The sequence below is a fragment of the Mesoplodon densirostris genome, chromosome 9 (assembly GCF_025265405.1).
Source record: "Mesoplodon densirostris isolate mMesDen1 chromosome 9, mMesDen1 primary haplotype, whole genome shotgun sequence".
NCBI classification, from domain to species: Eukaryota; Metazoa; Chordata; class Mammalia; order Artiodactyla; family Ziphiidae; genus Mesoplodon; species Mesoplodon densirostris.
The window spans coordinates 52442978-52515066 of NC_082669.1; the positions used below are offsets into that span (position 1 = coordinate 52442978).

At 40.7% G+C, this 72089-nt stretch overlaps 2 protein-coding genes across 6 annotated transcripts; one reads left to right on the plus strand and one right to left on the minus strand.

Moving 5' to 3' along the window:
• Nucleotides 1-6495: 6495 nt before the first annotated feature.
• ASNS (asparagine synthetase (glutamine-hydrolyzing)) lies at nt 6496-26059 on the plus strand. 2 transcript variants are annotated; one of them, XM_060108097.1, is made up of 13 exons: nt 6496-6618; nt 9995-10030; nt 10761-11032; nt 14616-14853; nt 18800-18985; nt 19241-19342; nt 19831-19958; nt 21216-21342; nt 22709-22815; nt 23295-23395; nt 24535-24616; nt 24707-24862; nt 25721-26059. In XM_060108097.1, the coding sequence occupies exons 3-13, from the start codon at nt 10784-10786 to the stop codon at nt 25928-25930; spliced, it is 1686 nt and encodes a 561-aa protein (XP_059964080.1). In that variant the 5' UTR covers nt 6496-6618; nt 9995-10030; nt 10761-10783; the 3' UTR covers nt 25931-26059. The 2 variants fall into 2 exon arrangements, with proteins under 2 accessions (XP_059964080.1, XP_059964079.1); XM_060108096.1 differs by lacking the exon at nt 9995-10030.
• Nucleotides 26060-62490: 36431 nt separating this feature from the next.
• Nucleotides 62491-70056, minus strand: TAC1 (tachykinin precursor 1). Of its 4 annotated transcripts, XM_060108230.1 has the most exons (6): nt 69934-70056; nt 68779-68875; nt 68257-68301; nt 67757-67780; nt 66259-66312; nt 62491-62602 (listed from the first exon to the last, which is right to left on the minus strand). In XM_060108230.1, the coding sequence occupies exons 1-6, from the start codon at nt 70054-70056 to the stop codon at nt 62553-62555; spliced, it is 393 nt and encodes a 130-aa protein (XP_059964213.1). In that variant the 3' UTR covers nt 62491-62552. The 4 variants fall into 4 exon arrangements, with proteins under 4 accessions (XP_059964213.1, XP_059964214.1, XP_059964215.1 ...); XM_060108231.1 differs by lacking the exon at nt 68257-68301; XM_060108232.1 differs by lacking the exon at nt 66259-66312.
• Between the last annotated feature and the right edge of the window lie 2033 nt (nt 70057-72089).

Sequence of the window (72089 nt, forward strand, 5' to 3'; positions counted from 1 at the left end):
TATATCTATTTTTAGTAATTAAGTTTTCAGACATCTAGGAAAGCTGAATGCTATCTCAGGGTACTGCCTCTATCCTTTCTTTAAAGTACTGTTTGTTCAGGTCAACAGTGACATCCTCATTATGAGATCTAATGGTTAATTTTTTGCTCCATAACTGCTTAATACAATGATTCTGATCCATCCTCCTACTAGTTGCAACTCTTTCATCGGCTTCCAGGCCCCCGCCCGCTCTCTCCTGATCCTCCACACCTTCTCAGTCTGTTTTGCCTGCTCCTACTCTGCCTTCCCCTCCAGAGTTGGCATCTTCAAGACCTTGCCTTTGATTATTCTCTCTCGTGTATTCCCACAGTTATCACTTCCAATCTTTTGGTTTCAATTTTTACCTCTATTCATTGTTCAATAACCTATATAATAATAATGGCATCTAACATTTACTGAGAATTTACTATTATGTGCCAGGCAGTTTGCTAACCTCTTTATCTGCCTTGTGTCATTCCATCCACACCAAAAACTCCTCTGAGTATTACCAGCCTCATTTTCAAATGGGGAAGCTTATGCTCAGTAAGGCTCTGAATCTTGCCCAATCCCATGGAGTTAGCAAATGGCAGAGCTTTGATTGAACTCATTGTCTATCTGATTCTAAAGCTGTTGTAACTACTATGCTTTATTTTGGTCTAAAACTCTAACTTAGATCTCCCTAGTTTTAAACTGGTACATCCATCCAACTGCCTATGGATGTAGCTCAGGCATTTCTATCTTAATAGATACTAAAGTAAACACAATGTTGCCCCTCGTTCCAACCCCTTCCCTACCCTACAGATGTCCCTATTCTAACATCTCCTCCTCTGATATTTCCTGTTATTTCCTATCATGGTTTCTCCTTCAATCTATTCCCCAAGTTTAGACTGTTCTGGATTTTCCCTCTCCCTCACCCTCATACCCACTGTCTCCACATCTGTCTGTCTCTGAATCCCAGCGCTGCTGACATCCTCCTCTGCTTTCTAATTGACCTCCTGCTGCCCTGCCGGGCATCCCATTGCAGTTGGCTCTCCCCACGGCTGTCAAGGTTAGCTATTGAAAAAGTTGATCTGATTTCACTTCACTTAGAAACCTCTCGTGGCCCTTGTTACCTCCATTGTCCTTTCCATTCTATTTACAATATCACTCTATAATTGTCCTTGCCCTTCTTGCGTATCAGAGGCATCATGAACGCACGTGAAGAATTATATTTCAGGATATATGTGGATGCTCTTATGCTGAAGAAAACAAAATGAGTTCCAGAGTCTTTACTGAGTTTTAAGTGGCTTCTCACTTATTCTTCTCTATCAGTGGGAGACTGATGTACAACTATTGTCATGTGAGACTGCTCAATTTTTTTTTTTTTTTTTTTTTTTTTGCGGTACGTGGGCCTCTCACTCTTGTGGCCTCTCCCGTTGCGGAGCACAGGCTCCGGACGCGCAGGCTCAGTGGCCATGGCTCACGGGCCCAGCCGCTCCGCGGCACGTGGGATCCTCCCGGACTGGGGCATGAACCCGCGTCCCCTGCATCGGCAGGCGGACTCTCAACCACTGCGCCACCAGGGAAGCCCGAGACTGCTCAATTTTTTGACATTAAAAAAGACATTCTTGGGGCTTCCCTGGTGGCGCAGTGGTTGAGAGTCCGCCTGCCGATGCAGGGGACACGGGTTCGTGCCCCGATCCTGGAGGATCCCACATGCCGCGGAGCGGCTGGGCCCGCGAGCCATGGCCGCGGAACCTGTGTGTCCGGAGCCTGTGCTCCGCAACGGGAGAGGCCACAGCAGTGAGAAAAAAAAAAAAAAAAAAAAGACATTCTTATTTATAACTATTACACACCAAGTAATAGTTTTCATGTGAAACTCTTGTTTTAACTAATATTCTCAGCTAGAGCTGTTCTCTGGTTGTGGACACTGCAGACAGGGCATATTAATTTTACATAATAAACTTTGGTAAAGTATCAGTGACAGAGTGGGGATGGGTAAGTGGGAATGGAGGAAGATGAGGATACTGACACCAGGGTATTTTCAGAACAGAAACAGGATGAACTCTACATTCTTAATAGCTCAGTTAAAATAATTTTAAAAGCGCCTCTGGTCCTTTGTTAGCTTCCAATAAAAAATGCAAGCGAAGACTGGAAAAAAGATTATACTTAGAAATATGCTATATTTTAATATAGAACAACCTGGATCTCACTTGTGCCCTGGAATAAAAAGGACAATCCTCTTAGATAGATCAGTCTCCCAGATAAGAGGCCGTGTGGGTGGTGGAGGAGGGACTCTGGATTCAGATCCATCTGGGCTCAGATCCTGGATATACTCCTGGATGACTGTGTGATCCTAAGTCCTGTCCTGTCTCTGATTCTCAATTAGCTTTAAATGAGAGGAAATCTTATATGCAATGTAAATATAAGGGTTTCTTAGATGAGAAATTAACACATTGATCTGTACTCCTACATTGGAATGCTGTAAATAGCTCACATCTATTTAGTTTCAATGGTTAGAATTGTAAGTCTAGAAGAAACACCAAAGTTTGTTTATTTCAGCCCAATTATTTTACAGATGTGGAAACCCAAGAAGATCAAGAGACATATCATAAACTATTTGTGTATCTGGGACTAGACCTCAGTATTCTAGTTTCCTAACCTAGCATCGTTAACAAGCTTTGATGGGACTATTAGGAGTTCACAGCTAGGTAGGAAACTCATACCTCAACACAGTTACCAATATTAAAAGGCTGGAACAGCAGCTATAAGTGAAGTTGGAGCCACAGGAAGGAAGGATTCATTTTCCTGAGGACCACAAAGAAAGCTCCATCAAATCTGTTATAGCGACTGGAGAACATTCTGCTCTTCTCACTTATTCCACTCCAACTCACCATTTAGTAATTCAACAAGTATTTATTTTAAGGTGTTATTAACATCAATGAAGCTTTTTATTATAATGTACTTTTTCTTAGTCGATGAATACCCAAGAATAGCTACCATCATGTGATTGTCTAACAACTATATATTTTTTAAATTCTAGAAAACAGATCCACCTACAAAAAAAATTGAGAAGAACCAGCTTAGTTGATATTTAAAAGAAATTTAAAGACTTGATTTTAATTAATGCTCTCAGGGCTTAACAAATATAGTCTTGTGTTGCCAGTTACATTTTTTGGATGGGGAACTAGCCTATAGGTTTTACTTGACAGAGGAGGATTTTATTCTGATTCCTCAGGGACTAAGTTCAAAGAGTTTTAAATGCTCCCAGGTGGCTTTTAGAGTGAGGTTTCAGGACGGGTGAGGTAAGATGTGGGAAAATAGGCCAACATAATTTAGTTTTCATTTGTGTTGGATAATTAGGAGAGGATATGAATTGTTTTCCACTCTAGTTTAATCCACCACAAACTCAGTTATATCTTAGACCAATGTGTCGGGTCAGGTTCAGATAAGCAGATGGCACACTCCAATTAGGGCTAATGAGAGAAGCGTGGGCAGGGTTTAGGACAGCCTCAGCACCTTAGGGCTAGGCCTGAAGGGGGTGAGGAGGAAGCAGTTCCTGGAATCTGCAGAGAAGGAAGAACAAAGAGGGTCAGCTGACAGGAGAGGAGCTTTGTGGTAGGTGAGCCAGGAAAAGAAATGCCCTGAGACTTCTCCCTCCTACCCTCTGCGGCTCCTGGAAGTGTCTCCCTTTGACCACTCCCAGTGAAAGAGGAGGGCCGGGAAGCCAGGGCACAAACCTGAAAGTGGCTCTGAAGGGACAAGGGAAGGATACCCAGTACCACCAATCACACCAGATAGGGTATCAAGTATCTATCTCCCACTACCTAGACAGGGTGGGAAGGGAAATGGGATTTATACTATTATGATTCAGTTCTTTATGATTTCATTCAAACAGTGTGTATTTGGCTAAATCCCTCAATTTCTGAGTCTTAGTTTTACATTGTAAAATGTGGGTAGAAAACCTACTTTCCCAGCTTGTCCTCAGGTTTGAGAGAGTATATAGAATAGGACATAGCAAAGTCTATTTGATGCTGAAAACTTTAGGGCAATAAAGAACCTTAGAACTTAGTCCTCTATCATCCTTGCTCTTGTCTGGCAACTACTCAGTGTCCACTGCATGCTCTGTGCTTAGGGAATTTGTATTCTTGACAATCACTGAACTGGTTGGGAATGTATTACATGAGGATATCAAACCTGTATCCTGTACAAGCATTAACTATAGTGTGATCTCAGTATGTCTTGCACATGTAATTTTACTATTTCTCAATTTATTTTGGCGCTGATGTGACTAATAAAATACAAATTTATTTTAGAGTGTTATGAAGTCATGGGGCCTTGTTTATTTTTATCTTGGTATATTTTCTCTATCAAAGGGACACTAAAAGCACACTGTCTTCTTGTGGGGACAGGTCAAGAAAACCTTTTTTAAAAAAATTCTACAAGGAATCTTTGTAAAAATGTTTAGGGGTCACTGATATAGTTTGGTTTTAGGTATCAATGTGACTTAGATTTTATAAAGAAACATTAGGCCTTAAATAACTTTTAATGAGGACACGGCTTACCCAGTTCTGCATAATAAATTTGAGGGCAGTACTGGTACCAGTTCATCAGTGCCTTTAAAATGGAGAGTCTCCTCTTTGAAGCTCTCAGTGCAGACAATAAATAGGAAAAAAGTCTAATTTCAGGGTAATTCTCCAATATATGTATGGGGATGAAATCTGGAAAAGAAAATATATTTTGTCCTGAATGGAGATCATTCATATTTTGTAAAAATAAGAGAAGCTATATCAACCCTTTTCTCTTCTGTCAGTGTCTCCAGTACAACACGGATCTTCTTGTCATTCTATTCCACAGGCAGAATGTGATGAAAAGAAAATGGCCTGTGATCTAGACAAACCTGGTTTCACATCTGGATCCACAAGTATTAGGTGTGTAAATATGGATAATATACTTCTAATTGGGTCTCATGTAAAAATATCCAGATTGCAATGCTATTTTGAGTTTTGATGAGATAGTTGATATTGTGGGGATGAAAAAAAATAATTTCCCTCCTTGGGTGCTATGGCTCTACAGAACTCTCATCACTTTAGTACTTAAAATTTCAGGACTGGAAGGACCCCCAGTAGTCTCTAACATGCTTATTTTATTTATTTATTTTAAATTTATTTATTTATTTATTTATTTATTTTTGGCTGTGTTGGGTCTTCGTTGCTGCGTGCGGGCTTTCTCTAATTGCGGTGAGCAGGGGCTACTCTTTTGTTGCACGGAGTGGGCTTCTCATTGTGGTGGCTTCTCGTTGCAGAGCACGGGCTCTAGGCGCTCAGGCTTCAGTAGTTGTGGCCCACGGGCTTAGTTGCTCCTCAGCATGTGGGGTCTTCCCGGACCAGGGCTCGAACCCATGTCCCCTGCATTGGCAGGCGGATTCTTAACCACTGCACCACCAGGGAAGTCCCTAACTTGCTTATTTTAAAGATGTAAATGTAAAGAGGTTATAGAACATATCTCATGGTCATATGACTAGTCATAAAATTCAGACTGGAATGGAACTCAGTCCTTTCCTGAAAGTGAAATTTATCAGCGACCAAATGTAATGAGTAATCGAACTGAACTGAATACATGAATCCACTGAGCCGATCCTGAGAGCCAAAAGGTGAAGAGGTTGACACAACCAACAAGGTGACCGTCTGGTTGAGTGCCAATACAACCACATCAGAAGTCTGATGATGATCCATCACAAAATACAATTACACTGTGCTGTAAGTCCAGAGGAAGGAGAAAGTTAACTCCATCTGAGGTAGAAGAACATAATGAAATCTAATTTGTATTTAATAAAAAGTGGACTAGAGGGGTGGGATAGGGAGGGTGGGAGGGAGACGCAAGAGGGAGGGGATATGGGGATATATGTATACGTATAGCTGATTCACTTTGTTATAAAGCAGAAACTAACACACCATTGTAAAGCAATCATACTTCAATAAATGTTTAAAAAATAAAGATGTAGGAGTTTCATGCCCCCCAAAATAAATAAAAAATAAAATAAAAGGTGGAGACCCATCCAGCTCTTCCCATCTGTCTCACTATTTATTAATTTAGCAAATATATGTGTATCCACAGCTAAGATGCTCTCTTAGTAATAAGGAGGATAAAGCACTTCTAAAGACTTCACAATTAAAGACATGAGGGAGATCTGCTGCAGAGGGGATACGGCAATCAGTTGCTGATGGTTTCCCTAAGAACAAAACAAGTGCGGAAGATTAATGAATTGTCAGAACAGCAGGTAAGGTAATCCTAGGTGTCAGTGGGGCACCTGGGCAGACCTCTGAGGCTCTCCCTCAGCAGGTGCACTAACACTTTAAGAAGCAAGAAACAGAGCAGTTCCTCCGCCTCCCTCGCTCCGCATCCCTCGCTCCGCATCCAGTCCTGGCCGGGCTAGCGCCTTCACGCCCTGCGGGCCACGCCTCTGCGCGCTGGTTGGTCCTCCCAGAAGTGATGAAACTTCCCGCACGCATTACAGGAGCCAGAAGGTTATAAAGTGAGAGGTGAGGGGAGGTCCTCAGCCCGCAAGTCGCAGCCTGCTCACCTTACGCTCGCCCGCTGGCCCACCTCGCTGGAGCCCAGGTAGGCTGGGCAGCCGGGGGTCGCGGCGCTCTCCCGGCGTGCCGCGGGGCTGCCCCGGGAGAGGGAGGAGGATGCGCGGCAGCCTGGCCCGCCCGACAGGAGGGCAGACGCGGATCCCGGCGTCCGCTGCTGTTGCGGCTGCTGCCGAGCAAAGGGGGCGGGGCCGATTGGTGCGCCCCTGGGAAGACCTCCGCTGTGGTCCCGGAGCGGGGACAGCGTGACCCGCAGAGCTAAGGCCCTGCCGCTTTGGAGAGAAGGCGGCGGCGGTTTAAGTTGGCCATTTTAAATTTAAGTATTTTGTATTATATTGTGTCGAAGCCTGCGGAAGTTTTCGCATTTCAGGGGACCCGCTCGGATGGGCTGGAGGGTGCACGTGGCCCGAGTGCAGTCGCGAGTCATGGGGCGACGCGGTCGCTAGGTCCTGGTCCGAGAGGGAGGGTCTGCAGGGCTGTCTGTTAAGGCCTCGGAGGATAACCCCTCACCTCCGGCAACCTCCACCCCTTCACCTAGTTACCCCTCCCCCCATCTGTGTGGACTGCAAGACTCAACAAGTGACTTGCTGAGCAAATCCTGCCCAGAAGAGATCTGGGCACGACAGGCGGCGCGGTATGGGAAAAGGCAAAAGAAACGGGCATGCTTTTTCTCATTGGATATCTATTTTATAGGGCCAGTTTCAGTTTAATGTTATTAGTTTGAATGAATGGACAGTGTTTTTCCTCAGCCTGTGGCCTACATTATTTCTTTACCATCTATTGCCCGGGGTGCTTGATAAATAATTTAAAAGCACTGGTAACTCAACTTTTTCATTGATTGATCTCATTATTATAAGATTAATTAAAAGTAATTTATGGCTTAGTAATATTCCATTGTATCTATGTGCCACATCTCCTTTATCTATTCATCTGTCGATGGACATTTAGGTTGGTTCCACGTCCTGGCTATGGTAAATAGTAGAGGTAGACATAAAAAATGGACTGGAGGACATGGGGTGGGAGGGCAAAGATGGGGCGAAGTGAGAGTAGCATCGACATATACACTACGGAATGTAAAATAGTTGGCTGGGTGGGAAGCAGCAGCATAGCATAGGGAAATCAGCCCGGTGCTTTGCGATGACCTAGAGGGGTGGGATTGGGAGGATGGGAGGGAGGCTCAAGAGGGAGGGGATATGGGGACATGTGTATGCACATGGCTGATTCGCTTTGTTGTGCAACAGAAACTAACACAGTATTGTGAAGCAATTATACTCCAGTAAAGATCTATTTTTTTAAAAATAATTTAAGTCTTGAACCTGTGCAGGAGTTAGTTGCTGAAATCTTAAACTTCAGCGTATCACTTTGCTTTTAAGTATTGGTTTAAGAAATTAAGTGCTCTGAAACAACACTGTCCAATTCAGTAACCACTAGCCACATGTGACTATTGAGAACGTGAAGTGCTGGCTAATCCAAATTGAAATATGCTTAAAGTGTTGATGATTTAATAGAAAAAAGCAATGTAAAATATCTTGTTAATATTTTTGTACTGATTACGTGTTGACATAATACTATTTTCAGTACATTGTGTTAAAATCTATTTGAAATTTCACTTTTTTCTCTTTAAAAAATTTTTTTATTATGCTTTTGTCTTTTTACTTTCTTAATGGCGCTACTAGTATATTTAACATTACACATGTGGCTCACATTTCAATTGGACAGCACTGCTCTAGACGTTTATGAGGAAATATGGAAAATTACTGGGAACAGGTAACAGCAGTAGGAAAAAGCATTGCCAAGTAGGATGTTTGCAAGTAATACTGTTTCCAATAAAAATAATAGGTGATAGTTTTAATTTGCTTTTCCTGCTGGAGAAATAAGTGTGCTTTGCAATCGTTTGGCGCCCCTGTTTCCCCTCCAATTTAGTGCTTACTGTGTTTCTGTAGCATGCTTAATGGGATTCACTAAGCAGCATTAGGAAGACTTAGGTAAATGACTGACTAATCACCGCACATGATTTCAGAGCACTTTCCCAGCCCATTTTTCTAGAGTCAAAGGTAGATGGCTTGGGCTTCCCTGGTGGCGCAGTGGTTGAGAGTCCGCCTGCCGATGCAGGGGACACGGGTTCGTGCCCCGGGCCGGGAAGATCCCACATGCCGCGGAGCGGCTCGCCCGTGAGCCATGGCCGCTGAGCCTGCGCGTCTGGAGCCTGTGCTCCACAATGGGAGAGGCCATAACAGTGAGAGGCCCGCGTACCGCAAAAAAAAAAAAAAAAAAAGGTAGATGGCTTATTAATAGTCACTTCACTTAAACCTCAGTGAATTTTCCCAGTAAATCTCGAAGTAAATCCAAGCATACCTAGCTTTGCAGGTACTACTTTTTTTTTTAAAATTAAAACAAATTGAAGGTTTGTGACAACTCTGCATAGGTGTCATTTTTCCAACAGCATTTGCTCATTTGCTCACTTCCTGTCTGTCACATTTTTGTAACTTGAAACTTTAGCGATCTGTGATCAGTGATCTTTGATGTTTCCACTGCAAAAAGATTACTACTTGCTGAAGACTCAGATGATGGTTAGCATTTTTTAGCAATAAAGTATTTTTTAATTAAAGTATGTACATTGCTAGACATCATGCTATTGCACACCTAATAGACTACAGTATAGTGTAAACATAACTTTTATATGCACTGGGAAACCAAAAAATTCATGTGACTTGCTTTATTGCGGTGGTCTGGAACCAAACTGACAATATCTCAGAGATGTTCCTGTATCTGATTATGAGCTATTTGGCCAAATGCATGGGAGGGGTTGCATAGGACATGTGATACTTCATTTCCAAGTTGTTTTAGTTAATACCATTTTCCATTAATTTGATCTGGTCTCATAAAAGCTCCAAATTAGGCTTTGTTTCATTTAAATGCAAATGAAATGTCTTCAGAGGATTGTTCCAAGTGATTGATGTAACTTGAATATTTATATTTTTTTCTTGATGCCTTTTATCTAGGCATTTGCTGCAAATTTCCATTAAAAAATACCAAAATAGTTTACAAGTTACAGATATTTAGGTAAAGTAACTGTTTTGAGCTGACAGCATTCAACTAAAACTGCTCTTTATTTCACAGTTGAGAATTGAATTTGAATTGCAAAGTAATTAACATTTGTAGGAAGTACTTATTTGCTTCTTGGCCTACAGCGCAGAGCCAAATTGTTTTTCTGAGGTACTGCTGTGTCTGTCCCACCTACTTTGCTTTCTTACTCACCAAGGTAGCTTTGAGACAAAAATGTTTAACATTTTTGTCTTTTAGGACATTTTGATGGTGAACATTTTGTATCTCTGTCAACTTAAATTTTTTTGTTGTTATTAAACTAAGATATCAGATAATATTGCTTTCTCTTTTCTTTTTAGAATTTCTTTGATTGTGTTTGAATAAGTCACTTGGAGGTAAGCTAGAAGTAGTGAAATGTTTATAATAGCTGTGTATCTTTTTTTTTTTTTTGCGGTACGCGGGCCTCTCACTGTTGCGGCCTCTCCCGTTGTGGAGCACAGGCTCCGGACGCGCAGGCTCAGCAGCCATGGCTCACAGGCCCAGCCGCTCCGCGAATAGCTGTGTATCTTAATGTTACACTTAGGCAGTATGTATGATCATCTTTTCTACCCACTATACATCTATTAGTACAGGTATAAAGAGGCATTTAATTGTCAAGGACACACAAGAGGCGACTGTAGTAATCTGGAGCATCTCTTGGATTTTTCAGGGCTTTTGGGATTCTGGGATGGAGAGAGTGGGGATGGGATCTCTGGCAAGGATGGAGCCAGCCTGCATGTGTATCTGTATCTTGGGTGTAAACCTAGGATACAAAACAGAATGTGGCCTGAACACTGCTAGCTCTAGCTGACCAAATCCTAATGTGAGAGGGATGCAACCTTTGACTGGGGGCTAAGCTACTATAGCTGGCTGGATGTTAAGGTCATCCATCTTTCCTGAATACTTGTAAGTAAATTAAATCATTCTCTGTCCCTGTGTGACTGCCAACCTACTGGAAAATTGCTGTAGATAAGATAATTTATATTTCAGTCTTTGAAATGGCTTATGCAAGTTTTGGGAATCAAGATTGAATACAGACTTGGATTGGGTATTGAATATTTAATTTGTCTGTTTTTCTCTCCATAGAGAGCCCATAGCTCCATTGCACCATGTGTGGCATTTGGGCCCTCTTTGGCAGTGACGACTGCCTTTCTGTTCAGTGTCTGAGTGCTATGAAGATTGCACACAGAGGTCCAGATGCATTTCGTTTTGAGAATGTCAATGGATATACCAACTGCTGCTTTGGATTTCACCGGTTGGCAGTGGTTGACCAGCTGTTTGGAATGCAGCCAATTCGAGTGAAGAAATATCCTTACTTGTGGCTGTGTTACAACGGTGAAATCTACAACCACAAGAAGGTAAACAGAATAAAACCAGAAGCTATCTGGATGTGATTAAGCCTTAGAGCTAGTTGGTTATAATAATTTTATTTTGTATAATGCTTTTTGCTTTCAAACACTTTCCATGTTCGTTCTCATTTGCTCCAATTATATAGAGAGAGACAGGGCACCGATGCACAAAGAGGTGAAATGACTTGGTCACACACACAAAAAAATGATAAAAAGGATTACATTTCAGGTTTTTAACTCTTAGAATCTTTTTTTTTCCTATTATGAATTTGAATGTTAATTAGAGGCTGTGTTAGGCACTGGGGATACAGTAGTAAATATGAGAGGTAGGTCTGCATGCTGGAGGAGTTTATTCCTTTAGGGAGCAGACAAAAAAAAAATCATTGTACATATACTAGGCATTCTGAAAAAATGAATATGGAGCTCATGGATATGGGAGATCCAGTTTCAGTATAGGTAGTCAGAGAAAGCCTCTTGAGGAATTGACACTTGAACTCAGACTTGAATGGACAACGATTAGCTAGCAGGGCTGGGAAGGGCATTTTCGTGCAGAGGGAATAGCATGCTTAGAACCCTGGGATTGTCATAAGTGAACAAGGGCCAGGTGGGATTGGGGAGGGCCAGAGCAAGAAGGACTTGGTAAGGAGGTAGAATATAATTCTTAGAGCAATGAGATTTGAAGATTTTTAAGGCAGGGATAGAATTTAATAGTTTGTGGATGATCACATTTGTAGCTGCCCTTAAGATGTTGCTGTTGCATAATTAATCAGGTGAAGGATAGACAGGTAGCCAGATGCAGTGGAGTGCAAGAAGTAAGACTTTCGGCAGCACTAAAATTGGAACGGCTTTTTAATCTGGTGAAAGCATACTCTTAGGATGAGAGTAGTGAAGGTTTGGAAATTCTAACCCGAGGAAGCCACATTTACTAAGAGCCTTGCAATCTGGAATTGTTTGGCTAGTGTTTCATAAGAAATTTTTTAATCTAAAATTTGCAAGTTATTTTTTTGTCACTCTCTGCCCCAACTTTTAATTTTGAAAATTTCAAATTTACAAAAAAAAGAACAGAACATTGAGCATCTGAATGGAATAATTGTTAATGTTTTGCCTTTTTTGCTTTATATCTCTGTCTATATACACACACATTCAATTTTGGGCTTAATCATTTTAGAGTATACTGCAGATATTATAACACTTTACTCCTAAATATGTAAGCATTTGTCTGCTAAGAATAAGGACATTCTTCTACCTAACACCAATACTATTATTATACCTAAGAATCCATAATGCCCTCTAATATCCAGTTCATATTAAAATTTCCCAGGTGTTCCAAGAATATATTTATAGCTGTTTTTTGGTTTTGAGCCAGATTTCATTCAAGGGTCATACATTTGGTTGTGATTTTTCTTGGTACTTTTTGAGACTTCTTGATATATGCCTATCATTCATGAGTAGGGATTTATATTCTAGTCACCCTCTGGCCATTTTTATCTCTGAATAATAGCTTTAGTCTTTGTTTGTTGTCCGCTTATAGGAACACTCAAGAATAGGCTTTTCATTTGAAGAGTCGGTATAGTTATTCAGCATATTCCTTTCATATATTTAATAAGGGCCTACTATACATCAGACATCATTTTTATAGGTGCTTGGAGGTGAAATGGAACAGGAAAAGTAAGGGAGTTTCAAGCTAGTGGGAATAGAGGAGGGGGCAGTTAAAACTTCCTTATTAAGCGAAGTTGGTACCGTGTACGTGAGAATGCTAAGTTTGTATTATGGCAGTAGTAGCCTGACTTTCACCTTAAATTAGGTAGGAAATGCCATATTTTACTTGAACAACATAGTTGCTTTTGTGTATTTTGTTGAATAGTTAAATATTTTGAAAATATTTCTTTTCTAAATTAGCCAAATGTGTTGTATTTTCAGACGCAGAGAAGTTCCATTGCTTCTACCAGTCATTCAGGTTATCTAGTGTGAGCATCTAAAATCTGTCTAAAGAGTAGAATTGACATTTCAGGCTTATATAAAGAATTCTGCAACATAAGCTTCAAAGGTCCCCCTTTTTTGGTGAAAATAGAATTTACTACTAAAATCCAGCCAGCAGTGGGAGTGGAGGGGGAGACTGGTCAAGGAGAGGAGGAATACGAGTGAAGGTTGGGCAAAGAGGAGGCCCCTTCCCTGCAGGGGGCATCAGAGGTCTAGAGCCAGCAAGTCAGATGGCAGTGTGATTTCCGCGTGATGGCAGAACATGGGGGCTTTAAGCTAAGTGTGGCTTCAGGAGGGTGGGAAGCATACACGTGAATCATTAACCAGTAAGTTACCTGTAAGCTTTAGGCCAAAGAGCCATGATGATGATGTGGTGGTGGAGTATAGATTTGGAAGGTGTTGCTTGCTGAAATCATCTAATGCTTTAGGCTCATTTATCCTGCAGGTACTTAAGCCCAGAAGGGTCAGCAGAAGACCCCTTCCAAACACTACTTCCTAGTGACAGAGGTCATCAATGACAGTCTCTCAGAGCAAGGAGAGGTGACCAGGAGGTGGCTTTGTAGTTATTGGAAGCGGCCAAAGCCCATTTTTGGACAGTTCCGTGCTTATAGACAGAAGGTTCTCAAATTTATAGAGTGAGCATGGTTGTGAAGCATACTTTACAGGTCATACACATATAAACATAGAGACTTACTTTTTGATATTTAAAAACATATTTTAAATGTTCAAATGTACCCAGCGTTTCAACTTGATTTTGTTTACGTGAACCTCCTCTCTATTATCAGCCAAAAATATGAGTAAGTACAAAGAAAGAGGAGCATACCAAGAAGTTTTCACCCTCACAGTTGGCCAGTGGTGAGGGAGAGCCACGGAGTTTGGGCCTAAATAACTTAACTGAACCCTCTCTACATGCAGTGGGAATGATGGTCTCTTTGCTGTTCCACTGGGGGATGTGGATGAATAAAGCTCCAGCATCATTTTGTCCATCACTGAGAAGTAGCTTTAATGCCTCTGCAGTGGTGGAAGGACGGGATGCTATAGTCCTCCCCTGGACCAGCAGCTCTGTGTTGGACCATTTGTCTCCACCATTGTGATGGAATCATTTATTTGTCAGGGAATAGTGCCAAATGTGTTTGTCCTTTCGCTTTCTGTTTTTATAGGAAGTCTGTGAGGCTGAACTGGAAGAAGCTCGACTGATACTATATTCCCAAACCAAAATCTCACAGTTGAAGAAGACACATTTTTAGTGTCCATGACACCTGGCAATCTATTTGCTTTAACTTAACATATTTATGTAAATACATGTGTATTACATACACAGTATGTATATAATATACATTTCCATCCCTCCACGCAATACCGAGGTACATTGCATCTGTATTCTGTTTATCAGAATGCAACTAAAATTTTCACGGGCTTAGCTTTATGTTATAAAGAATTTGTATGATTCTGAGTTCAAACAGGCTATATTTTTATAATGCCATTATTCTTTTAAATCACTAACGTGCATGAAATTATAAAGCACAAAAATACTGAAGCAACTTTGCAATAAAAAACAATTAGTGAATGCACAAGGATTCTAACATTTTTGTTTTACTATTGTTTCCTTAAGCTGCAACACCATTTTGAATTTGAATACCAGACCAAAGTGGATGGTGAGATAATCCTTCATCTTTATGACAAAGGAGGAATTGAGCAAACAGTTTGTATGTTGGATGGGGTATTTGCATTTATTTTACTGGATACTGCCAATAAGAAAGTATTCTTGGGCAGAGATACCTATGGAGTCAGACCTTTGTTTAAAGCCATGACAGAAGATGGATTTTTGGCCGTGTGTTCAGAAGCTAAAGGTAAGGATAGAATTTTACTGTAGATTTTCATTATTGTCCTGATTCTGTGTTTTCTTTTAAATAATATTTGTAAATCTAATCCAATGCATATTTACAAATGGGGCAACCCAGATTTTTTATAAGTGTCTATGTGAGTCATGGACTTTCTGAGCTTTCCTTTATAAAGCCAAGGAGTTGGACTCTCTTTTTAGCACTTAAATTCTGTAAACCTTAGAGGATAAATCTGTAGTAAAGTCATTTAATTTTTGTTGTGCTAATAGGCTCTGCGTCTGGTCTGATCCCATATGTATTTTCAAGTTTTCCTATGTCACATTGTAATGGTAGGGTTGGCCGTCCCTGCAGTTATTGCTCTGTGGTACTGTGCCATGGCTATCACACAGACTCATTTTAATTTAGCATTTTTTAAACAGCTTTATTGGTGTATAATTTACATGCCATACAATTCTTCCATTTAAAGTGTACAATTCAGTGGTTTTTAGTACGTTCATAGATATCTGCAACCAATGCTTCGGTCAGTTTTAGAAATTTTTTATCACCTCAAAAATAAACTCCATAGGGCTTCCCTGGTGGCGCAGTGGTTGAGAGTCCGCCTGCCAATGCAGGGAACTCGGGTTTGTGCCCCTCTCTGGGAAGATCCCACATGCCGCTGAGCGGCTGGGCCCGTGAGCCATGGCCGCTGAGCCTGCGCGTCCAGAGCCTGTGCTCCGCAGCGGGAGAGGCCACAACGGTGAGAGGCCCGCATACTGAAAAAAAATTTAAAAAGCAAGTAAATAAATAAATAAACCCCGTAGGGAAATCCCTGGCAGTCCAGTGGTTAGGACTCTGCGCTTTCACTGCTGAGGGCCCCGGTTCGATTCCTGGTCAGGGGAACTGAGATCCCACAAGTCTCGCAATGCGGCCAAAAAAATAAAAATAAATCTTGTACTCTTTTTTTTGGTTTTTTTTTTTTTTTTTGCGGTACGCAGGCCTCTCACCGTTGTGGCCTCTCCCGTTGCGGAGCACACGCTCCGGACGTGCAGGCTCAGCGGCCATGGCTCACGGGCCTGGCCTCTTCACGGCATGTGGGATCTTCCCAGACCGGGGCACGAACCCGTGTCCCCTGCATCAGCAGGCGGACTCTCAACCACTGCGCCACCAGGGAAGCCCAAACCTTGTACTCTTGAGCTGTCACTCCCCATCACTCCATATCCATCAGCCATTAAACTTCCTGTCCCCAACTACCTCCTCTACCCCCTGTCCCCCCAGTCCCAGCCAATTGCCAATCTGCTTTCAGTCTATGTGGATTTCCCTATTCTGGGCATTCCATATGAACAGAGTCATATCATATGCAGTCTTTTGTTACTGGCTTCTATCACTTGGCATAATGTTTCCGAGGTCTGTCTATGTTGTAACATGTATCAGTATTTACTTTTTATGGCCAAAAGATACTCCATTGCATGGATATAACACATTCTGTTCATCCACTGTTACTCCTTTTGTCAGCTGATGGACAATTGGCTCTTATGAATAATGCTTCTCTACATATTTGTGTACAAGTTTTTGTGTTTTCATTTCTCTTCGGTGTATACCTAGGAGTGGACTTGCTGGGTCACGTGGTTTACTCTGTGTTTACAAATAGCATCAAAAAGAATAAAATACCTGAGAATAAATCTAACAAAAGCAGTGCAAAACTGTATGCTGAAAACTATAAAACCTTGTTGAAAGAAATGAAAGAAGATCTAAATAAATTGGAAAGCATACAATGATCATGGATCGAGGACTTAACATTGTTAAGTTGGCACAGACTCCCCCAGTGGATCTACAGATTCAGCATGACCTCTGTCAGAATCCCAGGTGACTTCTTCGTAAAAATTGACAAGCTGACTCTGAAATTCATAGGGAATGGCAAAGGACTCACAGTAGCCAAAACAATCTTGAGAAAGAATAAAGTAGGAGGATTCTCACTTCCTGACTTCAAAACGTACTACAAAATAATGGTAATCAGGACAGTGTGGTACTGGCAGGACAGACATATAGACCAGTGGAATAGAACTAAGAGTCCAGAAGTGAATCAATACATCTGCAGTCAACAGACTTTCATCAAGGGTTCCAAGACCATTCAATGGGCAAAGAATAGTCTTTTCAACAAATGGTGCTGGGACAACTGGACATACACATGCAAAAAAATGAAGTTAAACCTTTACCTCACACCATACCTAAAAGTTAAAGTGGATCAAACTCCTAAATGTAAACGCTAAAACTATAAATCTCTTAGAAGAAAATATATGGCTAAATCTTCATGACCTTGGATTTTGCAAAGATTTCTTAGATATGACCCCGAAAGCACAAGCAACAAAAAAATAAATTGGATTTCATCAGAATTAAACATTCTTGTACTTCAAAGGACACCATCAAGAAAGTGAAAAGACAACCCACAGAATGGAATAAAATACTTGTAAATCATATTTAGCATTTTTTGACAATAAAGTTGAGGAAGGCATTCATCTTTTATCTCCTAGCTAGATAGAATGACATCCTAAAATCTGGTCTACCTGCCTGTCTGCCTTTTTGCCTCATTCCTTAAATCCTTTCTCACTTACTGTGATCGTATGGCAAAGAAGTATATATGTTATTTACCTAAAGTGCTGTTAGGGAAGCCCAGCAAAGAGAACACAAGGGAAAAGCAGACTCCATACTTCCACTGTGTCTCCGAAACCTTGATATGGAATTACGGTCTCACATCAAATTTACCCTCTGAAATTTCTTGACTTGTGATTTTTTTACATCCTAAACACTGCCCTTTTCTAAACAACATGATCTCATCTAGAGTACTGTACGGCAACAGTTTTCCTTTCTCGGTGCTTTTAGAATAGCCTATCAAAAACTCATTTGGGGGCTTCCCTGGTGGCGCAGTGGTTGAGAGTCCGCCTGCCGATGCAGGGGACACGGGTTCGTGCCCCGGTCCGGGAAGATCCCACATGCCGCGGAGCGGCTGGGCCCGTGAGCCATGGCCGCTGAGCCTGTGCGTCCGGAGCCTGTGCTCCGCAACGGGAGAGGCCACAACAGTGAGAGGCCCGCATACCGGAAAAAAAAACCCCAAAAAAACCTCATTTGGTCATGGTGCTCCCTGCTTAAAATCTTGTAACTGCTCCTCCCCCTACAGGAGCTGTGTGGCTAGCTTGAGGTCTGCTTGCTGGTGATAGGATCTGGGGCTTGTCTGCTGTTTGAATTCCACACTACACAGTAGATTCCTGGGTCAACCAACTCAAATTATAAATCATAATAAGTATTCTGTGTAGATAGGCTGTTACTGTTTATAATAAACCACTGATTTTTCTTTTTTAATCACAGATCATGGTGATGTCAAGTTGGTTACTTCCTGTGAGAACTTATTGAGGAAATTTAAATTATAATGTTTAACTCACACACAGTATATAATAGCTACATAAGGGATAGATGTCTGACTTCTTAATATCTGAGTTTAAAGTACGTAATGGTGGATCATTTTGCTTGTTAAAGGACTGGGAACCATAAGCTATTTTCTTAAGATACCTCAGTGATGACAAGTGACTACCAGGATATCATAAAATTAAGTTTCAAGTCCTTCTCTTTGCTTAATAAATATATCTTTTCTTATATTTGTTTGCTTTAGTGAAGAAAATAGATTTTTTAAAATCAGAAATTCCAGCTAGGGAGAAGAAATTGAACACTGAAGATTTTCCTATTGCCTTGAATTACTAGAAACGAATGTAATTTTGCTGTGCATCTCTGTACCACTATTACCTTTCTAGTAAGTAGATGGTAGGGTTTTGAGTGATTATATTTTTCCAGTTTTGCTTATGTAATGGACACGTATTTGTATTAAAAGAGGGAAGATAAATAGGAATTTAGGTGATATTAACTAATCATGAAAGTTACTGTGAAGTATTATCCTCATTTGAATAAATTTATCTTTTTGAATATGTAGGTCTCATTAACTTGAAGCACTCCATGACTCCTTTTTTAAAAGTGGAGCCTTTTCTCCCAGGACACTATGAAGTTTTGGATTTAAAGCCAAATGGCAAAGTAGCATCGGTGGAAATGGTTAAATATCATCACTGTAGAGATGAGCCTCTGCATGCCCTGTATGACAGTGTGGAGAAACTCTTCCCGGGTAAGAAAGCAGTAGCCCACCCACCTGTTCCCCACCTCTCTCCCCAAAAGGAAAACTGTACTCTCACATCACTGGAATGATGTAAGTTCGAAAATCTGTTTCCTTTTTAATTTGGAGGTGACACATTGCAATTTGGCCAACTTCACTGTTGAGCAAATGCCATCATGATAGAGGTAGATGATTGTGTACCCATTTCAGTAAATAATTCAGCCCAGGCTTTTCTGCAGCTATTTAATTTCCTTTATGTGTTAATAGGTTTTGAGATAGAAACTGTGAAGAACAACCTCCGAATCCTTTTTGACAATGCCATTAAGAAACGTTTGATGACGGACAGAAGAATTGGCTGCCTTTTATCAGGTGAAGTCAGTTTAAAAACCTAATTGTATTTAGTGCATATTTAAGTTAAATGATTTATAGCTACCCAGTAGGTTTTGACTATAAAATACTTACTATATGATTTAATCTTTCCTCCATTATAGGATGAAAAAGTTTTCTGTAAGTGCTTTCAATATTTTAATAATAATGTAGCAACTTAAAGTGATACTATAATTATATTGGCACGAGTGAGCTAGTAAACATTCTTTAGAATGTTCCATGTCCTCCTACTCCACCATCTTGATTCGAGTCCTAGAATGTGTGTAGTGGTTTTTAACCAATTCAAATACTGTTACCATTGTCACAGGTTAAATGTTAGATTTTTCTCATTCAAGTTGATTTTCAATTTATAAAACTTAGGGATTTTAAATGGTAAAACTGTAATCTTAGTGCTTAATAGGAATGTAAAGCATATCTGTCCCTCTCTTATGTAAGGCCCATAACCACTACACTTCCTGTCTTGCTCATAGGTGGCTTGGATTCCAGTTTGGTTGCTGCCATCCTGTTGAAGCAGCTAAAAGAGGCCCAAGTACAGTATCCTCTCCAGACATTTGCGATTGGCATGGAAGACAGTCCTGATTTACTAGCTGCTAGAAAGGTAAGACACTGTCTTTGCCTGTTATGTAGTTAAGACAGACTTGTTAGTAATTGATGGTTCTATACTTTGCTGCTGCATTGACTTAGGTAATTGTTTTGAATTAAATATATTAAAATGGAATGAAATGCCTGTTGAATATCAACTATGTTGTACACTGTATTCTGGGCACTTTTTTTTTTGCAGTACGCAGGCCTCTCCTGTTGCGGAGCACAGGCTCCGGACGCGCAGGCTCAGCGGCCATGGCTCACGGGCCCAGCCGCTCCGCGGCATGTGGGATCCTCCCGGACCGGGGCACGAACCTGTGTCCCCTGCATCGGCAGGCGGACTCTCAACCACTGCGCCACCAGGGAAGCCCCTCTGGGCACTTTTATCTATCACGACCCATGCAGTCCTCACAAAGACCCTATGATAATTCCGCCCTTTTGAGAGTTAGGGCATGGTATAGTGGTTCAGGCTGCAGGCGTTATATTTAGAGCCTGACTGCTGGTTTCAAATCCTACTTCTACCACACAATTCCTCACTTACGCGATGGAAGTAATAGTATCTACCATGGGATAGTTTTGAGGTGAAAATTACATAATACTTAATATAAGTGTGTAGGATAGAACCTAGCGTGTAGTGAGTACTTAGAGAATGTTAGCTATTCTTTTTACTTTTCTTTTTTTTTTTTAATAAAGTACGGTGTTTAGGGCTGTGGGCAGAGGGGACCTTGTACACATTCAGTGTGCGGGAGACCTCGTTCCCACTTTGGAGAAACTTGCATGGAGTGGATGAGAAGGAGCAAGCAAGTGGTCCCAAAGCAAGCTGACCAATGCTAAATGAATCCACAATAGCCAAAGGAAACAGAATGAGGGGAGGGGCCATTTAATTTAGGAATAACATCCTGGATGTAGAATTAGGCATTGCAGGAGGGCCAAAAGGAGGTAAAATCAGTGTGAGGGGGAGTGGGGGGCATGCTTGTTAGGGTGAAGTCTTGGAGTGGGAAGAGTGGATGGGAGCTCTACCTCTTGGTGGTCATTGGAGGGCAGACACTGGGGGAGGCAAGGGAGCCTGACTAGGTGGGGCTCGTATGCAGTGGCCTAGAGAATTATTTCCCCTTATTGTGGTGGCCTACAGAATTATTTCTGCTTAGTTTGTCTTGTTTGTTTAACACCCTTGTTAATTCATAATGTGTTGTGAACTATGGTCCTGCTTCATTTTCAAGAGTAGTCCTTTTCTTTAAAACACAAGCCTGTGGGTATTTCTTTGTATAATCAGGTGGCAGATCATATTGGGAGCGAACACCATGAAGTCCTCTTTAACTCTGAGGAAGGCATTCAGGTCCTGGATGAAGTCATATTTTCCTTGGAAACTTATGATATTACGACAGTCCGTGCTTCAGTAGGTAAGGTATTTTATGATCCCAAAAAGATTTTTAATACTGAAAAGGTGTAAGGATTAAACAATCCTGTTTCAAGCAGTTGTTTAAAAAATAGTACTCAAGAATGAGCACAGGTAAAATTCCTGTGTCAGCAATTGTTGAAGACCAGGCCATTTAAGAATTCCTGAAACCTCTTTTGGAGAGGAACAATAAATACATAGTAAACTTCCACATTTATGGTATCACTATTTATATTTCTCCAAAAAGTAGATACATATTTTTTGCACCACCTTTCCCCCAGTTTCTCTGTATAAAAGTTTCTTGGGCTGTATAGGGAAATAGGTCTACGTTGTAACTAATTTCTGTAAGGAATGCTCGTTTTAGATATATTTTGGTAAATATTCCATCGTAGGACTTATCAATCAATAACATATTGTGCAGCAAGAAATACTAGTTTTACCCTGTGGATACACACTGAGATTAGAAGTATACTCCCAATCAGACTGATCTAATTTTGCTGAGTCTCTAATATGCTACTAGCTTAGATATGCCTCTCTTAAGGGATGCAGAATCTGACAGGACTCCATTGCAAAGTTTAGGGTCTGCATCCTCATGCTCTAATCTTTGCAGTAATAGTGCAGAGGTGCTGTCTCTCCCAAGGAAGCAAAAATTAGTTCTTGAAGGGCAAAAAAATCTTAGGTTTTACAGTGGTTTCTGGCCTTCCAAAGGGCCACGGTACATCAACAGAAATACAGTATTTCTGGTACTGATATTTCATTGGTGAAGCAGATTAGGGAAAAAGATCTAAAAAGTATCCCTATAGGGAGGTGATCATGAAAAAACAGTTAAGAACAGATACTGGTTTACAGGGACCAACCAGCATCTTTTAATGATGCAATATTCTTAACTGTATTTGACATGCTGAATGGGGAGTAAGTATCAGAAAAAAAGCCCCGAATAAACATTAAGCTACCAAAGCCCTAACTTTTAATTTTTTTATAGTGATACTGGTGTGAACGTTATCACATTTAAGATATTTGAGTCATTGTTCAGCAAAATTTTTTAGCATTTTTAACATTGTTTAGCAAAATTTTCAGATAGACATTCTTGGTCTGAAAGCAGTAACATTTTAAAACCTATAAATAAAATTGTGGAAGGGTTTTGGGGTGTTTCATCACAACAGTACAACTTTTGGATTACGTACATAAAAAGATAGGTACCATATAAAGATATTGTAGATATAAGGTCATTCTTTTGCAAACTGCTTTATATTAACAGAGAGTCTAGTCTAATATAGCAAAGCTTGCAGTCATTTCCAGAAATCAAATAAAAGGCATTTTTGGTAGAGGGTTATGTGGAAATTAACAATAATTTCTGTCTCTTTTTTAAGGTATGTACTTAATTTCAAAGTACATTCGGAAGAACACGGATAGCGTAGTGATCTTCTCTGGAGAAGGTTCAGATGAACTTACACAGGGTTACATATATTTTCACAAGGTAAGCATTCTCAAATGAAGGGATATTGATCCTAGGGGAAGAAAAGTATGAATTATTATTTACCTATTTTCTATCTTCTTTTTTGGTATAACAGTAACACTTTGAATATCTTGTGAGACATATCAGGAAATCTGATAGTGTCTGTATTTTTGGGGGGAGAAAGAAGTCTTAATAGTGGCAGATAATATCTTTTTTTGAACTAGTTAAGCCTAAGAATCATGTTTCTGCTCTTAGTCCCCTATGGTCTTATGGCTGTCGTACAGCATGTCATTTTGTTTGTTTTAGCACTAGCAGTCTTGGTGTGAGGGAAGGTACGTTTTATCAAGCATTTACTCCATTCCCTAAGCTCTGTTTGGCTTTTTGTCTTACCCACCTTTAGAATTGGAGTTACGTGTACGAGTAAGATATAAAAACTGTTTCATGTGCCAGAAGCAAAGCTTGTGGGTGTATTTGTAACTTCAGCTCTGTTTGCAAAATAGGCTCCTTCCCCTGAGAAGGCTGAGGAGGAGAGTGAGCGGCTTCTGAAGGAACTGTATTTGTTTGATGTTCTCCGAGCAGATCGAACTACTGCTGCCCATGGGTAAACGTGGTATTTTAGGAAGCGATTGTAAAAATAACCTCAAAAAACAAAAGGCTCAGTGGTCGATTTCTTTCTTTCCAGTTAGTATATGTTGCAAAGTATGCCTTCTATAGAGAAAATGAAGCTTGTCTGTTAGTGCAAAGGGATAAGGCTGAATCAGAGTGCTGTTGTCATGGTGAGAGGACATGGATAGGCGGTTTGAGATGGAGTTCCCACCTTGAAAGCACAACATCTTGCCCACTTCTGGGCAACTGAGGTGGAAGGCACTTGCAGCTCTTTTTTAAAGTTTTTTTTAAGAGAAATAAAGATTATACACCTTCATGTTGTGAGCGTTGAGCACCTGCCATGCCTGTTTGATGCTGTGGGGACCATGTGTGGGGAGAGGGAAGCGAAGATGCAAGAGATTTGATCAGCTTATAAAACAGGTTTCTTTGGTATCATTTCTGGTTGGCTAAAGTTTTCACTTTTTAAAGCTGGTCATGTTGGAGAATTGAAGACTCTTACTGTATGTGATAAACAACCAATATCAACTCTTTTAGTTACTTCTACCAAATCACACTTAGATTAGAAAATAATATGAAGTTGGGGAATGAACTGAATTCAAACATTTTTACTACTAACTGATGAATAACTTACATTCAGTATAAACCAGTGTTCTACAATGTTTCATCAAAGGCCACATCATCTGTTTCTTGGATCCTGGGGACTCTGGTTAGGACAAGCAGATAGGGTAATAACTGCAGATTAGCATTACAGTTTTTAATAGGACGAGAGATGGTCTCACCTAGAAAAAACTGTGAGTCAGAAAAGTCAAGGCAAAGTACGTTCTTAATGATCAGGTCACTCATTCTTTTTCTGATTTTTGAGATATTTAATAGTTTACAGAAGGGAAAGTAAAAGTAATTATTCTCCAGTAGTTCGTTTCACTCCCTAGATGATGTAATATGTACTCTGAATGAAGGTTTTTGTATTCGTGCATTAGCGTGGGGCAGTTATTTAGTTATTTAGTTATAAAAATGACTTTATAATGTTAACATTACTTAGAGGCTAAGTGAATTCCTAGGAAACTAAGTCTGAATCTAAACAGACAGGCACTAAATATCCATTTTGATTTAGATTTTCATCTTTTCCTTTTTAAGCCTTGAACTGAGAGTCCCCTTCCTGGATCATCGATTTTCTTCCTATTACATGTCTCTGCCACCAAATATGAGAATCCCCAAGGTGGGTGAATCAAGATAAAAACTGTCAAAAAACCATTGATACTGGTTATATTTAGAACTTTCACTGACACTCCTTTTGTTTTCATGTCAGAACGGGATAGAAAAACATCTTCTGAGAGAGACGTTTGAGGACTCCAATCTGATACCTAAAGAGATTCTCTGGCGACCAAAAGAAGCCTTCAGTGATGGAATAACCTCAGTTAAGAATTCCTGGTTTAGGATTTTACAGGAATACATTGACCATCAGGTATCATGTCTTTAAAGGTATTTTCTGGAATAGGATAATTTGGATGCAGAGTAGTAATCACTGTTCATTTTGTATTTAATTTAAATGTTTGTGTCTGCGGGAGAGATGCCCTATAAACAATACTTCTTTTAAAGAATTCTGTAAGAATAAAGTGGCATCTAGAATAGAGAGAGGAGACTTACCAGTCATCACTGACTTTTTTTTTTTTTAATTTATCTATTTTATTTATTTTTGGCTGCATTGGGCCTTCGTGGCTGTGCATGGGCTTTCTCTAGTTGTGGCGAGCGGGGGCTATTCTTCGTTGTGGTGCGCGGGCTTCTCATTGCGGTGGCTTCTCTTGTTGCAGAGCATAGGCTCTAGGTGTGCAGGCTTCAGTTGTAGCACGCGGGCTCAGTAGTTGTGGTACGTGGGCTCTAGAGTGTGGGCTCAGTAGTAGTGGCGCACTGGCTTAGTTGCTCTGCGGCATGTGGGATCTTCCCGGACCAGGGCTTGAACCCGTGTCCCCTGCATTGGCAGGCGGATTCTTAACCACTGTGCCACCAGGGAAGCCCCCTGGCTTTCATCTTACACATTTTTGGGCACCTATTGGGTGCCGGACGTTATTAGGCACAAATGAATCAAACACTTAGAGCCACCACTTAGAAGAAGTGTGCATGTGAATGTTCCTTAAAGGTCACTGCAGCTATGTATATTAGGGTATTTTAGCATTTTCTAAGTGATCCAAAGAGTCTCTCACACAATATACAGTCATGCCTTTTCTCTTTTTGTTTGTTTTTTGTTTTTGTGAAGCCAGATTAAATACAAGTATTTCCGTGCCGGTTAAAAAACCATTTCGCTTCTATCTTGTTATTCTTGCAGGTTGATGACGCAGTGATGGCAAGCGCAGCCCAAAAATTTGCCGTCAATACTCCCAAAACGAAAGAAGGCTATTACTACCGTCAGATCTTTGAACGCCACTACCCGGGCCGCGCCGACTGGCTGCCTCATTACTGGATGCCCAGGTGGACTAGCGCCACTGACCCTTCTGCCCGCACTCTGACCCATTACAAGGCCACTGCCAAAGCTTAGGTATTCCCTGAGCCATGGAGTGAAAGTAAACATTTCTTCTCATTGTGAAGGGTAGGGGGCTTGGGGGCAGGAAGGGTCAACGGCCCGGGCTTACTTGGGTGTGAAAAAATAAAAGTCTTAAATCTGAAACATTGCTATAGTCATTTATATTCATACAGCCCCCTCATCAGAGGTAGCTAGAAACTGAACAGCTTTCACTGTATCACAAAAGAGAGTGAGCTAGGAAAGGGGAAACAGTCTGATGTTTGGGAAGCCTCACACGCCCTCTCCTGGCAGAGCTACTGTAGAGGACTTTTGGGTCTCATGCCAGCGGGGCCTCCTTCCAGGCCTTGCCTCATCTGCGTGTGGTCCTCCTCTGACTTCCTCCCTTACTTCTTTCTGCATTCCTAACAGCTGGCTAGTTACATTCTGGAGAGGTAAGTCCTTTGTAAGACTTTGACAGCTCTATTTTGTAAGATATGTTGACTGAAAACTGCGCAGCCTAAAAGCTGAGAATTAAGTCATCAGAAAATCTGCTGAATAAAACTTCCTTAAGCTCAGAAGACAGCCTCTGAGATTGTTCCCGCAGAGGTAAGGGAAGAGGCAGGATATATAGGAGTTTTTGCAACAAAGACCAGGTAGTCCAGAACATCAAAAGATTACTGTTAAAACCAAACATCTCAAGTTAATGAATTTAGTGCATTTCTCTGTATAGGAAGAGGCAAGAGTCTGGGCTAATTGAAATCATTCCTTTGATATGCATTTTAACTGTCTAGGGCCAGTATCCTACTTTTCTCCATCCTGAATCCCCTCAGGGTGCACAGTGGCAGGTGGCTGATGGCTTGATGGCTGCAATATCCTTTGCTTACTGATATGGCAGACAACATTTTTCATCCACGGATAGTAATTTATATTTTTTTCTGTTGAGTCAATGTCTCTTCTGGAACTATCATTGTAAATCACGAGTCAGCAAACTTTTTCAGGGCTAGACAGTAAATATTTTCGGCTTTGCAGACCTCTCTTGGAACTGTTCAGCTCTGCCATTATGGTGCAAAAGCAGCCACAGACAGTATGGAAACTAATGGGCAAGGCCATATGCAAACATGGGCATGGCTGTGTTGTATTAAAACTTTATAAAAACAGGCAGTGGGCTGGATTTGGCCCATTGGCCATACTTTGCCAAGCCCTGTTCTAGAGCCAGGCATTTCCGATAAAAGGAAAAAGCATTCCAAAACTAGTTGGAAGAAGAGAAAATATAACAAGGAAACATTCAATGAACAGGTAGATTTTCATTTGACTGCTCATTGGTTATTTAGGGACAGGATTTTGAAATATATTTTAAAGATGAATTTAGTTATTACAAATTTTTGAAGAGGAAACTGCTGATGCACAGGTAAATGAAAGAACGCTTCATGGGAAGAGTGAGTAGCCCAGGAATTTAGCTGGTAAGTTGGAAGTTGGGGACTGTTTAAGCCTACCTGTTGACCTTCACTTATTTTTAAAAAGTCTAAACATTCTCTGACATAAATCGTACCAGTGTTATCTTAAGTCAGTCTCCCAAAGCAATAGAAATAAAAGCAAAAGTAAACAAATGGGATCTAATCAAATGCACAGACTTTTGTACAGCAAAGGAAACCATAAAACAGACAACCTACGGAATGGGAGAAAATATTCGCAAATGATGTGATGGACAAGGGTTTAATTTCCAAAATAAGCAGCTCATACAACTCAGCAACAACAAAAAAACCCAACTGAATAATGGGTAGAAGACCTAAATAGACATTTCTCCAAACAAGACATAGAGATGGCCAACAGGCACATGGAAAGGTGCTCAACGTCGTCGCTAGTTATTAGAGAAATGCAAATAAAAACTGCAGTAAGGTACCACCTCACACTGGTCAGAATGGTCATTAAAAAGTCTACAAACAAATTCTGGAGAGGGTGTGGAGAGAAGGGAATCCTCCTACACTGTTGGTGGGAATGTAAATTGGTGCAGCCACTATGGAGAACAATATGGAGGGTCCTTGAAAAACTAAAAATAGAACTACCATATGACCCAGCAATCCACTCCTGGGCATATACCCAGACAAAACTCTAATTTGAAAAGGTACATGCACCCCAATGTTCAAAGCAGCACTATTCACAATAGCCAAGACATGAAAACAACCTAAATGTCCATCAACAGAGGAATGGATAAAGAAGATGTGGTACTTATATACAATGGAATATTAGTTATAAAAAAAGAATGAAATAATGCCATTTCCAGCAACATGGATGGACCTGGAGATTATCATACTAAATGAAGTCAGAAAGACAAATACCATATGACATCAGTTACATGTGGAATCTAAAATATGACACAAATGAACATCTACAAAACAAACAGACTCACAGACATAGAGAACAGACTTGTGGTTTCCAAGGGGGAGGGAGGTGGGAGGTAGGGGAGGGATGCACTGGGAATTTGGGGTTAGCAGATGCAAACGATTTATATAGAATGGATAAACAAGGGAATTATCTTCAATATCCTGTGATAAACCAGAATGAAAAAGAATATGAAGAATAATGTATTAATATATATATGTATAACTGAATCACTTTGCTGTACAGCAGAAATTAATATTGTAAATACTTCAATAAAACAAAATTTTAAAAGTCTCTAGAAAGCTGAGGAAATGTCATTAATTAATATTGGGTGACTCTTAATGATAATCTTGTATTTGTAAATGCTTGAATTGTTTAAACCTGGCATGATTTGATGCCAGGCATGTCCATTCATGGGGCAGCCTCACCCAGCCAAGCTAAGTGACACCAGAAATGCTTGGGAGACTTAGCTGATAGTGATTACCCAGGGTGCACTGCAAGATTAAGGTACGCCGTAAACCACAAACTGCCAGTTTTTAAGGGTATGAGCTTGGGCTTCAGATTTTTAACTTTAGTGACTCTGTGATCTGGTGTGGTTTTAGATACCACCCAAAAGTTTGACAGTAGAGATACTCAGTCCTGCAGGTCAACCCTGACTGCAGCAACTCGCTAGATAACAAACTGCCTGTGAGACCTACATAATGTGCTAGGCACATGGTATAACGTGAGCCTTTTCTTCTGCAACTAAAGTAGCTGAAGAAGCTGTAGCCACTGGGACATGTGCACATGACTTAGCAGCTACATACAGGCCAAGCCTGCTTTCCTGGACTTTTCTGATATTGATGACTCAGTGCTAAGGAGGCATGTGGTTTCTAATCCACACAGCACTGTTACCAACAGATAATCCAATCCCTTCAGCAGAAACTAAAAGATTCTTAGCTGATCTTGTCCTGCCTTTTCAACCTCATTTGCACACCTTAGTGGATGATGTACCCTTTAAGAGCTGTTTGTTTGTTTTTCTTAATGAAATAGTGATATTTGCAGCAACATGGGTGGACCTAGAGATTATCATACTGAGTGAAGTAAGAGAAAGATAAAAACTGTATGATATCACTTATATGTGGAATCTTTAAAATAATACAAATGAGTTTATTTACAAAATTTATTTATATTTCCATTAAAAAATGAAATATTAGAAACACCTCAATCCTACCACTGTTTTCAATAGTTTTAACATTTTCTTGCAGATCTTTAGCTGTAAAAGCACAGTTGTACCTATGCAAGAATATGATCTTAGTTAAATAAGGCCTCAAAGCTTCTTAAATCCTTTACAAGGAAAATAGGAAAAGGAACTAACCTTGGGCCTGCTGGTGTCAGACCACTGTGTGAACACCTTGTTGAAGCCTCAGAGCCTGCTCCTCGATTCCTCCTGCCTTGGGGGTTGCCTTAGTTTGGTCTTGAGTCTGAGATAGCAGATTCTTGGAGTGGGTCACCATGGGGGGGAAAGGCCGGCCACAGGGAGGCAGTTCCATATGGCTCTAAACCTATGCAGTGAAAATCACAACATCAAGCACATACCTACCAACTGTTGTAGTACTTCATTGCATTAGCTTATTTAGTGAGTTAACCCTCATTCTGAGGAAGCATGGTAGATTTTATTTTCTAAAAGTGGCCACAGCAGTATTTCTGGTCTCACAGACTGCCAGAGACTTGCTGTGCCCTTGGAGAAGCAGTGTGCTTCCCCTCTTCTTGAGCCTGGGAAGAATTTTATGATTGCCTTGACTGGTAGAATCTACTAGAAAGTGACCTCTGAGGATAGGTCACAAAAGGCGAATCGGCCTCTGCTTTCTCTCTCTCGATGTGTGTCATAAGGAAGCCCAGGCCACACAGAGAGGCCACGTGTAAGAGGGCTGACAGCCCCAGCCAGGGTCTCAGTCAATGTCAATCACCAGGGGTGGGGTGAGTGAACCCCCAGATGATTCCAGCTCCTAGTCTGAGCCTTCCAGCTGAGGCCCCCTTCATGGGGAGCAGAGATAAGCCATCCCTGCTGTGCTTCATCCAAATTCCTGACTCATCAATCCATGAGCCTAATAAATGGTTGTTGGACACCATTACATTTTCCTTTTTTACATCTTTATTGAAGTATAATTGCTTAACAATGGTGTGTTAGTTTCTGCTTTATAACAAAGTGAATCAGTTATACATATACATATGTTCCCATATCCCCTCCCTCTTGCGTCTCCCTCCCACCCTCCCTATCCCACCCCTGCAGGCGGTCACAAAGCACCGAGCTGATCGCCCTGTGCTATGCGGCTGCTTCCCACTAGCTATCTACCTTACGTTTGGTAGTGTATATATGTCCATGCCGCTCTTTCGCTTTGTCACAGCTTACCCTTCCCCCTCCCCATATCCACAAGTCCATTCTCTAGTAGGTCTGTGTCTTTATTCCTGTCTTACCCCTAGGTTCTTCATGACATTTTTTTTCTTCTTAAATTCCATATATATGTGTTAGCATATGGTATTTGTCTTTCTATTTCTGACTTACTTCACTCTGTATGACAGACTCTAGGTCTATGCACCTCATTACAAGTAGCACAATTTTGTTTCTTTTTATGGCTGAGTAATATTCCATTGTATATATGTGCCACATCTTCTTTATCCATTCATCCGATGATGGACATTTAGGTTGTTTCCATCTCTGGGCTACTGTAAATAGGGCTGCAATGAATATTTTGCTACATGACTTTTTTGAATTATGGTTTTCTCAGGGTATATGCCCAGTAGTGGGATTGCTGGGTCATATGGTAGTTCTATTTGTAGGTTTTTAAGGAACCTCCATACTGTTCTCCATAGTGGCTGTACCAATTCACATTCCCAGCAGCAGTGCAAGAGTGTTCCCTTTTCTCCACACCCTCTCCAGCATTTATTGTTTCTAGATTTTTTGATGATGGCCATTCTGACTGGTGTGAGATGATATCTCATTGTAGTTTTGATTTGCATTTCTCTAATGAGTAAAGATGTTGAGCATCCTTTCATGTGTTTGTTGGCTGTCTGTATATCTTCTGTGGAGAAATGTCTATTTAGGTCTTCTGCCCATTTTTGGATTGGGTTGTTTGATTTTTTGTTATTGAGCTGCATGAGCTGCTTATAAATTTTGGAGATTAATCCTTTGTCAGTTGCTTCATTTGCAAATATTTTCTCCCATTCTGAGGGTTGTCTTTTGGTCTTGTTTATGGTTTCCTTTGCTGTGCAAAAGCTTTGAAGTTTCATTAGGTCCCATTTGTTTATCTTTGTTTTTATTTCCATTTCTCTAGGAGGTGGGTCCAAAAGGATCTTGCTGTGATTTATGTCATAGAGTGTTCTGCCTATGTTTTCCTCTAAGAGTTTGATAGTGTCTGGCCTTACATTTAGGTCTTTAATCCATTTTGAGCTTATTTTTGTGTATGGTGTTAGGGAGTGATCTAATCTCATACTTTTACATGTCCCTGTCCAGTTTTCCCAGCACCACTTATTGAAGAGGCTGTCCTTTCTCCACTGTACATTCCTGCCTCCTTTATCAAAGATAAGGTGACCACATGTGCGTGGGTTTATCTCTGGGCTTTCTATCCTGTTCCATTGATCTATCTTTCTGTTTTTGTGCCAGTACCATACTGTCTTGATTACTGTGGCTTTGTAGGATAGTCTGAAGTCAGGGAGCCTGATTCCTCCAGCTCCGTTTTTCGTTCTCAAGATTGCTTTGGCTATTCGGGGTCTTTTGTGTTTCCATACAAATTGTGAAATTTTTTGTTCTCGTTCTGTGAAAAATGCCAGTGGTAGTTTGATAGGGATTGCATTGAATCTGTAGATTGCTTTGGGTAGTAGAGTCATTTTCATAATGTTGATTCTTCCAATCCAAGAACATGGTATATCTTTCCATCTATTTGTATCATCTTTAATTTCTTTTATCAGTGTCTTATAATTCTCTGCATACAGGTCTTTTGTCTCCTTAGGTAGGTTTATTCCTAGATATTTTATTCTTTTTGTTGCAGTGGTAAATGGGAGTGTTTTCTTGATTTCACTTTCAGATTTTTCATCATTAGTGTATAGGAATGCCAGAGATCTCTGTGCATTAATTTTGTATCCTGGTACTTTACCAAATTCATTGATTAGCTCTAGTAGTTTTCTGGTAGCATCTTTCGGATTCTCTATGTATAGTATCATGTCATCTGCAAACAGTGACAGCTTTACTTCTTCTTTTCCGATTTGGATTCCTTTTATTTCCTTTTCTTCTCTGATTGCTGTGGCTAAAACTTCCAAAACTATGTGGAATAAGAGTGGTGAGAGTGGGCAACCTTGTCTTGTTCCTGATCTTAGTGGAAATGGTTTCAGTTTATCACCATTGAGGACGATACTGGCTGTGTGTTAGTCATATATGGCCTTTATTATGTTGAGGAAAGTTCCCTCTATGCCTACTTTCTGCAGGGTTTTTATCATAAATGGGTGTTGAATTTTGTCCAAAGCTTTCTCTGCATCTATTGAGATGATCATATGGTTTTTCTCCTTCAATTTGTTAATATGGTGTATCACGTTGATTGATTTGCATATATTGAAGAATCCTTGCATTCCTGGAATAAACCCCACTTGATCATGGTGTATGATCCTTTTAATGTGCTGTTGGATTCTGTTTGCTAGTATTTTGTTGAGGATTTTTGCATCTATGTTCATCAGTGATATTGGCCTGTAGTTTTCTTTCTTTGTGACATCTTTGCCTGGTTTTGGTATCAAGGTGATGGTGGCCTCGTAGAATGAGTTTGGGAGTGTTCCTTCCTCTGAAATTGTTTGGAAGAGTTTGAGAAGGATGGGTGTTAGCTCTTCTCTAAATGTTTGATAGAATTCGCCTGTGAAGCCATCTGGTCCTGGGCTTTTGTTTGTTGGAAGATTTTTAATCACAGTTTCAATTTCAGTGCTTGTGATTGGTCTGTTCATATTTTCTATTTCTTCCTGATTCAGTCTTGGCAGGTTGTGCATTTCTAAGAATTTGTCCACTTCTTCCAGGTTGTCCATTTTATTGGCATAGAGTTTCTTGTAGTAATCTCTCATGATCTTTTGTATTTCTGCAGTGTCAGTTGTTGCTTCTCCTTTTTCATTTCTAATTCTATTGATTTGAGTCTTCTCGCTTTTTTTTCTTGATGAGTCTAGCTAATGGTTTATCAATTTTGTGTATCTTCTCAAAGAACCATCTTTTAGTTTTATTGATCTTTGCTATCGTTTCCTTCCTTTCTTTTTCATTTATTTCTGATCTGATTTCTATGATTTCTTTCCTTCTGCTAACTTTGGGGTGTTTCTGTTCTTTCTCTAATTGCTTTAGGTGCAAGGTTAGGTTGTTTATTCGAGATGTTTCCTGTTTCTTAAGGTGGGATTTTATTGCTATAAACTTCCCTCTTAGAACTGTTTTTGCTGCATCCCATAGGTTTTGGGTCGTCGTGTCTCCATTGTCATTTGTTTCTAGGTATTTTTTGATTTCCTCTTTGATTTCTTCAGTGATCACTTCGTTATTAAGTAGTGTATTGTTTAGCCTCCATGTGTTTGTATTTCTTACAGATCTTTTCCTGTAATTGATATCTAGTCTCTTAGTGTTGTGGTCGGAAGAGATACTTGATACAATTTCAAATTTATTAAATTTGCCAAGGCTTGATTTGTGACCCAAGATATGATCTGTCTTGGAGAATGTTCCATGAGCACTTGAGAAAAATATGTATTCTATTGTTGTTGGATGGAATGTCCTATAAATATCAATTAAGTCCATCTTGTTTAATGTATCATTTAAAGCTTGTGTTTCCTTATTTATTTTCATTTTGGATGATCTGTCCATTGGTGAAAGTGGGGTGTTAAAGTCCCCTATTATGAATGTGTTACTGTCGATTTCCCCTTTCATGGCTGTTAGTATTTGCCTTATGTATTGAGGTGCTCCTATGTTGGGTGCATAAATATTTACAATTGTTATATCTTCTTCTTGGATCAATCCCTTGATCATTATGTAGTGTCCTTCTTTGTGTCTTCTAGTAGTCTTTATTTTAAAGTCTATTTTGTCTGATATGAGAACTGCTACTCCAGCTTTCTTTTGGTTTCCATTTGCATGGAATATCTTTTTCCATCCCCTCATTTTCAGTCTGTATGTGTCCCTAGGTCTGAAGTGGGTCTCTTGTAGGCAGCATATAGGCGGATCTTGTTTTTGTACCCATTCATCCAGTCTATGTCTTTTGGTTGGAGCATTTAATCCATTTACATTTAAGGTAATTATCGATATGTATGTTCCTATTCCCATTTTCTTAATTGTTTTGTGTTCATTATTGTAGGTCTTTTCCTTCTATTGTGTTTCTTGCCTAGAGAAGTTCCTTTAGCATTTGTTGTAAAGCTGGTTTGGTGGTGCTGAACTCTCTCAGCTTTTGCTTGTCTGTAAACGTTTTAATTTCTCCAACAAATCTGAATGAGATCCTTGGTGGGTAGAGTAATCTTGGTTGCAGGTTTTTCTCCTTCATCACTTTAAATATGTCCTGCCAGTCCCTTCTGGCTTGCAGAGTTTCTGCTGAAAGATCAGCTGTTAACCTTATGGGGATTCCCTTGTGTGTTATTTGTTGTTTTTCCCTTGCTGCTTTTAATATGTTTTCTTTGTATTTAATTTTTGACAGTTTGAGTAATATGTGTCTTGGCGTATTTCTCCTTGGATTTATCCTGTATGGGACTCTCTATGCCTCCTGGACTTGATTAACTATTTCCTTTCCCATATTAGGGAAGTTTTCAACTATAATCTCTTCAAATATTTTCTCAGTCCCTTTCTTTTTCTCTTCTTCTTCTGGACCCCCTTTAATTTGAATGTTGGTGCGTTTAATGTTGTCCCAGAGGTCTCCTAGACTCTCCTCAGTTCTTTTCATTCTTTTTTCTTTCTTCTGCTCTGCTGTAGTTATTTCCACTATTTTATCTTCCAGGTCACTTATCCGTACTTCTGCCTCAGTTATTCTGCTATTGATCCCATCTAGAGAATTTTTAATTTCATTTATTGTGTTGTTCATCATTGCTTGTTTCATCTTTAGTTCTTCTAGGTCCTTGTTAACTGTTTCTTGCATTTTGTCTATTCTATTTCCAAGATTTTGGATCATCTTTACTATCATTATTCTGAATTCTTTTTCAGGTAGACTGCCTATTTCCTCTTCATTTGTTAGGTCTGGTGGGTTTTTATCTTGCTCCTTCACCTGCTGTGTGTTTTTCTGTCTTCTCATTTTGTTTATCTTACTGTGTTTGGGGTCTCCTTTTTGCAGGCTGCAGGTTCGTAGTTCCCGTTGTTTTTGGTGTCTGTCCCCAGTGGCTAAGGTTGTTTCAGTTGGTTGTGTAGGCTTCCTGGTGGAAGGAACTAGTGCCTGTGTTCTGGTGGGTGAGGCTGGATCTTGTCTTTCTGGTGGGCAGGTCCACGTCTGGTGGTGTGTTTTGGCGTGTTTGTGGACTTTTTATGATTTGAGGCAGCCTCTCTGCTAATGGGTGGCGTTGTGTTCCTGTCTTGCTAGTTGTTTAGCATAGGGTGTCCAGCACTGTAGCTTGCTGGTCGTTGAGTGAAGCTGGGTGCTGGTGTTGAGATGGAGATCTCTGGAAGATTTTCGCCATTTGATATTATGTGTAGCTGGGAGGTCTCTTGTGGACCAGTGTCCTGAAGTTGGCTCTCCCACCTCAGAGGCATAGCACTGACTCTTGGCTGCAGCACCAAGAACGTTTCATCCACACGGCTCAGAATAAAAAGGAGAAAAAGTAGAAAGAAAGAATTAGTAGAAGTAGAAGGGAGGGAGGGAGGGAGGGAGGAAGGAGGGAAGGAAGGAGTGGAGGAAGGAAAAAAGGAAAGAAGGTAAAGTAAAATAAAATAAAGTATGATAAAATATAATAAAGTTATTAAAATAAAAAATAATTATTAAGAAAAAAACCCGGATGGATAGAACCCTGGGACAAATGGTGGAAGCAAAGCTATACAGACAAAATCTCACACAGAAGCATACACATACACACTCAGAGAAAGAGGAAAAGGGGAAAAAATCATAAATCTTGCTCTCAAAGCCCACCTCCTCAATTTGGGATGATTCGTTGTCTATTCATGTATTCCACAGATGCAGGGTACATCAAGTTGACTGTGGAGCTTTAATCCGCTGCTTCTGAGGCTGCTGGGAGAGATTTCCCTTTCTCTTCTTTGTTCTCACAGCTCCCGGGTCTCAGCTTTGGATTTGGCCCCGCCTCTGCGTGTAGGTCGCCGGAGGGCGCCTGTTCTTCGCTCAGACAGGACGGGGTTAAAGGAGCAGCTGATTTGGAGGCTGTGGCTTACTCAGGCAGGGCGGGGGGAGGGAGGGGTACGGAGGGCGGGGCGAGCCTGCGGCGGCAGAGGCCGGCATGACGTTGCACCAGCCCGAGGCACGCCGTGCGCTCTCCCAGGGAAGCCGTCCCTGAATCCCGGGACCCCGGCAGTGACGGGCTGTACAGGCTCCCCGGAAGCGGGGCGTGGACAGTGACCTGCGCTCGCACACAGGCCTCTTGGCGGCGGCAGCAGCAGCCCCAGCGTCCCACGCTCTGGGGTCCGTGTTCAGCCGCGGCTCGCGCCTGTCTCTGGAGGTCCCTTAAGCAGCGCTCTTAATCCCCTCTCCTCGCGCACCAGGAAACAAAGAGGCAAGAAAAAATCTTCTGTCTCTTCAGCAGGTCCAGACTTTTTCCTGGACTCCCTCCCGGCCAGCCGTGACGCACTAACCCCTTCAGGCTGTGTTCACGACGCCAGCCCCAGTCCTCTCCCTGCGCTCCGACCGAAGCCCGAGCCTCAGCTCCCAGCCCCGCCCGCCTCTCGGGCTGGTGAGTGCCGGTCGGCACCGATTCTCTGTGCGGGAATCTCTCCGCTTTGCCCTCAGCACCCCTGTTGCTGGGCTATCCTCCGCGGCTCCGAAGCTCCCCACTCCGCCACCTGCAGTCTCCGCCTGCGAAGGGGCTTCCTAGTGTGTGGAAACCTTTCCTCCTTCACAGCTCCCTCCCACTGGTGCAGGTCCCGTCCCTACCCTTTTGTCTCTGTTTATTCTTTTTTCTTTTGCCCTACCCAGGTACGTGGGGGAGTTTCTTGCCTTTTGGGAGGTCTGAGGTCTTCTGCCAGCGTTCAGTAGGAGTTGTTCCACGTGTAGATGTTATTTCTGGTGTATCTGTTGGGAGGAAGGTGATCGCCGCGTCTTACTCTTCCGCCATCTTCCCCAGAAGTTCACCGTTACATTTTGAGATGGTTTCTTACACAGGCGTAGTAGCTGGCACAGGTAAGCACTATTACGTCTATTTTACACAGGTTAAGTCACTTGCCCAAATCATTCAGCTAAGTACTAAGTGGTGGAGCCCCAAGTTAGCCAGACAGATTGGCTCTAGAGTCTTTGTGGTGTTCTTTCCTGACTATCCTCCCAATACCAGCATGAAAGTACAGCCCGGGTCTCTGCTGTGAATTAGGAACTGGGGGAAAGGGGCTTCTCTAGCGTTGAGTTGGGAGCAGAAGCAGGGAGAGATGGGTTACCTTCCAGGCGAGGCCAGTGACGCTAATCATTTTCTGTAAAGGGCTAGGTTAGATGATGAGAAAACAATCCCAAATTTTCAGTGCATTACCACAACAAAAGTTATTTTTTGCTCAAACTGTATGTTCATCTGGGTCTCTCGGGGGGCTCTGCTCATTGTTGAGGGGGTTATAATCGCTCTGGGACTCAGCTGATGGAGACACAATCTTTTTTTTTTGCGGTACGCGGGCCTCTCACTGTTGTGGCCTTTCCCGTTGCGAAGCACAGGCTCCGGACACACAGGCCCAGCGGCCATGGCTCACAGACCCAGCCGCTCCACGACATGTGGGATCTTCCTGGACCGGGGCACGAACCCTTGTCCCCTGCATCTGCAGGCGGATTCTTAACCACTGCGCCAACAGGGAAGCCCGAGACACAATCTTGACACATACTTCCAAGACCAGCAAGGCAGGGGATGAAGACAGTGGTGACTCATGTACCGTGACTTAGAGCTTCCACCTGCAGAGATACATCACTTTTTCTCACATTTTATGGGCCAAAGCAAGTCACTTGACCACTCCTAACTTCAAGGTTGCATGTACCAGAAAGGGAAATGAAATGTGTATTTGGAGAACAGTACTAATGACTCCCCAAGTCCACCCTTCAGTCACCAAATAGTTCACTATCTTTCATACACACAAAATACAATCAAGAGTGATTTTCAAGAGTGACAACCCAAGAATTCCATCTTGTCGTGGCCATATGCCCAGAATTGAGGATTTCTGCGTGATGGGCTGATGTACAAGGTGGTTCCTCTTCATAAACTTATAAGAAAATTTACCTGCTCCCTACCTGTTCAATATACAATAGAAGAGGAATAAAATAACAACAAAACATATACTCCTCTTTGAAAAGAAAAGAACGGGCGGCATACAGCAAACCCTGGTGGGTAGCAATTCTGACACCCTGCTCACCAGTCATTTTGAGGGCCCTACCCCAGAGGCTCCAGCAGAAAACTGCCCCTCAAGAATCAGCAGCAGCCAAGACATCACTGTGTGGCCGGGAGGAGGCAGGAGTGAGAGAGCTGGTGGAAGTGGGGAACGCTTTCGGGTGGAAGGCTGATTTCTAGCAATAAAGTTAATTTAACTCACGCCATTCTAATTTTGGTTACCCAGAACCAAAGGTCACGCTTCCTGAATGCTCAAGACTGCTCTCAAAGCTATGATCCTGTGAGGTGTATACTATTGAGCTCATCCACATTCTATAGATGCAGAGTGTGGGGGAGAGGTGTTAGGTTACACGCCCCAGTTCACATAGCTAATAAGTAATCAGAGTGGGGTATTTAATCCCAGGTTCAAGAATTTTAGGGGCTTTGAACTTAACCCTTACTCTGTGTTACCTTTCAAAGGATTAGAGTATAGAAAATAATTATGTGCATGGAAAAAATATAATTCCGAGATTTTTCTCTAATTCTCTATTTTAAATGGGATTATATACTCCATTTAATGGATAGTTCAGAAGTTATTTAACATACCTACTAATTTAAGCATAAGAGAATTTCTTTTAAAAAAATTTTTCAAAAAATTTGTTATGAACCCAAAGAAGCACACATGACTTAGTTCAATTTAGATTTTATGTGATCTAGATCTTATGTGAATTCTTACCTGATCTCAGGCCCTAGCTAGCCAGTAAATGGATGCCAAAAATTAATTTATAGTCCTCTTTGCAACTTGGAGAATTTTCAGTAATGCTAGGAAAAAAGCCATACTCAAATTATTAGTGTATTTTAGAAATTGGTTGTTGCAGTATAAAATATTTGATTTCTGAGGGCTAATATAATACATAAGACCACAAGGTGACAGCCAAGACACATGATTTTCTCTTCAGACATTTTATGATTTTTCTCAAACGTGGTAACGCAGACAAACTTTTATGCCAAATTGGAGAAATGACACATTCATTTCATGGAATAAATCCAAGCACAGAAGCTCCACAGTTTGCGATAGGTAATAAGCGAACAGTTTTAACTTGCTAACAGCATATGATTCTTGTTCAGGCCAGTATGAGCTATATATGTATTTTTTCCTCAACCTTCTATCTTCCGCCTCCTTGATCTGCCATCCTAAACGTACCTGTACAGAGTGTGTTCTTAAAAGGTTAAGATCTCTCATACTCAAAGGTAAGAAGGAATGTGGACAATCCCAATCTGATTTTGCCTTTTGAACAATCAAATCTACACAAACCGTCATTTATAGGATCACCCACTCTAGCGAGTCCTGCCTCATCTCAGTTTATTCTAATCCAGCTAAAAGACTTTTTACCCATAACACAAGCTAATCTGTACTGGTGACTCACTGTGAGTCTAACCCTGATCTAAAACCATGCTAGGTCTCTATAACAACCCTGAGAGGTACCCACTATTGTTGTCATCCCATTTTATGGATGAAGAAATAGAACGTAGGAGCAGCCCAGACACTGAAACAGAAGATGATCAATTGTGGCCAATGCAATAATCTGTTGATTATAATGGATGCCACAGAAAAGACCTCTATATTAACAAGGCAATTTTTATTTGGGGCTAGATGAACCATAGAAAATTGGTGAGACCCCATTACAGTGACCATCATCTTTTATACATTATGGGGTTCTGCTCACCAGCAGACGTTTTAGTGAGAATGTTACAAGTTCTGGAGTAGGAGGTTTGAAAGTGGAGGGTTAGGGAAGAACCCTGGATTTGTGTTGGTCTGTTGTTACTGGAGTGAGACGAAGACACAGTTGAAAAGAATGATTCATTATTGGCTACAGTGGCAGGGTTCTGGGGCTCTGCATCGATTGATCAGATCAAATTTCATGAACTACTGATCTGGGAGTTTTGCTAAAACACATTGAACACAACATTATATAAATCCTATTACCTTATCCCCAGACCAAGCCACGTTCTGCGGTATTTGGCACGGGGTGGTCTGGGTTGTGTGGCTCTCAAATGACCACAAGGTGGGGCAAGATGATATTCAGCCGAATATGTTCCACAAGATTTAGGGGGAATTTTCCTGTCAGTTTTAACAGCTGAATTGTGTGTGTGTGTGTGTGTGTGTGTGTGTGTGTGTGTGTGTAGTCTAGCATTTTTGTGGTCAAAGATTATAACCACAACCCCCAGGTGATAACCTTGTAAACATCTTTGTCATATTGTAACACGTGATAAGTCATAGACCATCACCCAACCAGAAATTACGCATTCAACAGCTGAGGAGGAAAGTTGCTAAGAGAGTAGAGCCTGGAAATTTTCACCACAAGGAAATATTTGTTTTCTTTGTAACTATATAAGGTGATGGATGTTAACTTATCGTGGTAATCATTTCACAATATATGTATGTCAAGTCATTGTGCTGTAAATATCAAACTTACACCATGTTGTATGTCAATTATATCACAATACAACTGAAGAAAAGAGCTGAGAGGGGCCAGGCAGGTGTAAACGGTGAAGCCAGACTGGGCAGGGAGTGGATTGCTGTGGCTGATGGCAAAGCAAGCCCAGGCCTGTGTATGGAGTGCAGCTGCTCCTTAGATCCTTCCCCTCGCCCCTGCCCCCAGTGCCATGGAGAACATTGGCATTCTCTTTGAAAGAGAATCCAGAAATTTAGATTTTTAATTATTAGTGTAAATATCTCTTCTTTTTGGCAGTTCCAGTCCAAGATGGGGACCTAAAAGTCTCCTGGACTCACCTCCCACAGACACACCGAATCTACAGCCACACAAGGAACAATTCCCTCTGAAAGAGATCCAGAAACTAGCAACTCCTATACTTTGGGTGAACAAGAAAATAAACCCACATTGAAATGCATAGGAAACGCTGAGACATCCTCTTGCCATGAACCCCACGCCCACACAGTGACATACAGTTGGGAGGGAACTCACAACTCCCAGCTCTTTCTGAGGAATGAAGGTTTTGAACCCAACATCTCGTGCCCCAACTGTTTTTTTTTTTTTTTTTGCGGTATGCGGGCCTCTCACTGTTGTGGCCTCTCCCCTTGCAGAGCACAGGCTCCGGATGCGCAGGCTCAGTGGCCATGGCTCATGGGCCCAGCTGCTCCGTGGTATGTGGGATCTTCCCGGACCGGGGCACGAACCCGTGTCCCTTGCATCAGCAGGCGGACTCTCAACCACTGCACCACCAGGGAAGCCCGGTACAATCACTTTTGAACAGGTACAAAAAACAATTTGTATTACCTAGTAAAGTGGAACATGACCATACCATACGACCCAGCCATTCTGCTACCAAGTACATGCTCCTGGGAAACTTTGGCACTTGTGTATTAGGAGACAGGTACCTGAATGGTTACAGCAGCATTGGGGTTTTTTTTGTTTTTTTTTTTGTTTCAGCATTGTTTTTTTTTTTTTTTTTTTTTTGAGGTATGCGGGCCTCTCACTGTTGTGGCCTCCCCCGTTGCGGAGCACAGGCTCCGGACGCGCAGGCTCAGCGGCCATGGCTCACGGGCCCAGCCGCTCCGCGGCATATGGGATCCTCCCAGACCGGGGCACGAACCCGCATCCCCTGCATCGGCAGGCGGACTCTCAACCACTTGCGCCACCAGGGAGGCCCCAGCATTGTTTATAATAGGAAAAAAACGGGAAAAACCCGTGTTCGTAAAAGTAACGTGGACAAACAAGTATGGAATAATTATATAGTAAAATACTACACTGCAGTGAAAATGAATCAACTTCAGTACATACATGACATGGATGATCTTAAAGGCATAAACTTGAACAAAAGAAGAAAGTTATAGAAGAAGAGACACATAGTATTATTCCACTGCAAATGTTCAAACATGGGGACACATAGATTGTAAAGACGGAGAACAACTAGAGAACGATTACAATTTCAGGGCAGTAGTTACCACTGAGAGGAGCAAGAAGGGGTGCAATCAGTGAGGGCGTGGAGTGGCTTCTGGGGGTGGGAATATTCTATTTCTTGATGTGGTAGTAGGCATATGAGCGTTTAGTTTATTACTGCTCTTTAAACTGTACAAAAGCTTTCTATATATACTAGCAAATAAGTTGTATTTTATAATTTTAACAAAATGCACCTATATGTGGGACAGTGACTTCCCTCAGGTTCATGGTCAGCTTAACTTGACCTTGATGCCATTAATTTTGTTCTTTAATTTCAGACCTTTCCCTTCCACTCAGTGGGCTCCTGCTTCTTTATGCCTTTTCAGTTTCCTGTGTTCTGTTGTCTTCTTTACTCCTTAGTACTCTGTTTACAGGGCACCGACCTGTGACCCTATCTCAATATTGTCCCTCCTGGGTTGGAGAACAGTCAAATACTGAAAAGAAATTGTTCACACCTAGGCAAGAACCGAATTATGTAACTTAATAAGTTAATTAATTACCTAAGCTTCTTTTAATTAGAGACCTTTTGTGTGCCAAGCTGTGTGCTAAATTTTGGGGATAAAACCCTTATCCTGGCAGGGGGCCCACAGCCTATTTCACCCTGGCAGGCAGGTGTCCTCTGGGTTGCCAGTGCTGGCAACTGCTGCTGGCTGCTGCTGGCAGGGCTATTGGGGGAGGATTTCTATGTTTGCTGCAAGGGAAGAGGTGGCATCTGTGTAACAGATTTGCTATCCTTGAACTTAAAGCAGATGCTTTAACATCACATAGAGGAAGAGAAAGTTTGCTTAATAAACCCGTGCAATGAGAGCTTTCTCCTGTAAGCTTCCATGGTGATGTTTTATTCTGTATTTATTTGGCATTAGCCATGAACTGCCACTGCACCGCTCCCCCCAGCCCCAATTGTGTCTTCTTCAGTATGTTTTAACTTGGTCTTTTCGGTTCTGGTATTAACTCTGTAAGGGACAGAGAACTTGCGTTTATATCCCACATGGAAGTTAACAGGTAATCTTGCAAATGATATGACTAAATAAGCATTTATTAACTGATTTGTCTAACATGGTTTCAACACCAGGACTGAACCTAATATTTAGTACTATTTAGGTATAACTGTTCACAGTGAACCAAATTGACCTTGATGGTTTATTTTTTTAAGAGGAGTGGCTTATATTTCTTGTAAATGAAACAGTTTCCGACTCTGAGATTCTCATTTGTAAACTAAAGACAAAGTTAACAGCACATAAGGAAAATGACAAATCCTTAATATTTGGATTGTTTCTTCCTTAAAAATCCTTTTTAAAAATTCAAAATAATGTAACATTTTACACTGTACAATATATGTACAAAAAGGAAAACATTCTTTTTATAGCATTCCACCTACATAGTATAAGTTAAGAGAAGTGCTTTAGAGCATATTTCAAATACAGGCTGTCATCTTAAATATATATCCTTTATTTAGTTGCTAGAAGTTGTTAGGTGTTTGTGTACTACCTCTCTCTTCTGTTTCAATAACATATTCCTTTGGACAGAAATATGTAAACAGGTAATAATAGGAACTAGCCTTAGAGAAAGAATTTGAGCATAATATAGTTTAATTATATCATGCAATGTTTCTGATTTTTGATGGAAGATTAAGAGGTTGGGAAAGTCAGGCATTTTAGACTCAAAGAAGAAGCGACAACCTGAAGATAAAACAACATGCTTGGAAACTTGAGCCACTGAAAATCTTAACCTGAGAAAAGCATGAGTTTTTTCTGTGTTTTATGAAGAAGTTTGGATTCAAAAGGCCATGTTTTTGAAGGGCTGGTCTCATACATTGCCTACATTTTGTGGTTTCAGGATCATTCTCATGTTTCCCCAAACCTTTCCTCATCTGTTGGTTGATACTGTAAATGTCTATGACAGTGGACAGTCCATTTGATTTCAGGTTTAAAGTGAAGTTGCTGTGGGAGAATATAATACAATGATTTAAATTCAAACTAAGGCCTCTATTGCTGATACCAGATGCTTGATTAGAACAGATTTTGGTAGATGGACAGGAGAGGAGACTGTAGGAAGGATCATAGTAAGCGTGAGAAATCCAAACTAAAAACGTATCTGTATATCGTGATTTCTTAATAAAATTCAAATGGCACTTACTTCTAATGTGTCAATGTCATAAGTAGAATTTTAGTGCACGTGTGCATTTGTGTGCAATATGTCATAACTAAAGTATTTAGAAAAGGCAACTTTGCTCTTGACATTGGCTCTGTCCCTACTCCCCTTTTGCTAGTAAATTCCTTATCACATTCCAATCCTCAGAATCATGCTGACTACCATGTTTAACAGATATTTATAAATAGGTGTTTAGTAGATGCCCTTAGAAAAAAACAGAACACAAGTCTCCTCCTGCATGCTTGTGTCATGGGACAGAGGGAGAGATCAACAGACAACTACTGTTTCTTTCTTGGAAGCTCTGTTGAGGAGTGACTCAGTGTTGGCTCTACCAATTTTACTATAATCGTGTATAATTTCATCACTTTAATTAGTATATTTCTCATATAATTCCTATATGATATAGTTAGCACATGACAATTGACAAATGGTTAGGTTCCAGTTGTATAATAGGCAGAGTTAGTACAGAACATTCCTTTAACACAGGTTAAATATTGAGAAATATGAAAATAAAACTTGAACTTTCTATGGTAGGAAGAAAACAAAAACAAAAACAAAACAAAAACAAAACCCTGATCTTTGTCAATTTATGGAAAGCCGGTCCTAGAATACATGTTTCAGACAAAATCCGTTTGTTTCATCAAGTGCAGTTTAACTGCATGCTGTGAACAGATATTTTTCGAGGTTATTTACTGTAGGTTTTGAGAGAAATCCCTCAGTATCAATGTAAGCAATGGTTTGGCCACAGGGATAAAAGGAAATAGTATTACATTTTCTGCAGAGGGGAATTAAAGTTGGAAATTAATGACATCCTGGGTATTAAGATTTGGAAAAGTACACGAGTTAAAAACATCCTGACTACCAGATTCACATACAAGAAGCTTGGGAGTCGCTACTCTGTTCTAACAGGTAAAAGCTGAACAGGCTGAAAAATAAACAACTTTTCTTGGATCTGTAAGAGAAGGGAGGACAGAGGGCAAATTTCCGCCTCCAAGATTGGAGAGAGAAGTAAACATAGAGGGTCACGACTTACCTGAGCAGAGACTCAGAGGAAAAACCGTAGTGGGGGGCCTCCCTGGTGGCGCAGTGGTTGAGAGTCTGCCTGCAGATGCAGGGGACGTGGGTTCGTGCCCCCGTCCGGGAAGATCCCACATGCCGCGGAGCGGCTGGGCCCGTGAGCCGTGGCCGCTGAGCCTGCGCGTCCGGAGCCTGTGCTCCGCAACGGGAGAGGCCACAACAGTGAGAGGCCTGCATACCGCAAAAAAAAAAAAAAAAAAAAAAAAAAAAAAAAAAAACCGCAGTGGGAACCAGGACTGGAGAAGGGAAACCAGAACTACAATTGAATTGCTGAAGGTTCAGTGTAGGCAACTCAGAGTTAAAAACTTCAGGGGCACCCAGTCTTGAGAGGGCGGGCAGGGGATGACGGGCTCAACAATATTGTGAGAATTACCTTTAGGAGCTCAGCCAGGTTCTCACAGCAAATATTGGAGAAAAATCCCCTGGTGTTTCCAGTAGGAGGAGGGGAAAAGGAACCAATTTGAACAGAGCTTCCCTTCAGGTGAAACTACTTAACCACAGCCTAATATACTGGGATATTATCAGAGCCTAACTGACCTGGCAGAAGGGAAATAGACAACTCCGGCCCACTCTAGCCATCCTGTCGTATCTAAGTGGGGAGAAAACCACTGAGAAACTCTTGAGAAGTTCACAGGCCAGAAGCACAGGTTCACTAAAGGCTGAGACCTAATCATAGGACTGTAGAAAAACTGTCCTGTCCCCGTACCTCACCATTACATTACTAAAAGCATATTTCCAGAGTTTCCTTTTACCCAGTATATCATGTCTGGTTAGAAGAAAATTACAAGGCATACCAAATGGACCCTGGAGCACGGGTGATGGGCTCATGCAGGGTCCAGGAGAAAGACAGAGAGGATCTGAAATAGAGCTATAGCCATGGAAATGGAGAGATGGGACAGCTGCCGGCAGCATGCAATATATTTTGGTCTGTATAATGAATGCATCTTTTACTGAGTTAGCTCAGAAAAGAGGCTTAAGATCATCATAGATGGAGCATTGTCTTTACAGTATGCCAAGCCATCATTTGTAATTACTTTTATTTTCATGATGAAGGGGAGAATCAAAACACAGCTCTTTCTCAGGAAGAGCATAATTTTGAATAGTTGATATATATAATTTCAAACCAGACATTTAGAGTGTTCCTGTTTCCCTCAATAATCTTATGTTATTTACATTAGTTCCTCTCTTTACATAAGGCTGTAAGCCTCGAAAATTGTTGTTTAAAATTTGGTGAGTGAGCAAGAACTTTCGGAGCTCATTAATCTCCATGCCCACAATCTCAGTAGCGTTGCCCTCAGAAATGTGCTGAATCCTGGTGCACCTTCTGTTCAGCTCGGTGGAGCTTGCAGCTGGGCCAGTGTTATGCAAACTGCTCAATTGCATGGATTCAGTGGTAGGCAGAATTCTAAGATGATCTCCAACCCTTGGGTGTGGGAGGGACCTGTAAATATGGTAGGTTATTACTCTTATGATTGGGTTATGTTACATGGCACAGTTGGATTTTAAAAAGGGAGATTATTCTGGACCTGACCCAATCAGATCAGGAATGAATGAAAAAGGAATGAGGCTCTTCCTGGAGAGAAGGATTCAAAGTTTGGGAAATTTGAAGCATGAGAAGGATTGAACCTGAGAAAGATTCTCCACTGTTGGCTTTGAACATTAGTGGACCACATGGCAAGGAGTGCGAGCAGCCTCTAGTTGCTGAGACCATCTCTCAGCAAGGAAGCAGGGACTTCAGTGCTACAGCCTCAGGGAACTGAACTCTGCTACAACAACATGAGCTTGGAAGAAACCTTGAGATCCATCAGAGGTGCAGCTGGCTAAGAGCTTGATTTCAGCCTTGTGAGAACCTGAGCTGAGCCCGCCCTCCACGATGTGCCTAGACTTCTACAAAGCTGTGAGCTAATTAATGGGATTTGTTTTAAGCCACTAAATTTGTGGTTGTTCATTATAAAGCAGTAAGACCTAAAGCAGATTCTCAACTTGAAATTGGTCTGTGTTTAAGAAATGCTAATAAATCACGTCCTCACCACTACAACCAAATAATTATCTCAGAAAACAAGAGGAAGAATGCCCTCTCTTTACCGCCTCATTGCCTCTGAGGGGCGATGGGACTTCTCTGGATATCAGCTTCCTCAGCCATAAACAAGACAGCTAGATAAGATGCTATCTGGCTTCTCTAATTCAAACATTCTATAATTTTCTTCTGACCACTGCTCCCTATAACTGATAAAATGAAAGTTATCGCTAGAAGAGTGATTCCATTCATTGCTCACAGTATTGTAAGGAAAGGAGGAAGTGCGATGGCTGGAAATAATGCTGTGGTGTTTGGTGAAGATATGGTTTTATTTTTCTATCCCTACTTCTGGGCTTACTCACCTGTGCCACACTCCTGAGGCAGACATGGAAACCTATGGGTTCAGATTCTGAACAAACATTAAAACCCTTACAGAAGGCTTGGCCCTTATTAAGGGATTTATTAACGTAAGTCTTAAAAGTTAATGTCATGTTTTAGGGCTATCATCTTAAGCAGAATTATCCTTACATTATTTTATTTAAAACAAAACAGACAAGGACAAATTGCACAAAACAAGAAAACAAAAACAGGTCAGTTTTGATCCATTCAGGATATATTTATTGTCTCTGCTTCATGGAAGACCAAATATACAATTTATTTTCAGTGTAAGGAAGGCTCTTTTGCCACTACTCTGGACGTAAAACCGTGTGAGAGGCTCCTCCCACCAACTAGGGTCGAGAAAGATTAATAATGATCATTGTATTTTGTTTTTTTTAATTAATTTATTTTTTGTTTTATTTTATTTTTGGCTGCATTGGGTCTTCATTGCTGTGCGTGGGCTTTCTCTAGTTGCAGGGAGCGGGGGCTACTCTTCGTTGCGGCGTGCGGGCTTCTCATTGTGGTGGCTTCTCTTGTTGTGGAGCATGGGCTCTAGGCACGCAGTCTCAGTAGTTGTGGCACACGGGCTCAGTAGTTGTGGCTCATGGGCTCTAGAGCGCAGGCTCAGTAGTTGTGGCACACGGGCTTAGTTGCTCCGTGGCATGTGGGATCTTCCCGGACCAGAGCTTGAACCCGTGTCCCCTGCATTGGCAGGCGGACTCTCAACCACTGTGCCACCAGGGAAGCCCATGATCATTGTATTGATCTGAAAGGCAAGCTTCCTGACTGTCAACTAACTAGTTTTGTGCTTCAGCTTAATGGATATTAATGACTCATTGCACTTAGTGATTCCAGTTTTCCCATAAGTGAATAAAATTTCCTGAATGAAATTCTAAATTAAATTCCAAATTTCCTGAATTGTAATATCTTTATACCCACCCAACTGTGATTTGGGGCTCCTATTAACAGAATAATCTTTTTTTTTAATGAATTAATTTTATTTTATTTGGTTTTTTGGCTGCGTTGGGTCTTCGTTGCTGTGCGCAGGCTTTCCCTAGTTGCGGCGAGTGTGGGCCACTCTTCGTGGCGGTGTGCAGGCTTCTCATTGTGGTGGCTTCTCTTGCTGTGGAGCACAGGCTCTAGGCTGCAATTCCCACTTTAGTACCAGTTTCACATGATTTTTCTTAATTTCTTGCAGCATCTTTCATTAATTTAAAAGCATATTTAAAAATATTTTCCCTTTAAAAATATTTTAAGATGGTTTGAGGCTAGATGATTTGGTCTCTCTGTTATTCCATATTCCTGGAAATTGAACAAAGCTCTTATTTCTTTTCCTTGATGGCTCAGTGTTTGTCTTAAGTCGTTTCACTGAGGAGCTTCTGGGTTCATTTTTAATTTTTCTTGGTTAGGAAGCTAAGTTGGAATATTTTAGTTGTACATAGACTATCTTCACTTCCCTCAATTTCAGTAGCTTTCAGGGAGGGGAGGAGCATACCACACATTCAAACTGCCCTTCTTTACCAGAACTTATGTCTCCATTTCTGGTTGGTCTTCTTAAAACCTAAAATTTGCTATTCAGCCTCTCTGTCAAATAGATAGTGATCAGTAAATGCACATGAAATAAAATAGGGAAGAAGTTCAGTCATTTTAAAATTGCAGTGAATCTCGTGTTAAAGAACATTTTATAATTTGTCGGTTATAGGAGTCCAACATGAAACAGCAATCCATCATTCACTGGCATTCAATATACTGATGATTAAAAGCCCAAAACTGGGGCTTCCCTGGTGGCGCAGTGGTTGAGAGTCCGCCTGCCGATGCAGGGGTCACGGGTTCATGCCCTGGTCTGGGAAGATCCCACATGCCGCGGAGTGGCTAGGCCCGTGAGCCATGGCCACTGAGCCTGCGCATCCGGAGCCTGTGCTTTGCAACGGGAGAGGCCACAACAGTGAGAGGCCCGCGTACCGCAAAAAAAAAAAAAAAAAAAAAGACAAAACTGAGTTCAGGGATTCCTCATCTGTCTCTCTAATGCCAGTGCGCATCACAAAGCCTGATGCCCAGCCGACATTCAATAAATGTGCTGTCAAAGAACGGTGTTTGAATGAATGAACTAATGAATGACAGAGAGCAGTGTTAGCAACTACAGTAAAATATCAAGACATGAGGTGGATCACAACAGATTTGTTATTAATAATAGGTAAAATTCTAAGGTCGTGAAATTTAAAAAGGAGAAAAGTTAAGGTAAAAAATAGCATCATTTTGATTTACTTGTATTCCCTTATATTTCCTTGAGCATGAGTTATTATTTTTTTTAAATTTCTTATTTAACTATAGTTGATTTACAGTATTGTGTTAGTTTTAGGTGTACGGCTTCAGATTCTTTCCCATTATAGGTTATTACAAGATATTGAATATAGTTCCATGTGCTATACAGTAAATCTTTGTTGTCAGTTTTATATATTGCAGTGTGTATCTATTAATCCCATACTCCTAATTTACCCCCCTCCCCTTTCCCCTTTTGTAACCAGAAGTTTCTTTCCTATGTCTGTATGTTTCTGTTTTGTAAATAAGTTGATTTATATAATTTTTTAGACTCCACAAATAATATCATATAATTGTCTTTCTCTGCCTGACTTACTTCACTTAGTATGATAATCTCTAGGTCCGTCCATGTTGCTGCAAATGGCAATATTTCATTCTTCTTTACGGCTGAGTCATAGTCTATTGTATGTATATATACCACATCCTCCTTACTCATTCATCTGTATATGGACATTTAGTTTGCTTCCATGTCTTGGCTATTATAAATAGTGCTGTTATGAACAGTGGGGTTGTATGGTCACACCACTCAAGGTGGCTGTTCTCTTGCTCTCTGTACATCCCCAGCCTGACCAGTGCCTGCTTCACCTACACCCTACTCACATGACTGACCTTCCTGTGAACTTGCCCCAGGCCCCAGCTGGTGATCGTTCTTATCAAAGGGGTGGTGAGGGGCATGCCCCTCTACTGGTTTCGCTGGTAACAAATGAACCCACCTGACATCAATTCCCGTGTAACCGGTAATCTGCCCTTTACCCTGGGAGAGACTGCCGTCATATCCTGCCTGCTGTCTGCTGCACATGGAGTGTTGCTCCAGGACCTTGCTTCAGACGTGTAAGCTCCCCCATCCGTTAAACCGTTGATGTCTCTGTTGCTGACTCTGGTCTTGAAGTTGGGCAAGCACAGGCCTTGTAGGCCTGTGGGGTGCAGCCCAGTAGGGGTGCATATATCTTTTTTGAATTAGAGTTTTTCTTTCTGGATATATGCCTAGGAGTGGGATTGCTGGATCATATGGTAGCTCTATTTTCAGTTTTTTTTTTTTTTTTTTTTTTTTTTTTTTTCGGTACGCGGGCCTCTCACTGCTGTGGCCTCTCCCGTTGCGGAGCACAGGCTCCAGACGCGCAGACTCAGCGGCCATGGCTCACGGGCCTAGCCGCTCCGAGGCATGTGGGGTCTTCCCGGACTGGGGCATGAACCCGTGTCCCCTGCATCGGCAGGCGGACTCTCAACCACTGCGCCACCAGGGAAGCCCTCTATTTTTAGTTTTTTAAGGAACCTCCATACCGTTCTCCATAGGGGCTGCACCAATTTACATTCCCACCAACAGTGTGGAAGGGTTCCCTTTTCTTCACACCCTTTCCAGCATTTATTATTTGTAGATTTTTGGTGATGGACATTCTGGCTGGTGTGATGTGATACCTCATTGTAGTTTTGATGAGCATGAGTCTTTTGAGGGTAGCATTATTGAGAATTGTTTATAATCTTCAGAATGTTCTATCTGTTTTGCAGTCTTCCATCTGGGATTGTGTCACACCTTTGTGAATATCATGCATCATGGTCCCATGTGCAGTCTTTTTTGAGAGCCACTGAAATATATCATTTCAGTTGACCTAATGAATTATAATATAAATCACACAGGAAACTAGTTACAGTTTTTTAAAAAAATGAGTGGTAATTATTTATCATATATTACATAAATGATTTGCTATTTGAAAGAGCATTTTCCTTATGTTTCGCTAGTTTCTAAAATATTTGGACAAACACTTATCTAGAAATTTTTCTACATTAGTTTCTTCTCTTGAAATCAAGATAATTATGTCCACAAGCTTGTAAGAATTTCTTATAAAGTTTTGGGAGAGTGAAAGGACATGACATTCTCTCATACATCATTTCTATAATTTTGAGGAAAACCTAGACAATGTAAGGTGCAAAGTGAAAAGAAAAAAGAGAAAGACATATTTTAAAATAAACAACAAGGACTTTTTAATATTATTTATGCTATTGTTGGTTAATAGAACTTTCTGACAGTCTTTTTTAAAAATTAATTAATTAATTAATTAATTAATTAATTTTTGGTTGTGCTGGGTCTTTGTTGCTGCTCGCGGGCTTTCTCTAGTTGCGGTGAGCGGGGCCTACTCTTCGTGGCGGTGCACGGGCTTCTCACTGAGGTGGCTTCTCGTTGTGGAGCACGGGCTCTAGGCAGTAGTTGTGGCTCGTGGGCTCTAGAGCGCAGGCTCAGTAGTTGTGGCATACGGGCTTTGTTGCTCCGCAACATCTGGGATCTTCCTGGCCCAGGGCTTGAACCCGTGTCCCCTGCATTGGCAGGTGGATTCTTAACTACTGTGCCACCAGGGAAGCCCCCTGAAAGTCTTAAAAACAAAACAAAACAAAAGTACCAGTATTTGAAGGGATCCCCAAGGTTGTTTCACTTTCTGGGTCAACTGTAGAGAGGACAGAGTATCTTCATTTATTACTGAATAATGGAAGAAATAAATAGTTAACATAGAAAGATGGTATGCATAAAATATAGTCTATCCTGGATGTTAAGGGAAAGACATTGGCGTATCTTCACTAATGTATGACACTGAAGACACACCATTAATAATAAATCATGATGATGATACAAGGGAAAGTATACTAACCATCTAAGAGCATAGATAAGATCCCATTCAGAGCCATCTTACACTTTTTAAAAATACGGTGTTCCGGGGCTTCCCTGGTGGCGCAGTGGTTGAAAGTCCGCCTGCCGATGCAGGGGACACGGGTTTGTGCCCCGGTCTGGGAAGATCCCACATGCTGTGGAGTGGCTGGGCCCGTGAGCCATGGCCTCTGAGCCTGCGCATCTGGAGCCTGTGCTCCGCAACGGGAGAGGCCACAACAGTGAGAGGCCCACGTACTGCAATAAATAAATAAATAAATAAATAAATAAATAAATAAAAATATGGTGTTCCTTTGTTTCTTCCGTGGCATATGTTCCCGTTGAGTATTATATTAGATATGCTTATCCACTCTTTGAAATTTTTGCAAGGCTGTCTTCTATAGTTCAGAAGCACCTTCTTGTTTTTCATTAATAAAAAAAATTCTAGTCCTCTTGATGTACTTGTTTGCTATGAAATAACTCTTTAAAATGATAATCTAACACTTTGTTACTCTGATCTTTTTCAAACCCTTATTGAATTTCTGGGAACTCAGAAGATCCAATATATGCTTAGTTTTTCAGTTCTGAAACCGAGTCCTTGTAAAGCTAAGATCCTCTGCCAAGTTTATGATTAACCTCTCTATCCAAACCTTTATTCCTTTTCTTGTCCTGTACCTGTTCCCCCTCAAGATTGAAGAGTATCAAAGAAAAGGGGGGATTGAAACCGAGCAGAACCCTGCAGGGCCCTCCTGGGTATAAAAGCCTCCTAGGTATTCCTAGAGTTCCAAAGGGCAGATTCAAACAGTTACTAATTAGGGAAGTGTGGAAATGCCAAAACAAAGGAAAAGCAGTGTAGAAACAATAATGCAGTGATAAAGCAGAGTCCTAGTTCCTCCTCAAGGAATATACATAGCCATCTGATATATCTTTGAGTTCATTTATAGGAACTAAGGCACCCCATCCAGGTGGAAGATGGTAACTTCAGGCTGAGCACAAACACATAGACCCCAGACTGGTTGGAACCAAAAGGCTGATGACTGGGACTGGTGGAACACCACCCTATTACCTCACCACCAACCAATTAGAAGAAAGTCACGCATCCTGCAGCCCTCTCCCCCAAATTTGCCATTAAAAACACTTCCCTGAAGACCATTGGAGAGTTTGGGTCTTTTGAGCTGAGCTTCTGTACTCCTTGTTTGGCCTTTGCAATACACCTTTCTCTGCTCCAAACTCGACATTTCAGATTGTTTGGCCTCACTGTGCATCGGGCACATGAACTTAGGTTCAACAACAGTTCCATTGAGATTTTAGAAAATGTTCCCTTACAAATCCTTGCACACAGTTAGTAGGAAAATTTGCAAAATAGTGTGGCTACTATACAAAAAATTATGGAGATTCCTCAAAAAAATTAAAAAGAGAGTAACCATGTGATTCAGCAACCAAACTTCTGGGTATTTATCCAAAAGAATTGAAATCAGGATCTTGAAGAGATTAGCACTCCTATGTTCATTGCAGAACTATTCACGATAGCCAAGGATATGGAAACAACTTAAAAGTCCACAGATAGATAAATGGATAAAGAAAATGTGGTATGTACACACAGTGGGGTACAATTAAGCCTTCCAAAAACAGGAAATTCTGCAGTATGTGACAACAGGATGAACCTTGGGGACATGCTAAGTGAAATAAGCCAGTCAAGAAAGACAAATACTGCATGATTTTACTTCTATAAGGTATCTAAAGTAGTCAAATTCATAGAAGCAAAGAGTGGAATAGTGGTTGCCAGGGGTTGGAGGGAGGGAGAAATGGGGAGTTACTAATCAATGGGCATAAAGTTTCACTTAAGCAAGATACATAAGCTCTAGAGATCTGCTGTATATCATCATTCCTATAATTAACAATAATGTGTTGTACACTTAAAAAGATTTTAAGAGGGTAGATCTCTTGTTGTGTTCTTATGTTAATAAAATAAAAATTAAAACATCAAATTATTAAAATAAAAATCAATGTTCCATTGCTGAAAAAAATATGCCATTACATTACAGTGGGTAGTTGAGGATTTATTTAAATAAAATAGTAATGTAACCATCTAAGCTAGTCTCCTTATCACTTTACATGCTTTGTCATCATGTACAGCAAATACTCTGGGGAGGTGATTTTGGTATCTCTTTAAGATATTTAATAATAATGTTGCTGACCTGACCTACTTGAATATTTAAGTGGAGAAAATATCAGGACTCCTAGATATCAAAGCTGCTCTTAAAGAATAAAAATGTAACCATTGTGGATGTTTATAAAGAGCTGATACAGATTCTGGAAGCAATTTCCGGAGTTCTAAGGGTATAGTGAATAATGTCGACATCATGGAACTAAGTCCATAAACCTCAAGGTGACTCCTTTGGAAAGGAATGAATTCATCTGATGGATGGACCATGGTTCAAAAAATTTTCCCTAATTTCTGGGACTATATTTGCCTTTATGTTCATTGATGATTTCTCAAGTGGTTGTGACAGGACAGTGTGGAAAGGGAGGCTTGGGACCAAAGGGAGGCTTGAGGCACTTATTGCTCAGCTGGAAAAAAACTGAATTAGAGTGATCAAAATAAGATTCATAAGCATGACCTTGGTCCTTGAAACTTGCCTTCTTTATCTTCCCATAACCAGATCCTTCCATCATTAAAACCTAGATTAAATACCACCTCCTCTTTTATTCATTCATTTATTCATTCATTTCTTTTTTCCTCCATTCAGCAAGCATGAGCACCTGCTATGAGCCAGCACTATTCTAGATATAAGGGTTTACCAGAAAGCCAGAGGGAAATGGTCTCTGCCATCACAAGGCTAATCACACTTTATTTGTATCTCTCTTATGGCAATCACTACAGTTTAGTTATTTGGGCATATCTTATCCTCCCATAAGATAGTGATTGCTTTGATGTCAGTATCACTGTCTAATTTACTTATCACAACGTTTTACAGCTAAAAGACTATTGACAAGTGGTGAATGAATGGACAGTGAATGAATAAATAGGTGAGTGAATGAACCAATTTTTCTGACCTATTATGCCTGAGTAATGCAACATAATTTTTACTTTTCTGAATTGGTACAGAAGAAACCCAACCTCCATCATTATGGGTTGGAGTCACATAAAATAGGCATCAAGGAAGCCATTACAGTGGAATTTTTAAAAATCCAAATGTATTTCTGTGGATTTATAGAATACATTTTCATAGCCTAACATAACTGAATCAGGATTTTTAAAAGGCTACAAATGCAGAATGATGTATTTACGCAATAGATTTATTACCTATTTAGAAGAGGCCATTAATGTGTATTAAGAAAGAATACCACTATATGAAATAGCCATAGAGGAAGTTTTTTAACTTCCTTAAATATTTCTTTATGAAAAATAATGACTCAATAAAGTAAAGATTAGAAATTAACTCCATACTTTGGTTTATTTTAGAAAATAGTTTTCTTACATGTATGTAAACTAGCTTTGAGGAAGAAGATTACACTGGAAAATATTTTAAAGAATCGAGATTAATACAAAGTTTAGGGAATTGACGGAATGTAATATCTGCTGAAAATGTCTTCTATTGAAGTATATTCCCTCCTATTTGAGGAGTTGTCAATTTGGGGTTTATTTCTCTCTCTCTTTAGCTTTTAATTTCTTCCCATAATTTTTGCCCCAACAACTGTCTTCCCACCAACAGTGTACAAGGGTTCCCTATTCTCTGCATCCTAGCCAACACTTGTTATCTCTTGTCTTTTTGACGACGGCCATTCTAACAGGTGTGAGGTGATATCTCATTTCGGTTTTGATTTGCATTTCACTGATGATTAGTGATGTTGAGCATCTTTTCATGTAACTGTTGGCCATCTGTGTGCTTTGTTTGGAAAAATGTCTATTCAGGTCCTCTGCCCATTTTTAAATTGTATTATTTGGTTTTTGTTTGTTTGTTTTTGTTTTGTATTTTATTTTTTTGCTATTGAGTTTTATGAGTTCTTTATATATTTTCGATATCAACCCCTTATCAGGTACATAATTTGCAAATGTTTTCTCCCATTTCACAGGTTGCCTTTTCATTTTGTTGATAAGTTTGATGTAGTTCCAATTGTTGATTTTTGCTTTTGCTGCTTGTGTTTTTGGTGTCATATCCAAAAATCATTGCCAAGACCAATGTCAAGGAGATTTTTCCCTATGTTTTCTTCTAGGAGTTTTATGGTTCGAGGTCTTACATTTAAGTTTTTAATCCATTACAAGTTATTTTTTGTGAGAGGTGTAAGATAGTTGTCCAATTTCATTTTTTTGCCATGAGTATCCAGTTTTCCCAGCACTATTTATTGAAGAGACTATCCTTTCCCCACTGAGTATCCTTGGCTTCCTTGTCAAATATTAGTTGACTATGTGTGTGGATTTCTTTCTGGGCTCTAGATTCTGTTCCATTGGTCTACGTATCTGTTTTTGTGCTGGCATTATATTGTTTTGAATACTACAGTTTTGTAATATAGCTGGAAATAAGGAAGTATGATGCCTCCAGCTTTGTTCTTCTTTCTCCAGATTGCTTTGGCTATTCGGGGTCTTTTGTGGTTCCATACACATTTTTGGATTGTTTTCCTATTTATGTGAAAAGTGCCCTTGGAACTTCGAGAGGGATCACCTTGAATGTGTAGATCATTTTGGGTAGTATGGATATTTTAACAATATTAATTATGCCAATCCATGAGCACAGACTCTTTTCCCATTTATTTGTGTCTCCTTCAATTTTTTTCATCAGTGCCTTATAGTTTTCAGTGTACAGATCTTTTGCTTACTTGGTTAAATTTATTCCTAAGTATTTAATTGTTTTTGATGCTATTGTAAATGGGATTGTTTTCTTTATTTCTTTTTCAGCAGAATAGTTGTTATTATATAGAAATACAAGATTATTTTTGTATGTTGATTTTGTATTCTGCAACTTTACTGAATTTATTAGTTCTAACAGTTTTGTGGTGAAGTCTTTAGGGTTAGGTTGGTCTTATTAAATGCAGTCCCCGAATCCTGTCCCATGACTAATGCAGCGTAAGTTCCCTATAACTTCCAAGAATCAGAACTGTGAACAATTCTCAGAATTGTTTTGACAATAGTTCTACAAATAGTGGAAATTTGACTGACCTTCATAAATCTAACATGTGAATTCTTTAGGTTATCTGCTCTCCTGCAGAACAGACATCTTGAGGAATTCACCTGTTGTGATGGTTTTAAAAAAGGCTTAAGCTAACAGCTTTTAGGTGGTTTTTCTTCTTTCACAAATTCATAATTTGGCTGAATATTATATTCCTTAAGAAATTTTAGATTTTGTTTTTGGATCTCACGGCACCCAGTGTTGCTGATGAGAAGTCCGTTCTGCCATGGTCAATTTCCTATTCTGGGGTTAGCACCTTCCTTTGCAGCCTCCGCATTTTCCTGCCAGGACCACAGCTTACAGCTGTGGCTTCCCTGTGCTTTCTTTTTCCAGAAACTGTGTAATTTCTGGTCCACCAAAAGTCCTTTCTCTGTTTTTCACAAATCCCAGTGTAATTATTAATTTCTTTAAAAAATGTATGTACCTTTTAAAAAATTCTTATAATGATTTGATGTTAAAAGGGGAGATTTCAGCATGTGCTCAAGTTGAAATAAGATTAATTTTGTTTGTTTCTTTGGATGGATCCACATGAAACTATATCCTTTGGGAGTAGAATTGGTGTTCAGATAAGGACTTTTATTTTTACTATCTACATTTCTCTATTTGAATTTCTGCTTATGAGTTTCCTTTTGATTCAAAATAATCGGGTACTTGATGTATTGAGCATCTTCCTTTTCCACCTCCCAATGTGCTCACCAGCTTTCTCCACCAGCTTTGGTGCCCTGTCTGTGCAGCTTTCCAGTGTGGACAGCACCCAGGGCTCTGAGCCCTTTGTTTTCCGGGTGGGTTTACCCAATGGGGGCAACAAGAGCAGATCAGACAGGAGGAGGAAATTGAGGTTGGGGCATTTATACACTGACCTCCCCACTCTCTCCCCCATACTGATTATCCTGTGTTGGTTCATCCTCCCATGAAGACAACAGCTGCCAGGCGGCCCTTGGCACATAGAGACCCTCACTTCCTCATCCTGATCCTTCAGGCCTGGGGATCACAGTGGCTCCAAGGATGTTAGCCTGGAGACCACATTCCATTGCTGGCTTTTCCACATCCTGCCCACACCTTTGTGATTAGTCCCTTTATTAAATCTTCCTCTAATGACTCAGCCTGAGTGTCATTTATTTTTGCCCTGGATCCTGACCAAAACAAAACCAAAATAAAAAAACAAGCCCCAAACCAAAGCAATAAAGTATTCTGGTAAATTAACTATCCAGATTGATCTTTTTGCTGTTTTGTAACAGAGTAAAAGTATTTTAGAAGGAATATAGGTGAAGAAAGCTCATTTTAGTTGAAGGAAGTATGCCACAGAGGGGAAGTAACAATAAATATTTCATGAGTACAAACTTCAAGCTGCAGTCACTCTCTTTCCTGCTCAGCGGTTGCTAGGTTTCTGGGCCTGGAGGGAGAGCAGACAGGAGTGTGGCCTGGCAGACAATGGTCTTCACCTAGCACTGTTCAATCCTGCTGCAGAGATTTATAGAATGTCAGAGAGGGATGGGGCTGTGGGGACTGTCTAGTGCAGTGATGCACAGCACGAAGCACCACTCTATTTGTGAGATGGCCCCAGATTTAATTTGTGTGGTAACTATTTAGAAACTACCCATGCTGCTACTGCTTCTTCAGTGTGTCTATAAAAACCATTTTAGTGGCTATCATATAGTGCTAATTTTCTCTTTGGGGATTTTGGAGAGTAGCTAACAATGGCATCAGGTAACATTCACCGAATGCTTGCTGTGTGTCGGAGATGGTGCTCAAAGCTTGACATGCATCATGTCCCATGACCCTCACCTAAGCTCCGTGTGGCTACTGTCCACTGTGTAGAGTGGTGTATGATAGTAGTGGACAGCATCATTAGTCCAGTTTTACTGATGATGAAAACAAGGCAGAAAGAAGTTAAGGGACTTGCCCATCATCACACAGCCATTAAGTGATAGAGTAGTTTGACTCTGAACCCCACACTCTTATCCATTACATGGTTCCTTCCTGTTAAAACATCTATGCAGAAAAATATATGTACATACAATGCAGAAATACTGCTTTGTGCCTAACAACATACCATATATGTTGTTTCATGTCACTAAACACACCATAATGCCATTTTAAGTGATGTCATAGTATTCAGTTTTGTCACTCTGGCAGTTTGCTTCATCAATCTCATTGTTATTTCTGCCTAATAATTCCTTTCTAATCCTGACTCCTCTCGTATTATAATCTCCGACCCCAACATTTCCTTGAGCTTCATATCCTCAATTGTAAAATGATAATAATAATATTTCCTTCAATGAGTGATTAAATATATATTATGAAGCTATTATTATGATGATGATTCTATGTTAAAATTATTATTATTATTATTATTATTATTATTTTTTTTGCGGTTTGCGGGCCTCTCCCTGCTGTGGCCTCTCCCGTTGCGGACCACAGGCTCCGGACGCGCAGGCTCAGCGGCCATGGCTCACGAGCCCAGCCACTCCGTGGCATATGGGATCCTCCTGGACCGGGGCACGAACCCGTGTCCCCTGCATCGGCAGGCGGACTCTCAACCACTGCACCACCAGGGAAGCCCCTATTGTTATTATTAAATAGAACATCAAACATTACTGTTGCGGAATGGGGCTCTAGATGACTCTGATTTTCTCCTTTTTGCTTATCGTAATATAATTTGTAGCATTTAAATGTGTTGTGTAATAAGGCAAATTAGTTCATTGGAGTTTTTTGAACAAATTATTCATTTAAATATATAAAGATTAAAATATGCTTTAGCGCTCCTGTCCCACAAGTGGTTTTAACGTTGATCAATAACAGTCACCAGTCCAGAATAAACTCACAGAGTTTTATTTCACTGAGCAATGCTTGTCCTGAGTTGTTTTACCACTTGTCAATATTTCACACTCTCTTATGCAATCAGAAAATAATTCCAAGGACACTTAGCAATGCTTCCCCTTAAATAAATACACAAGAGCTTCCCTCTGATTGCCCTGTATTTCTGATACACATGCTTCTGCTGGAGTGTTAAGGGTACTAGCAATTCACAGGCAGTCGTTAGATATGCAAGAAAGCAGCTCTTATCTTTGTTATGGGGGTGATGCCATATTATCAGCTCCCTAGCTTTCTGTATCATCCTCTAGTGACCCTTGTGAGAGTTTGGTTTGGTGTCTTGATTCTAGTGAGACTCAAACACTGATGCATTTATTCCTGGGCTTTAAACATGGCTGAAATGGTAGTGTGCTGATGTTTTACACAACAAGGAAATAACCAGTGAAATGCATCTTTAAAATAGATTATCCTATTTGTAAAAGGGAATCATAAGCACATATAAACAGAATTGAGCTTTAACTGTTTTGGGGACCAGAATGTAATTGTTTTCTCCATGAATGATCCTGTGCCAAAAGTGTGTGTATGAGAGAAACTGGGATTACACTTTTGGTCATTTTCCTTAAGAAAGAGAGATTTAGTAGTTTTCTGTTTCAGTATTTAGCAGCCAAAAACAGCTTGGAACATATTTCATCTACTAAAAGAAAGGTTGCTGATTTGACATAAATGTTAATGAAAGAATAAGACCCAATTCTCAAGATATTTTTTCTTTTATTTAAAATGTAGACTATCACAACACATTGTACAATAAAATAAAGACCTTAGAATCACAGTAAAACTTTTAAAACATCTCTACATAGTCACAAGACATGAAACATGCTGCAGGGATAAAAACACAGTTTGGTACCAAGTCTCAGTACACTTTCACCATGAAAACAAATGGAGAAGCACAGCCTAGCTGTGAGTTTCCTTTCTTTAGTAGTAGCTGATGTGACTGCTGCCAACAAAGAGAAATGGTTTCTTTCTTTGGAGACTATATCTCTTATAGGCTTTTACAACTTCATTGTATACTGTGCTTTGTTGAGAAATTACCACTGACTTCTACTTCTGAGCATGTTGTCATATTAGAATTACAACACGCTTTTACAACACATATTGGCACAATATGAAAAATAAATACTTTTTGAGTTTTCAACTCAAAACAACAATTATTATTAAATAAATAATTATTCCTCATAGCGCATGTCTCATTTTATCTTGCCTTGGCCATTGACACAAATGAAGCTCAATGAATAATACGTTAGGTAGTTTATTTACGTCTTCTTTCATAATTCTGCATGGCACTCCTTTCATAAGCCACTGAGAACAAAGATAAGGTAAAGGGTTTGTTAAGAAGATTCACTGACACAGTTAAACAAAGTTCAAGGCATACAGAAATTTATTTTAAACTCATAATTACTTTTTTCACTCCATGGAAGTATTTCTAAGAGTCTTATTTGCACATCTTCCAATCGGGCCTCAGTCTTTATCCTGATTGGAAGTGATCTGTCCATAGAATTCTTGGTTATTTTGGTCATCCTCATAGACTTGGTGCCCCCAAAGTGTATTTCCACAGTATACTGCAACATTGATTCTCCACAGCTTTCTCAAGCAGTGGTGGACACCATGGTGATTTATAGAAAGGACAATGCCTAAAGTAAACAGGAATAGTAGGAGGATGAAAGCAAAATGTGGGACTTTTATTCTAGGACAGAATCAACCAACTACAGGCCATGGGCCAAATCCAGCCCACCATCTTTCCTTGTAAATAATGTTTTATTGGAACATGACCACACCCATTAATTTATATATTGTCTATGCCTACTTTAACATTAAAATGGAAGACTTGAGTAGTTGCTACAGAGACTGCATGGCTCACATAGTCTAAAATGTTAGTCTAAAACCTGGCTCTTTACAGAATAAGTTTGCTGATTTCTGGTATAGGGGTACCTAATGGTGTGAGGGTCTCTTCCTATCTTGTGGATTCCTCCCAATGATAGATTGTCCTTGAGACTAAAAACAATCTCATTGTCTATAAGTAGGGCGATTGAGCCATCTAAATACAACATAGTTTAACTTACCTCCTAGCACCCTAATGGCCTGTGAAAGATTAATCACTGCTTCCAAAGGTATTTAACATATAGCTAGCAAGTAACTTAAGTACTTTGACTATATGGACAGAAAAAAGTACCAAATTATATTATATTATATTATATTATATTATTAAATATAATTTCAAAGGGGTCTGCAGCCACAAAAGGGTAAGGATCAGATTGCTGTGATCAAAATACTTAAGTATATATTTTCATCATTTTATCTAATACTTTATATACTTAGATTTACATTGTAGTCAAACTACTGTGCTTTTAAAAATTCAGTATGCATGTATAAAATACTGAATTTAAATAGAAATAGTAGAAAGAATTGTGAAAGACATGTAGGAATCATAGGTGCCACTCTAAACAATTTTCTCAGTGAGAAGGATTTGTTGAAAGAGTAGGTAGGTGAAGCCTCCAGTGTTATCACTTTCCCCGTTTACCACTGAGCAGGTTCTCATTAGCATCCAAGGTTCCCTTAAGTGAGGTTAACAATAAGGAGAATGTTTTATGTCAATCATGCACACACTTCTGGGGTGGAATAGTCTGAGGCCCAATCTTGGCAGTTCTGAAGCAAAGAAACAGTCCATTTCTGACCCTGGTTTGTTTGTAGGAGGAGGAGGATGATCAGCACAAGTACAGTTCCTGACAAGCTTTCGGTAACATAATTTTGTTCCTCAGAGAAGGGAAGTGAATGTGAATGTAAACTAACCAAAGACATTAGTGATTGAGCTGAAATACAATGTTCTCTTAATTGGAAGCAGAGTTTCTTACCTTCAAGAGTCCTTGAACCCTCTAAAACTATATGTAAATGTTTGTGTGTATGAGCTGATAAGGGTTTCTCTGGGAAGACACTTTCTAGATAACTCAGATTGTCAAAGGGGTCTGTGACCACAACAGGGTAAGGATTGGATGGCTGTAGAAGGTGTCTATGATAACCTTGCCTCAACTGATTATATGAAAATGTACCCGATTGGGTATAAATTACATGCTTGCCCATTTTTTCCTTTTGTATTTTCTTAACTAAAATGGAGGAGCAAAGATTTAGTCATAAATTGATTCTGATTTATACAGTGATTCTATTTAATATTATCTATAATTATATTATTTTAAGTACATTTAATAGCATCTAATTTATTCATATTGCACATATCTATATTATTTGTAAAGTTAAGCATGTTCTGAAACCTTTTATCAATTCTGAAAATGGAAAGTTGTTGACTGGTGTGATTATCAAGAAAACCACAGGTATATAAGGGCTAGTGTACACTTCTGATACAAATAAAGCCAGTGTGGTTTAAACTTATATTCCATTTCCAAAAGCTGGAAAGTAATACATACTAATAAAACAATTTTAGTTTTTCATTAGGTACACTGGTAACTTCTTTAAAATTTAAACTTGAGAAGCCTCCAAATTACTGACGAAGAAATACAAATGTAGTGTCTAAATCTGGAAGGTAGAGAACCAATATAAATACGAGGATACCTTGGGCTTCCCTGATGGCGCCGTGGTTTAGAATCCGCCTGCCAATGCAGGGGACATGGGTTCGATCCCTGTTCCGCGAAGATACCACATGCCTTGGAGCGACTAAGCCCAGGGGTCGACAAAACTACTGAGCCTGCGCTCTAGAGCCCTCAAGCCACAACTACTGAAGCCCCGTGCGCCTAGAGCCTATGCTCCGCAAAAAGAAAAGCCACCGCAATGAGAAGCCTGCGCACCGCAACGAAGAGTAGCCCCCGCTCACCGCAATTAGAGAAAGCCCGCGCGCAGCAACGAGGGCCCAATGCAGCCAAAAATAAAATGAAATTAAAAAAAAAATACTAGGATACCTCATTTTTGCATGACTTTTTCAGATTAATTAAGCCAGCATATCTTACTTACAGATTTTCAGGAAACCAGAAATATTCTAAATGGATAAGACAGGTGATGATTACTTTCTAATTGATTACATTATTAGTATTTTAATTCTAATTTCACTGAAGGTAAAATAAAGAGAATTTGAATAGCTTTCAAATTAAGCTATGAACTATAAATCCTGAATGAGCTTAACACAATATCAGTTTCTATGAAAATGATACAGGGGTTATTTAACCTTAAAAATACTGTGATGAATGAGTTAAGAAATTAGAGTTTTCAGATATATGCATATGGCATTTACATAGAAGATAGAAATTAAAGAAAAGAAAGGAAATATGCAGGCTTTACATAAAGTGAAACAGTTGTTCAGATTTAAACTGGGTTATGAGGAGAATTGTGGCTCTCCTTCTCTTTAAGGGTTTTATAGCCAGAACTGATTATAACCCTCTAGGATAATTTGATTGTGTTCCTTTTTGAAGGCATTGGAACAGACTGTGTTACTCTCCTTGTCTTAAACATTCATCAGGTTTAGAGTTTGAGCTTCTATAATATCATTAAGAGCAAGTGATTTATAAAAATGGATTTGTTTTTATTTATTTATTTATTTTTGTGTTGGAAGACTGTCAGATTTAACCTTTTGTAAGACTTTCCAATTACCTTGGTAACAAAATTATCGGTCTTATCTCCCCCATCCTCCATCCCCCTTAGTTCAGTAAGGTTAAATGTGGCTTATTGAACAGATGTAAGGGAAAGGGTATTAGACTAGCCCAAAGATTCAGGTTAGGTAATGTTTAAATGCGGCAGACACTGGGAGTTTGAGAAGGATAGATTGATACTGTGGTGATATTAGCTCAATCATCTATAAATCCATTCTTGGATTTATTTATTGCAATTCGATTTTTTCAACATAAATACTCATTTTAATTTTATTATTCCTGTTTAATACTTTGAAAAGAATGCCTTAGAGAAAATAGAAGTAGATTTAAGGTACTGTTTATTTGCAGTCATGGTTTTATACATACCAGAATTTAAAGCTCTTTTGCCCATTAGTCCAACAAAGGAATCTGTTTTATGCCCTGGAAAAATACATTTAGGGGTATTTTAATATGTATATCTCTGAGGAAATAAACTGTTATAACTAGTATCAAAAAAAAGCAAGCTTCCAAATATATGCCTATATAATAAATATATAATTATTTCAAGTTTTGGTGAGCCTGAAGAAATAAAGATTCCTAGTAAGTCTTATAAATGACACTAAATAAAAATAATACAATGAAAGCACTTTTCTCAATTCTATATCTAAATATTAGCAAGTATACTTTATTCATATTCTATTTTATCTGTTTATATACAATGTTTTAAATATTGCTATTTGAGCTAGCTTTGATGTTTAGGGAGTCAATTTCACATTTGTGTGGCAGAAACATCAAAGCTTATTTCCTCATATTACTGAATATGTTGTATTTCTCAGGAAACTGAAGCTTAGTTAAATCAGATTCCTGTACCTGATGATTATAAACTTCTAAAGTTCACTATTGCTATTTTATTGGATTTTTAAAAATATTTCTTTTGGAAAAAGTACGTTAGTTTTGACATTAATAAAGTACATTTATTTTCATTACATGGAATTTTGCTATACATAATTCCCTTGAAAGTCAAGTCCTGAGAAAGTAAATATGAATAAGATTTATTTACTTTCAAAGATAAAGCCTTTGGAAAGGATTATTATTTTAACTCTAGTGGGAGGATGTCTCTTGGTTTATACTATATTAGCTAAGAACATGGCTGCTATCTTAGTGTGGCCTCTACTCTGCTTCCAGTGAATCAAAATCCAAGTTGGAGTAAGTGAGTGGACCTTGGGATAAGTGAGTGTGATTAAGATGGACCCCTGGTACTTTCTACAACTTTATCTATCTTTACCTTTAGTATGGATTCTCTACGCAGACATTCACTCCATCCTCTTAATTGGCTGCTGGATTACTCTAATAAATGACATCATCATGGAATCAAGCACACTAAATGAACTAGGAGATGCCTATAAATGCTTGGATTTTTGTTTTTGCTTTTGTTTTTTTCAGTGGAAGTGGTGGGGTGGGGGTGAGGGGAGAGGAATGTGTGGTGGATTTTTACCCCTAGGATTGAAATTCTTATCTAAAACTAACAATTTACAGGAGTTAAAGGATTCCTTCCTCCCTCCCTCCCTCCCTCCCTTCCTTCCTTCCTCTCCTTCCTTTCTTTCTTTATTATCTCAGTTTCTGTGGGTCAGGAATTCAGCAACAGTTCAGCTGGGAGTTAAAGGATTTTTAATAGAATGCATCCTTTTAGTAAGTATGATATGTTTAAACAACAGAGCTTTAAACATTCATGTTCTGGATGTAATATGAGTCTGCGCCATTCTTAAATTGTGTTAATTAAAAATATTAAGTCTACATTACAACAGAAAATAAGTTATTATGTAAAGTGGAATTCAATCTAATTTACATTTGCATATGATAAATGTCAAAATAATTTGGAACTTACTTTTATGAGAGAGCTGGCCATGTCCTATAGAAAGAAAAATAAAATTAGCAAACACAATAGATTTGTTTTAAAGGAGCTACATTATATCTTTTAAAGAGAATTATAAAATAAATTGATTTTTAAAATAATGCAACATTTTCCATTCATGTACTATCCTGAGGAATATAGCAGAATCATAAATGCTATCCAAATTATTAATAATAAAGACAAAATATTTTAAACAAAAGGAGTATTTTTAAGTGATTTATGTGGGCCACAGATTCAAACTCAGGTCTGTGAGACTCCTGAGGCCTGAACTGCCTGGCCATACCACCTCTCGTTTTCTTATAAGAGATACATCTTCAAGGCCGGTCAGCTTTGATGCTCAAGAGAGAGAGAGCAAACCCATCTCTTTATTCAATAATCAACCAAGAATCTGTATTTCAGCCCACAAAAGACATTCTCCATTTTCATACATGTGCATTCACAAGAGTAAAATAAAGATTTATAGAAACGTTTACCATAAAGAGCCTGTAACAGGGCCACTTGTTTTTCAATTGAGGAATCTGACAAGAGACGAATTGACATTAACTGTTTACACGCTCCACTGATGGTGTTAGAATTCAAGAAAAGGAAATATTTCTATCATGAGACACTGGCAGCTAAATCTAATCTAACTCCAGTGGTCTAAAGTCAGTTTTCCACATGGACTGAGAACATTCTGATATCCCCTGGAGGCCCCGTGCCTTCCTGTTCTTTGTCAGTTTGGATCCTTAGTCAAGGAAGCACTTAGCTTAAGGTTGGTTCCTGTTCTTGGCCGTTTGGACCGATCTCTCCCTCCCTCCGTGGCTTGTGTGTGTTAGCGGGGTGAGGGTCAGAGTCGTGCTCCGGGAGATATACCCATTTTAGGGTGGAAATCTCTGCTCATAGATCAAGAGAGACTGCGTGCTCTGAGCATGAGCTAGGATTCCGGGGTGGGAGTGGCGGGGGGGGCGGTGGGCGGTGCCCAGAGAGACAGAGAGGGTGATGGCTGCCCATCTCACCAGCATCCCGTTTGCCCATTAATCCGAAGAACTGCTGAGGCTTGGGTCTGCGGGCGATTCTCTGCAGAAGATGCTCAAAGGGCTCGGGCAGCTCCTCCTAGAGGACAGACGCGCCGACAGGGGCACACGTGTAGGCAACCAGTGCAAGGCGCCGGCAAACTAGAGTCATTCTGGTGGTGCGCTCCAGCCTGGGGCAAATCTTGGCGGTGGGGACAGGCCAAGCCAGGGTGGGGAACCAGCTCCGAGGCGAGAGGAGGCCGGGCCTCCCGACACCGGGGCGTTGCCTCTCTCCACCCCTCCCCGCCCAATTCGTGTCCGGCGCCGCCGCCTCCCCGAAGCCTAGCAGTAACCAGTTAGCTGGAGGCTCGTCGTCTCCAAGCCCTGCTCGCTTTCCCCTCTTTCCTCCCATCCCGGGGACCCTCACTTATCTGCCGCTCAGCTACCGGACTCTGTTCATCTCTAGCTCGGGCTTTGGAGACTTCTCACCGCCCTAAATGCGCACAGGTGTGTAGGGGGGAGTGACGGGGGGAGGGTAGGGAAGGTGACAGCCCTTTACAAGCGACTAACAGTGCGCGACTTTCACTGTTCCGGCGGGGCGCTCTCCCTTGCGCGAATAGCCTGCGAGCAACCTAAAGGAAAACTTGCGGCTACGTCTCCAGGTCCGTAAAATAAAAGTCATCGCAGGAAGTTAGCCTCCTACCCGCCTGCGACTCTCCAAGCCCCCAGCACCTCGCCACTTGCCCCTGCTTTCGCCTGCGTCGGGCGCGCACTCCTCTGCCCCTGCCCCAGCATTTCCAAATGCCAGGTCCTTGCAGCTGGACCTGAGTCTCCGAAATCCGCGTTACCAGGGGATGAAACCTTGTGAGGTTTCCAGTCTTGTGAGGATTCCGGGATCACCTAGGAGGGTATTATTCCTCCAGAGAGTTCCCGAGACCCGACGGTGCAGCCCTCGGGAGGAAACTTGGTTCTTGGATGCAAAATCTCGTGTGGGACCCAGGGGATGGCGTTCCTCTACATCCCTCCCGGCGCGCCTCCACCGCCTCTGGTTGCGGTCCCGGTGCCCGCTAGGGTAACTAGGATGCTATCGCGGGGGGGTAAGTGACACCTCCTAAGCCCATGAAGAACGGCGCGGGCCATCTTGGGACCGGGTCTCACCTTGATCTGGTCTCTGTCGGACCAGTCAGACCAATAATTCAGATCATCGTTGGCTCCAATTTCTTCTACAAACAGTTGAGTGGAGACGAGAAAAAAGACTGCCAAGGCCACGAGGATTTTCATGCTGGATTTCTGGGAAGAGTGGGGAGAAGAGGCAGAGGAGAGAAAAAAAAAATATGTATTGGGGGTGTCTATCCAAGAGTTGAGGCAGCAGGATTTTCGATCCCACAACGGAACTCAAGGTCGATTGAAACAAGATAAACCGCCTAAGGGCTAAAGTCCTGTCGGTACCATTTAGGAAAGATAATCAAGCCCTAAAGCTTCTCAAATCCTATTCTTCCTAGATCCCAGCTCCCCCAGCCCCCAACCCACCAATCCACACCTTCAAGCCAGGAGGCTCTGCGGGTGGAAGGCAAAGAGGGACAAGGCACTTGGGATACCCGTCTCGCCGCCGTCTCCCTGCCGTCTCCCCTCAGTCCCCCCGCTGTCCCTCAGCTGTCTCCCCGCTGTCCCTCGCCGCAGCGGCCCATCCAGCCCTGCTAGACGCCGCCTCGGAGCGGTGCGCGGTGCGGAAAGCCCACCCGGCAGGGCGCAGGCACTTACTGCGGCTGACCAGCCCTTGGGGTTCCTCGGCGAGTCGGAGCGCTCGCTGGGCGCTCGGCACTCTCTGTCGCAGCGGCTCGCGCTTTTGCCTGCTGGCTGCAGCGCGGTATTTATCCGAGGTTCGCTGAGCCTCGAGACCCACGTGACACGCTCCCCACGCGACTTTCTGCTCAATATTTAATTAGCCGCCTCCTCTCCTTTCGCTTGCGTCTGATTGAGAGTTTCCGAGACGGCAATCCGTCGGTGCGCATAACACCTGGACCCAATTGGGTTCGAAATGACGCAATTATAGGAAAATCGAGATCTCGCCATCCAATCCACAGCGGCCTGTCTTCTTCCGTTTGCAGATCTGACGCCCCCTCCCCTCTTTTTCTTCAGAATGGGGTTCCATGACACCTGAGATTACTCATCAAAATTGAGCAAAGTGACTCATTCCTCAGGCTTAGGCAACTTTTAAGTCCCTTGAGAGGGTAAGTTGCACTTCCAAGGATGGCCAAATAACTTCGGGTGTAAAGATATTGTTGTCGAAAATCAGGCTAAGAAAGGAGAACTTCAAATGTGGGGGGGCGGGTAGGGAGACATTTCCCCCCTATTTCCATCTGCAGAGTGTCTTAAGTGTTGCTGAGATATATCAATAGGATCTTTCTACGAGCAGAACATCCTTCTCCCAAATTAGCTAGAATACTGGCGTTTCTTCAGTAATACGAAAGGATTTTTCAGTCCCATAGGATTTCAGACGATGGCAGCAGATTTATTTTACGTTTTGGAGACGGGGGAATTTAAACCTGGCATTGCACGTAGAACTTTTATATCAGTGCCATTCTAGGATATCTTTTGTTCCAAGCTAGCTAGCTACATGCTGGAGCAGGGGTACGTTTTCGCTTCCCTCCTACCCTTTCTCACTGAAGACTAAGAAACGCGCCAGAGGTGTACAGGATCCTTCCCGGTTGTCGCTAAAGGACTCTTAAGATCCTTCATAGATTTCTCCTGTATATGAAAATAAGTGTAGTGAAGATGTTAATTGGGCAGTCATTATCAATACAAAACGATTTGACAAATAACATCTGTATAGATATCACAACTTTCCATGAGCCCATGGTTTGCCTTGCAGACTAAATGACTGTTGTATCTGGGGTGGAGTTGTTTTCTGCTCTTTCCTTAGTAAGTACTATGCTTTCCAGTTAATTCTGATGTTCTTAGTATAGTGCATAAAGGAATTCATATATTGCAATTCATATAAACCAATATTTTTTCTTCTAATATTTGTTGTTCTTCCTTAAATAACCCTGACTTTTGAAATTCCCATGTGTCTATCTCATTTCTTTAGGCCTAGCCTCACAATGCAAGGCGTTATATTCTTTGTTTTTATAACTTTTTTATATGGGAAATTATAAACATACAAAAGTAGAGAGAATCATCCACTTGAAACAATTTGCAAGTTTCACTTACAAACCCTTCCTATTTCCCCACCACTCAGATTATTTCAAAGCAAATCTCAGACATAATTTCAACTGTAAATATTTCAGCATGTCTATAGAAAGGATAAAAAATAA

Coding starts and splice junctions, on each gene's coding strand:
- ASNS (XM_060108097.1), top strand. CDS start 10,784: ATGTGTGGCATTTGGGCCCTCTTTGGCAGTGACGACTGCCTTTCTGTT. Junction 21,343..22,708: donor GACAGTCCGTGCTTCAGTAG/GTAAGGTATTTT, acceptor CTCTTTTTTAAG/GTATGTACTTAATTTCAAAG. Junction 22,816..23,294: donor GTTACATATATTTTCACAAG/GTAAGCATTCTC, acceptor TTTGCAAAATAG/GCTCCTTCCCCTGAGAAGGC.
- TAC1 (XM_060108230.1), bottom strand. CDS start 70,056: ATGAAAATCCTCGTGGCCTTGGCAGTCTTTTTTCTCGTCTCCACTCAA. Junction 68,876..69,933: donor CCGACAGAGACCAGATCAAG/GTGAGACCCGGT, acceptor TCTGTCCTCTAG/GAGGAGCTGCCCGAGCCCTT. Junction 67,781..68,256: donor CCTGTTACAGGCTCTTTATG/GTAAACGTTTCT, acceptor TTCTTTCTATAG/GACATGGCCAGCTCTCTCAT.